Source organism: Zingiber officinale, chromosome 6A (assembly GCF_018446385.1).
Source record: "Zingiber officinale cultivar Zhangliang chromosome 6A, Zo_v1.1, whole genome shotgun sequence".
NCBI classification, from domain to species: Eukaryota; Viridiplantae; Streptophyta; class Magnoliopsida; order Zingiberales; family Zingiberaceae; genus Zingiber; species Zingiber officinale.
Genome location: NC_055997.1, coordinates 105,083,925 through 105,156,013, shown reverse-complemented (window position 1 = coordinate 105,156,013; position 72,089 = coordinate 105,083,925). Strand labels below are relative to the sequence as shown.

Below are 72,089 nucleotides of genomic sequence, written 5' to 3'. Positions count from 1 at the left end.
ATAAGGTACATGTAAGGTGAATTCATAAACATGTATCATGAAAACATATGCAATATGTCCTTTGAAAACTTATAATATACATACTTAAACATAATCTTAACATGATTAGGGCCCTGGCTTGTACCACATACATAAATGCGCACGTCCTATGTAGGTCCAAGGTAGCAAGTCTTGAACCCTACAAGGCATACATACTAGGCCTGTTTCTTAGTCCATCGACCTAGGGGCACTTAGGAGCTCATCCCTAACGAGGCTCGTTTCTTAGTCCATCGACCCCGGGGCGCTTATGGAGCCCACCCTTGGTACAAGCCATACATAAAGTAAAATAGCATGTTTTTACATATCATGGTTCTTATCTTTTCTTGTACATCGTGTCACTTACCATATCATACCATATAGACTTTTGGGCACACAGCTCATCATGATGGTATGTAAAGATTTGGGCACACAGCACATCATATATTTCATGCATAAATTGGGCACACAGCTCATCACATATATCATGGATAAATTTGCACATAGCTTCATCATAAATAATACACACCATAGCATAAGGGTTTCCATCATGTTTAGATCATAAGTGTGCATAATTAAACATAGAAGCATAGAAATCTCAAAATCATGGCATATAAGATACATGGAACACATAATTCGATCTCTAACCCTAATGTCTTTTAGTGGCCGAATCATATAGGCTGGGTTTTTGGTAAAACTTCATCCCAACATGTGAACCCTAAGTAAGCACCATTTCTTATACCATAAGAACTATCATGAGAAAGTTTAGGTAGAGTTCTAGTTTACTTAAACTTACAACTTATCATGGCCGAAACTTATCAAGCATACATTGGGTTAAAAACTATCATTCAAGCTTGTGAACCCTAAACAACTTTCATAGCAAAAATATCAAGGAATAACATGAGCATAGTTGAGTTAGGTTCTAAGTTTCCTAAGCCCTAAATCATGAAGTGGCCGAAACTTGTAGGGCTTAAAATTAGGGTTTAAGTGCCCTAAAAGCATGAGAACCTTAAACAACTTTCATAGCAAAAATATCAAGGAATAACATGAGCATGATTGAGTTAGGTTCTAAGTTCCCTAAGCCCTAAATCATGAAGTGGCCGAAACTTGTAGGGCTTAAAATTAGGGTTTAAGTGCCCTAAAAGCATGAGAACCTTAAACAACTTTCATAGCAAAAATATCAAGGAATAACATGAGCATGATTGAGTTAGGTTCTAAGTTCCCTAAGCCCTAAATCATGAAGTGGCCGAATGATATAGAGCATGAATTTAATTTCCATACATCAATAAACATAAGCACATTGGATTAGCTACATAACATTTCATCAAGGAGATCATGAGCATCTTAGATTTTGCTTTAAATTCTCCTAGGCTTTAAAAAATATCCAAACCTAACCGAAACTTCATGGATATGAAATAGAGTTTAACTTAACATATAATCATGGGCATATCATAATAGTTTCATGTCTTATCTTAAGGAGATCTTGGCATACTTAGTTTTAAATTAAAGCCCTCCTAGGCCCTTAGTTCTACCATGGCCGAATACTCATGAATCTAAGTTCTACCAAACATTTTAACATAGATAAATCCTTACCATAAAGTACATGCTACAAGAGAAATATCAAGCATATTAATTTTAGATCCTTTCATTCTCTAGGTCCTTCCTTTGGTCTTATCTTGTTTAGAATTTCTTCTTGATGTTTTCTTAACTTTTTCATGTGACCGAATCTTCATAGAAAAATAAGAGCTATTGTACCACAGGTGAGGGGAACTTACATCCTTTCGCTTGTGGTTTTCCTTAGAGAGAAAAGTGTTCTAGGTGATAAGGAAAGTGGAAGCTTCTTCTTCTTGTACCTCCTTTTGTTTCCTTTGCTTGTAAGGGCTAGAACTTGAAGTTTTCTTCTCGGAAATTAGCTTTCTTGGAGAAGAACTTAACTTAGAAAATTGGTATGAGGAGAGGAAAGGGGTTCCTTGGTTCGGTGAGAATGAAGAAGGGAGAAGGAGGAAGAAGAAAATGAATTAAATCCTTTGTTTTTCTTCTCTAACCCTTTTTATCCCTTTGCCAAATGAAACATGTCCCCATTCATTCCCTCAACTCCTCTTTTCCCTCACTCCTTTAATTCCCACGAAAATAGAGAGAGGGAGGGGAGTAGACAATCCCTCTTTTGCTTGCTCCCTTTTCTTAACCAAGAGGGAAAAGAAGGTAAGCAACTTGGCTTTCTCTTGTTCTTTTTGCTTAGTTTTCTTTTCTCCTTTAACTAAATTTTTCATTCCTTTCTATCCAATCATTTCTCCTTATCCTAATGGTTATCATTCATCAATTTATCTCTCCATCAATTGTGGGAGGTTCAAGGTTCAATCCTTGACCTCACCTCTTCTTGTTCTAGATTTTCTTTTGTTTTTCATTTTCCTTTTTCTCTTATTCTTTTCATTTCTATGCTCCAAGGAAAATAATATTCATATACCTATCTTATAATTTCGTGGGTGTTACACCACACGCGGGCGACGCTACTACAGTTGAACGGCTCTCTCACTCGGCCCAGACATGTGCAACAATCAGACAGTGGAAGTATCATCCGAGCGGCTAATCCGCTCGGCCAAGTAGTAGATTCATCAACCAAACAATGAAGAATCCAGCCGAGCGTTCATCCCGTTCGGATGAGCAACAGACGCCAAGGGATATCCTTTGACATCCTTTTAGGAGTTAGTGCCGCCGACGGTGGCATGCTCAGGCAGAAGATCGTACAACGGAAGCTTCCACTGTCACTTCAGAGATATGCTCGGCTCGTTAAGGTACTGTGTCAGAAACATTTTACTGACATGTCTCTTCAAGGAAAGCTTGGGATATTATGCCCGTTTTGAGAAGCGTGCACACACGCTACAGGAGCCCTATATAAAGGGGGTCTAAGCTTCAGCGGAGGTATGTGCACATTACTGTTGTTGCTATTATTCATCTGTCTCCTTGCTTCCACTCACTGTCGGAGATTGACTTGAGCGTCGGAGGGTCATCGCCGAGGAACCCTTCCCTAGCTCAGCATTGACGCTTCTTATGTTGCAGGAAAGCGCAAAGTGTCTCGAAAGTCAACAGGAGCAATACATCCCCAGCATCTACTTCCTCGACTTTCGGACAAGATCAGACATTAAAAATCATATGAAAGGATTCATGATTAACCAAACCGCACAGACTTCATCTATCCATTGCACTTATCAACATGAGTTCCTCAAATACCAAGAAATTTCTAGATGCAAATCATTTCATGGTTGACATTTCAAGCATCATTCAGTTTAAATTCAATGTATTTTCAAGATTTCATTATCTGGTAACCCAAAAAAACACAAAATAATTCTCAGATAGTTGAGCAAGTAAAGGAACCACTCAGCATGGCTTCACCCAAATGGGTTGATTGATCACAACTTATCTAGTTACACAACTTAGCAATTTTTTTTTTTTTTGTAGTTCTACATAACAGAACCTTATGCATGTGATCTACCAACCAAAGAAATGGATAGGAGATTGAGGGAAGCTGGAAGGTGAGCAACTATTCCCTTCTTTATGAATATTAAATAACAAGTTATCACATAGACCTCAATTTCATAGTTTTGGTTTGTACAAGCGACAAAGTGCTAATTCAAATGAAAATCAGGATGTCAATTGATCTTGTCCGAAAGTCGAAGAGACGGATGCTGGGGGCGTGGTGCTCTTGCTGACCTCCGGTGAACTTCGCTCCTGCTTGTAACACAAGCAGCGTCTGTGCCGAGCCAGGGAAGGGGTCCCCGGCGATGACCCTCCGACGCTCAAGTCAGTCTCCGGCGAAGCAAGAACTGTAGCATAACAGTAGAAATCGCGTAAAGCATACCTCCGCCGATGCCGGGACCCCTCTTGATATAGGGCTCCTGTAGCGTGTGTGCACGCTTCTTAAAGTGGACACACTTTGCCAAGCTTTCCCTAAAAAAACATGTCATTAAAGTGTAACTAACACAGTACCTTAACGGGTCGAGCATATATCTAAAGTGACAGTAGAAGCTTACATCGTATGATGCTCTGCCTGACCATGCCGCCTGTCAGCGGCACTAGCTCCTAAAAGGATGTTGAAGGATATCCCGCTGTCTGTTGCTTGGCCGAGCGGAATGGTCGCTCGGCCAGAATTCTGACATCGCTGCATTATCTGCTGCTACGCCGAGCAGGACAACCGCTCGGCTGAAAGTCCACTATCTGTGTCATCCACTGTTGGGTCAAGCGGGAGAGTCACTCGGCTCAACTTCTACACGTCCCTTGAGCATCGGTCTAATGACTCCCTATGCCCAAGATGATGGGTCAGTGCTCAACCCCCCGATCGACGTATAACTCGCCCGATCAGCCACCTGGTCGCCCATCCGTTGACTATCTTGACTTTGACCTCCACGTGGCAGCAAGTTGGGGCCCCGCCTAATCACCACATCACAAGCTTTCCCTCCAAGTCTAGTTGAAAGAGGTTGTAGTTCGATTGACTAGACCATTGTGTGAGCAGATTCTCTCCCGATCGGCATTCATCATTGTATGTACTTCAAATGGGATGTGACATTTCTTGCCGATCGGCCTGCTGAAGTTTGCTGAACGGGCATAAGTGCACTCCTTCTATCTGATCAGCCTGACGGAGGTTTGCACTTGTTAAAAAATTTTTGTGGAATGCCTCAGGTGAGTGCGGGCTATGTTGATGTCACCTCGATTTATTGGGAATCATGCAAATCCCCTCTTATTAAGGCAGAACAGTTTCCCACGCCTACATTAACTGTCGACCCGTGGTAGCATGCCATGTGTCACGCCTACCACCGCCGCACGTCTGATGTGACAAGCATTGATTGCGACGCTTGGTAGTTTGAATTCAACGATGAGATCTCATCCTAAGTTTCCGTGACCTAGATCGGACGGCTTCGGTTGGCCAAGCCCGATCCTTATAAGCTTGTTGCGACGATTCCTTCACACTCCGCGTGCGAGTTCCTGGTGCTCAAGTTCCTGCTTCCTTCGCACACTCTGGCAATCTTCGGCGCTTCCTCTCCGATGATCTCGATTTTTTCGGTGACACTTCTCCTGTAAGCTCTCTCCCTATCCCGCCTATCTTTGATCTTTTTCAGCCTTTCTCCCTGTTCCGGCAACATTCTCGTGACCCTTTTGTATCTTTTCGGTCGCCTTTTCTTCCATTTTGCATCTATTTTTGCGATGGCCAGCTCCTCACAACCATCGGCCTCCATTATTGGGCTCTGGTATACCACCATGGAGTCCAGGTTTGATGAGGGCGACGCTGAGGGCCTTAGGAACACTTTTGAAATTCCACCTGACCACGAAATCATTCTGCCTTCCTCGTTCGATCGGCCAAATACCCCGCCGATCAAATGCATCTGTCTGTTCAGGGACCATTTCACCACCGATCTGTGGTTCCCCATTCACCCCTTCATTCTCACCGTTTGTAAATACTTCCACATTTCCCTTCCCCAACTTGTGCCGAACTCTTTTCATTTGTTGTGCGGCGTCATTGTCTTGTTCCGGCTTCACGGCATCCCTCTTATCCCTCAGGTCTTTTATTATTTTTATTACCCGAAGCAATCCAAACTAGGGACTTTCCTGTTCCAATTCCGGGTCGGCTTAGTGTTTTTTGACAAGATGCCAACTTCCAATAAAGATTGGCGAGAGTACTTCTTTTTTATGCGTCTCCCCAAGCGACTAGATTTTTTGACCCACTGGCAACTCGAAGTGGCGCCTCAACCCCCACTGAAGAGTTACAAGAGCCGATCGGACTATTTGAATGCTGCGGTGATGCTAACCGATCAGAAGTACGATATCCACAAGTTGCTACTTGAGGGTGTCCTCTACATCTTCGACCTGAGTCCGATCCACACCCGGCTGCCGACCAGCCTAGGTAAGAAACCTCTTTACCCCTTCCTTTGATGCTAACTGATTTTTCTTCTTCTCCTGCAGCCGAAGTCATGATGCAAGCATGGATGGCCGGCAAGGCGAAGCTTACGGATAGCGCGATCAAGGTGGCGGCTACTAAAGAGCTGGCGAGCAGAGGTTTGCAACCTGTTGGCTCCCTCGAAGATCCGCTCTGCCTGAGCGAAGATGCGCCCGTCGTGGTGGGCGAAGGAGAGGCTAGTCATGCGCCGAGCGGAGGAGCCACCCTGGGCTCACAGCCTCCGGCAGAGCAGCGGCCCATTATTCCCGTCGAGGAACCATCAGGCTTGGCCTCCTCTAACTTGCCATTAACCCGGCGCAAGAGGCGAAGGGCCGAGCCTTCTTCTACGTCAGCGGCACAGTCGGTCAAGCGGGTTGGAACTTCGACTTCGGCTCCGCTTCTAGCAATTGTGGAGGCGTCATCGTCCAATCGAACGCCCTCCCTGGCCGAACTACCACAAGGGACCCCTAGTCGCTCCACCGGTGGCCTTCATGCCGCCGACTTCAAATCCATCGAAACCCCTGAAGGTTAAGTGGTCTGGCATCTTACCAGCTTCCGGTCGGGAGGCCTCAGCTCACTCGGCCCCGAGCGGCCGACGGTCTGTCATGACGATCCTCCATCTGCCAACAGAAGACTATAGCGAGCCGAGCCCTCAGTCCCGGACCCCCGAGCACCAGATCATCATCCGGGGGTCGCTCGCCGAAGTCTAGGAGGATGCCCAAGTTTGTGCGACGATACTACCCCCAGGCGCCCTCGCCAACAGTCACACCCAAATGGCCACTGGCGTAAGTATTTTAATGTAAATTCATGGCTTACCTCTGTTTGGCGCTAACATTTTCCCGTTTATCTTTAGTACTGAGTGGAGAGTCTGGTCATGTGCCACAAGCTCTCATTCTTGGAGGATGAGCTCAAGAAGCTCAAAGTCTCGACCTCCTCCTCCCAAGGGTAGCTGACCTATGAGGCCGCGAAGCTGAAGGCCGACCTAGAGAAGAGTAATAAACTTCTTGAGGCCGAGCAAGGCAAGAGCGCGGAGCAGGAGATGTTGGTGGCTCGGCTGAACAAGCAGGTTGTCACTTTTGACAAGATGATTGAATCGACCAATGCTAGGAAGCAATGGGCCATTGACGGAATTGAAGAATAAGGAGGCTCGGACTCTTGCCTAGAAGCTGAAGGAGTTCGAAGACTTCTTGGCTGTTGAGTGGAACAGCCGCTCAGTCGAAGAAAAGTCCCTTCGCGATCAACTTGCCTCTAAGGATGTCGCGCTAGCCACCGCCCGGGATGAGCTGGAGGGATCTCGTGCGGCATTGAGGATTTATCAGGATGCTGAAGGGAGTAGGTTTGAAGCCATGAAGCAAGCCTATATCCGTTCGGATGCATTCTGCAACAAAATCACCGATCAGGCCCTTCGACTATTCGACTTGGCAATCGAAGGGACGATCGATCAGCTTCGCGAGGGAGGCCACCTACCAGTTGCTCTGACCAACAAGGTCATAAGATGGGACAAGCTTACAACCACGCTGCCCGACAACGTACTAGATTACCTAGAGTGAGGCCGAGAGCTTTATCTTTGTAATCTCCCCCTTGTAAATTTTGAAGTATCAATGCATGCTTTGCTGTTCGGCGGGGTTTTTTCTTATTGTATTTGCTTTTTAGTTTTCCTTTAGTCATATGGTAGCCCCATAACTCCTTCGATTGGCCGTGGTTTGTATGCGTGTCTGCACAATTCGCTTTGCTTTCCAAGTTGTGGAGCTTCAAGTATTTTGGTACATTCTCCCGAACGGGTCGTTCATCTAAAAATTTGGGGGCTTTTAGGAAGCCTTTATTCGCAGTCGACCGTTCGACAGCCCGCGTAGACTCAGGTCTATCGTCGTCACTTGACTATTTGATGAAGCCCCAGGTTTAACATCGCTGCTTGACGATTCAAAGCAGACTCGCGTTTAACGTCGCCGCTCGACGATTTGAGGTAGACCTGTGTTTAATGTCGCCGCTCGACGATTTGCGGTAGACTCGCGTTTAACGTCGTCACTCGACGGTTGACATAGACCCGCGTTTAACATCGCCGCTCAACGGTTTGTTGAAGACTCACGTTTAAGGTCGTCGCTCGACCGTTGATGGAGATGAGGGTTTAAGGTCGCCGCTCGACCTTTGATGGAGACGAAGGTTTAAGGTCACCGCTTGACCGTTGATGGAGACAAGGGTTTAAGGTCGCTGTTCGACCGTTGATGACAACATGCATTTAACGTCGCCACTCGACGGTTGTTGGGGACACACGTTTAACGTCGTCGCTCGACGGTTGTTGGGGGCATGCATTTAATGTCGCGCTCGACGGTTGTTGGAGACACACATTTAATGTCGTCGCTCGAAGATTTGGTGAAGACTCGAGTTTAACGTTGTCGCTCGACGATTGTTGGGGGCACACGTTTAACGTCACCGCTCGATGGTTGTTATACACTCACACCCGGATTTAAGGTCGCCGCTCGACCGTTGATGGAGATGTCCTTGAAGAGGCCTTTGCTTTTTAATTCAAACTTTGCCCTGCACTCGGCAAACACGTGGCAAATACAAAGTACAGGATTCACTTGCGTACCTCTCATCTAGCCCTGTAGGGTTGAAGATGGTTCGCGCTCCATGGCCTCTCGAGCCGCCTCCCCTCTTCATCCTCCAGATAGTATGTGCCCGATCAGAGCTTTTGCACGACCTTGAATGGTCCTACCCATGGTGCTTCGAGCTTGGCGATGTCACTGACCGGCTTCACTTTCTTCCAGATAAGGTCACCAACCTGGAAGGACCTCGGGATCACTCACCAATTGTAATTCTGCTTCATTCGCTGTCGATATGCCGTTAGCCGAACGGCGGCTTTTGCCCTTGCTTCATCTACCAAGTCGAGCTCCGTCAGCCTTCGTTCAGTGCTCCCTTCGTTGTAGTGCTACACCCGATTGGATTCTACCCCGACCTCCATGAGGACAACTATTTCACCGTCGTATACCAACTGGAAAGGGGTTATGTCAGTCGCCTCTTTCGGAGTCGTGCGAAGAGCCCAAAGTACACTGGGGAGCTCATCGACCCAGCTGCCTCCCATGTGGTCGAGCCGAGCGCGCAAGACTCTGAGGATCTCCAGATGGCGACTTCTGCTTGCCCGTTGCCTTGGGGATAGGCCACCGAGGTGAAGGATTGTTGGATGTCATAGCCTTCACACCATTCTTTGAGCTCCCGACTGACGAACTGCCTCCCATTGTTAGGCACGAGTCGACATGGGATTCTGACCCGGCAGATAATGTTCTGCCAAATAAATTTGGTGACCATCCGCTCGGTGATTCTTATAAGCGGTTCGGCCTCTACCCACTTTGAGAAGTAGTCCACCGCCACCAGTAGAAACTTTCACTGACCGGTTGCCATAGGGAAAGACCCCACGATGTCTATGCCCCATTGGTCGAACGAGCATAATACCGTGGACGCTTTCATCTCCTCGATCGGTCGGTGTGGCATGTTATGGTACTTCTGGAAAGACAGGCAAGTAGTCACCATCCGAGCGGCGTCCTCCTAGAGGGTCGGCCAGAAGTATTCAGCTAGAAGTATTTTTCGGGCCAATGTGTAGCCACCCAGATAACCTCCACAAGAGCCCTAGTGCACCTCATTTAGGATGTAATCGACGTCTTCTGATTCGACACGTTTGAGTAGGGGTCGGGAGAAGACTTTCTTATAGAGTTGGTCACCGATCAACGTGAATCGACCAGCTCTCTTCTTTATCAAGCGAGCATCTTCTAGATCGGTAGGTGTTGTTCCCGAATGTAAGAACTCTGTCAAGGTCGTCCTCCAGTTGTTCGGGAAGGTGATTCCCTCCATACGGTCGATGTGGGCCACCAATGAAACTTGCTTGATCGGCTGACCTATGACGATCGACGTTAACGAACTGCCTAGCTTCACCAGCTCATCCGCCTCTTGGTTCTCTGATCGGGGGATCTTCTGTATAACCACTTCTTGGAAATTAGCCTTCAGCTTTTCAAAAGCCTCTACATAGAGCCTTAGCCGTGTGATGCTTATCTCAAAGGCCCCAGATAGTTGCTGGGTGGCGATCTGGGAATCCGAGTGAATGAGGACTTTATCCGCTCCCATGTGTCGAGCTACTTGCAGGCCAGCTATCAAAGCCTCATACTCTGCTTCATTATTCGTAGCTCGGTAGTCCAGCTGGAAGGACAGCTGCATCCGGTCTTCCCGAGGCGAGATGAGGATTAAGCCGATCCCGCTGCCCTGCCGAGTGGACGAGCCGTCCACATATATCTTTCATGTCACCGTCGGCTTGTCACTCTAGACTTCTATGACAAAATCTGCCAGGGGCTTGAGCCTTGATCGCCCTCGGGGTTGATATTGGATGTCGAACTCGCTAAGTTTGGTCGTCCACTTGATTAGCCGTCTGGACACCTCTGGATTGAAGAGGACTCTTCCCAGAGTGATGTTAGTCATTACGATGATCATGTGCACCAAGAAGTACGATCGAAGCCTCCACGCGGCGAGTACTAATGCATAAGCCAACTTTTCGAGACCGGTGTAGCGAGATTCAGCATTCTTCAATATATGGCTCAGAAAATATACAAGTTGCTGATCTTGGCCGTTCTGCCTGACCAGAGCCGATCCAATGGCATGTTCATTGAATGACAAATATATCCAGAGCGGCTCACCCGGGACTGGCTTAGCCAACACAGGTAGTGAGCTCATATACTCTTTCAGCTCCTCCAGCTCCCGGTCACACTCGGTGCTCCATTGGAATTTTGTGGCTCGACACAATATCTTGAAAAATGACAGGCTTCGATCGGATGACTTGGATATGAACCTAGACAACGCCATGATCAGACCGGTTAGCCTCTGAGCTTCCTTCAAATTTCGAGGCAGAGGCATGTTCTGCAAAGTGTGGACCTTGCTGGGATTGGCTTCGATGCCCCACTTGGTGACGATGTAGCCCAGGAAGTGACCACTCTTTGCACCGAACAGACATTTGCTCGGGTTCAACTTTATTCTGTATGCCCTTAGCGTCCAGTAGGTTTCGTTGATATCTGCGCATAGGTCAGTAGCTCGGAAGGATTTGATGAGTATGTCATTGACGTATACCTCCATATTATGGCCAATTTGCCGTCAGAACACTTTATTCATTAGCCTCTGGTAGGTGGGTCCAGCGTTCTTCAGTCTGAACGGCATAATGTTGTAGCAGTATGTTCCGTCGGTCGTGATGAAGCTGACCTTTTCTTGATCCTCGCGGACGAGTGGCACTTGATGGTATCCTTGATATGCATCGAGCATGCAGATCAGCTTGCAGCCCGCTGTCGCGTCCACCAGTTGATTTATCCTGGGCAGTGGATAGAAGTCTTTTGGGTAGGCCTTATTGAGGTAACGGAAGTCGATGCAGACTCACCACTTGTTGCCTAGCTTAGAGACTAGCACAACATTGGCTAGCCAGCTCGGGAATTGGACTTCTCCTGATATGGACGACCTCTAGTAGCTTCTCTATCTCCACCTGGATGATCACGTTTTGCTCCGTGTTGAAATATCTCTTCCTTTACTTGACCAGCCGAGCGTCCGGTCGGACATAAAGCCCATGCTGAGCCATGCTCGGGGAGATGTCGGGCAGTTCATATGTTGACCAAGAGAACACATCAAGATTCTCCTTAAGGCAGGTGATCGGCTCTGCCTTTTTCTTCTCCTCCAGGTCGGCAACCACGAAGGTCGTGGCTTCCCACCGGCTTGGGTGGATCTGCACCTCCTCCTTTTCTTCATATACAAAGGTGGGAGATTTTTTTGGAAATAGCATTTACTTCTAGCCGTGGAGTCTTCTGAGCTGCTTTGACCTCGGCTTTGATCATCTCCACATAGCAACATCGAGCGGCTAGCTCATCGCCCTTGACCTCTCTCACCTGGTCGTCCACTGGGAACTTTATCTTCTAGCAGTAAGTGGATACTGTCGCCCGGAATTCGTTGAGGGTCGATCGGCCCAAAATAATGTTGTAGGCTGATGGTGCGTCCATAGCTATGAAATTGGTGGTTCGGGTCCTCCTCAACGGCTCCTCTCTCAGCGAGATAGCTAACCTTGCCTGGCCGATCGACAATACTTCATTGCTTGTGAACTCGTAGAGCGGGGTTGCCATGGGCAGCAGCTCGCTGCGATCGATCTGCAGCTGCGAATGCCTTCTTAAAAATGATGTTCACCAAGCAGCTGATCGAATGCCTTCTTAAAAATGATGTTCACCAAGCTCCCTGTGTCGATGAAGGTCCGGTAAATGGTGTAATTGGTGATCACCGCCCGGATGATCATCATAAGGGATCTCGACCCCCTCCAGATCACTGGGGCCGAAGGTGATCTGAGGTCCTTCGGCCTTCTCCTAGCTGCACCCTACGACATGGATCTCCAACCGCCGAGCGTATGATTTCCTGGCACAGTTGGAGTCTCCGCCAGTCGGCCCTCCGGCAATCATGCCTATCTCTCCCCGAGAAACGTTGTTCCTATTTTCCTCTTCGCGAGAAGACGGTCAATTTTGCTCGACTGGGATCCTGGAGGGATCGGTTTCCTCCCTCTGCTGATAGTGATGCCGCTCAAGCTCCCTTCTCTCTTCTCGTCGCTCGGTCGAGCGACGATGATCTCGTTGATCAAGAGATGGGGAGAGACGGCGATATCCCCTAGCGGCCGGTCGGCTGATCATTGGTGTCAGTTCTTAGTAATCCTGTGTGTTGTGCATTGTCGACTGGTGGAATGAACAAAACATAAGCGTCTATACCTTGCCCTTTGATGCCTTGGGCCGACTGGATGCCACATGTTGTATGGCGTGCGCCCTGGTCTCTTGGTACGAGCGTGCTCCTTCAGCCCTCGGCCCCTCGGGCGGCAGATGGCTGCTAACCGATCGGTGCTCGGTCGGCACTGAATGCTCGGTCAGCATCGAATGCTCGGTCGGCACCTCCTTTCTTCTGGTCTCCTAGGTCTCTTCCACGTTGATGTATTCATTGGTCTTCTTCAGCATGTGGTCGAAGTCTTGGGGCGGTTTCCTGATGAGTGACTGAAAGAAGTCTCCTTCAGCGAGCCCCTGGGTGAAGGCATTCATCATGGTCTCAGATGAGACCGAGGGGATGTCCATGGCCACTTGATTGAAGTGTTGGATGTATGCTCAGAGCTTTTCCTTGGGCCCTTGTTTCAGGGCGAAGAGGTTGTCACTCGTCTTTTGGTAGCATCGGTTGCTGGCGAAGTGGTGCTGGAAAGTGGCTCGGAAGTCTTTGAAACTTCGTATCGAGCAGTCCGATAGTCTTCTAAACTAGCACTGCGCCGATCTGGAGAGAGTCATGAGAAAGACTCTGCACTTTACTCCGTCTGTGTACTGGTGCAGCGTAGCCTCATTGTTGAATCGATCTAGATGATCATCTGGGTCAGTCGACTCGTTGTACGTCCTGATTGCCAACGGGGTATAGTGTTGAGGCAGAGGGTCTTTTAAGATCTCCTCTAAGAATTGTCTGTTGATCCGTTCAGGGGGCACGACTAGACTTGACCACGGTTCGAAACCGACGGTTCGACAGTTCCAGGCAGGTCGACCCTTAACCTTAACCGCCCAAGACGGTTACGGTTCATGGTTCACGGTTCGGAACCGCCGGTTCACGGTTCGGAACCACCGGTTCACGGTTCGGTTCACGGTTCGTCACGATTTTACACAGTTCAAAATTATTATGTTAAAAAAATTTAAAAATAAACATTAAAAATTAGAAATTAAAATTTATTGGAAAAAGGGCTTGCGTTTATTTAAGTTGCCTACGTATCCCTTTAGGGGAATCAAAGCTCATGTAGTTATTTTACATTTTTATCCTTTTATATTTTTCTCTCACTTCCATTTCCTGTTCCTGTCGTATTTGTTCCTTCAGTATCAAAATCTTCAACTTCGTCATCTGAAAGTTGCATTCCTTGGATTCTTTTCTCCGCTCTGGTCCAATCGTCCAGTAATGCTTGGGCTTCCAATGAGTCGGGAGACAAAGTTGATCATCGTTTATCTAATATGTTGCCACCGACACTGAACGTCTGCTCCACAGCAACAGTTGACACTGGACAAGCTAAAATTTCTTTTGCGATCACGGAGAGAACGAGAAAGCTTTGAGCCTTCTGTGACCACCACTTTAAGATATCGAAGTTTTCGCTATCTGCTTCATTAAAATCAAAAGAAGTCGTAAAATAATTCTCAAGTTCCTGTGTGGAACTTGAGGATCCTCGTGGGTGTTTTGTTCATTCTTTTAATAAGAGTTGTGCTTTTGTAAGTTTTAAATTACTACTAGTAGTTTGTTGTATTTCAGAAATATTAATTTGTGTTCCATATTTTACATAATATTGATTATAAATATCATATAAATAAATTCTAACATTATATATAATATTAACTAGATCAGGGGAAGAAGAATCTTTAATTGAAATTAAAGCGTCATAATATAAAGTTAACATTTCTTGTAAAACTTCTAATTTAAATCTAGGATCTAAAGCAAATGCAATTAAATAAATTTCAGGAATTAAATAAAAATATTTTTCCCATTTAGTTTTCATAGCTAAGATGCAAGGAGATAAAGATTCATTATTAATATGTTCATTTAAAACTAATACTATATTAGAAAAATTTTCTAAAAATAATTGAGCAGTGGGATAATAAACACCGGAAAGTTGTTCGGTTGCATTATTAAATTCTTTTAAAATTTCATAAATACTACTACAAATATTCCATTGTTGTGAAAATAAATATATATTAGTATTAGTGTTTTGTGCAAAAAATGAACATAATAATTCTTTATATTGAAATAAATCTTGTAATAATTGGTATGTTGAATTCCAACTTGTTGGTACATCACGTGGAAATATTTTAGGTCTCATTCCATTAATTTTACAAAACCTACCCCATTGTTTCATTATAGATGAATGAGACCATAAATTAGAAATTGCAATTCTAATTGGTTTAATATAACTTTCTAAAATTTTTAAACCATCTTGAACACATAAATTTAAAACATGGCATACACAACGAATATAAAAAAATAAATCTCCAATAATAAATTGACAAACAAATTTTAGATCATCTATAGAAGCGGTATTGGAACTAGCATTATCTAATGATATTGAAAATATTTTATGAGTTAAACCATATTCTTCTAAAATTAAACATAATAATTGTGCGATATTATGAGCATTATGTGATTTATCAAAAACTCTATAAGCTAATAATCTTTTTTGGAGGTTCCAAGAGTTATCGATCTAATGGCAAGTCACACTCATATACAAATGTGTTTGCCAATGATCACTCCAAATATCGGAACATAAAGAAACTTTATTATCTAATTTACTAAATTCATCAATTAAATTCTTTTTTCCTTGTTTTCTAATTTTTTAATTGTACGAGTAAGTGTAGTCCTAGGAACACGTTTAGCACATGGATTAAGAGATTCTTTACAAAAATCTTCAAATGTGCATTTAGATCCAAAACTAAAAGAAAGATATTCTAGGGAAACAAATTTAGCTAATGATTCTCTTAATTTATTATCCGAATATAAAAATAAACCGGAATCGGTACTATCGCTAGTTGAAGAAAATCTTAATAATTGTGTTTGAGAACGGTCGAGTCCATATTCCGTCGGGTGCTTCATTTCTACATGTCGTTTCAACGACCCATAGCCGCCGACGGCTTGGAATTTGTAGGAAGCATTGCAGTGCTTACATTTTGCACGCATTTCTCCCGACGGAAGAGCGACCTTCTCAAAATGTTTAGTGAAAATAGAAGACTTTAGAGGAAGAAGTTCCCGAACTTTAGAAGTAATTGCATCGGTACTTCCTTATGTTTCGGGTGTTAGATTCGGAAGATGCTCGATCTCATCATCGGTGGATTGAATGTTGGGGTCCTCCTCCCGCGGATTCATTATTTGCTTTCCCTTCCGAACTCGAGATGATGCACCTCCGCGGCCTCCTTCCATTGTAATTGAAAATTGGAAACGAAAGCGTATAGAGATTAGAGAATACGAAAATGAAATTAAAAGTAGAGAAGATGTGTGTGAAAAATGATGAAATGAGCTCTCTATTTATAGAGTTTTGATAGTAACGGACACTAAATCATAGTCATTGATAAAAAAACGATCAAATGATCCTAACCGTTGAAAAAAATATCCAAAACCCTCCCAACGGCTACTAACCGCCGGTTAACCGGTGGTTCCAATGGCTATGAACCGCCGGTTAACCGACGGTTCAAGCCGTTTAAAAAAAAAATTACGATTGAACCGCCGGTTCAACCCGCGGTTCGCCGGTTTTACAGCAAATGAATCGGAACCGGCTCGGTAACTTGCCGGACCGGTTCCGGTTCGCCGTTTGACCCGGCGAACCGGGTCAACGGGCAACCGGCCTGTTGACCCGGTTACGAGCCCGGGCCGAGTCCGGGTCAGACCCGGGCCGGGTCCAGGTCAGACCCCGCCCGGGGTCGGGTCTATGCACAGCACTTCGGGGCGCTTTTCCTTTCGACGTATCCCGAACGAGCACCTCGTCGGAAGATGATCCTCGCTCCTGATGCGCCTGGGCTATCTCCGAGAGGGTTAGGAATAGAGCTCGATGGAAGGGGATCAGCACGGGCGATGCTTCCCCTTGTGTGCCGGTCGGCCTTCGATTCTACCCCTATATGGAGAGTTGCTCCACTCGGTCTTCTTGCCCGGCTCGCCTATCGGCCGCCGATGTTACAAGTTGCGGTGCGTCACAGTGGTTAGTTGCCCAACGTCTTCCATCTTCTCAGCTCAGATTCAGGTGATGTTCCTACAAACGACGCCAAATATGATCCTGTCTGAAAGTCGAAGAGACGGATGCTGGGGACGTGGCACTCTTGCTATCCTCCGGTGGACTTCGCTCCTGCCTGCAACACAAGCAGCATTAGTGTCGATCCAGGGAAAAGGTCCCCGATGATGATCCTCCGACGCTCAAGTCAGTCTTCGACGAAGAAAGAAGAAGCAAGAAGTGAGAACTGTAGCGTAATAGTAGAAATCGTGTAAAGCATACCTCCGCTGATACAGGGACCTCTCTTTATATAGGGCCCCTATAGCATGTGTGCACGCTTCTTAAAGCGAGCACGCTTCTTAAAGCGAGCACGCTTTTCCAAGCTTTCCTTGAAAAGATATGTCAGTAAAGTGTCACTGACACAGTACCTTAATGGGCCAAGCATATCTCTGAAGTGACAGTGGAAGCTTCCTCCGTACGATCCTTTGTCTGACCATGCCGCCTGTCAGTGACACTAGCTCCCAAAAGGATGTCGAAGGATATCCTGCTATGTCTGTTGCTTGGCCGAGCGGAATGGCCGCTTGGCCAGAATTCTGACATCCCTACGTTATCTGCTACTACGCCGAGCGGGACAACCGCTCGGCTGAAAGTCCACTGTCTGTATCGTCCGCCGCTCGGCTCAGCTTCTACACGTCCCGGCGGCCGAGTAGCGTCAACGCCAACCTCAACGAAGAGGAAATGTAAGTCTTGCTCGAGCTTCTGCTAAGAAGGCTGGACCTTCAACTCGGGAGTAGGAAAACTGAAGTAATGCAACTCGGGGTGAAATCGGAATGATCGCCAAAGGGCTGACCGATGGTGATTCCAATAGAGCGAGGAAGTCGCACACCTGGTGACTAGAGTACATGCTATGGGATGCAACAAAGAGAAGGCCGAGGGACCAAAGATCAACTTTGACCTTTGGGACCTAGAAGGAGTGGAGATACCTCACGACGACGCCTTGATCATCCAAGCGGTAATAGCTAATTACACTATTTATCGAGCATTCGTGGATATAGATAGCTCGATGAATATCATCTTCAAGAAGGTGTTCGACCAGCTACAAATCGACCAGAGCGACTTGTATCCCATGACCACCCCATTGTACGAGTTCACAGGCAATGAAGTATTGTAGATCGGTCAGACTCGACTGACCATATCACTCAAAGAGGAACTGCTCAAGAGGACAAGGACCACAAACTTCATTGTGGCGGATGTGTTGTCCACCTATAATGTCATATTGAGATGATCAACCTTGAACAAGTTTCGAGCCACCTTCTACCAGAAGATCAAGTTTTCGGTGGATAATACGATAAGCAAAGTCAAAGGTGACCAATTGGGCGCTCGACGGTACTACGTTGAGATTGTCAAATCAAAGGCAAGGGTTGCTCAGAAGACTCATCATTTAGAGGTGAACAAAATCATGGAGGAATCGCCTGTGCTCGTCTATGATGAAAAATAAGAGGTTCAGATCTATCATAGTCGATCGGAAGCCACTCATTTGTCACTGCCGACCTAACAGACAAGAAGAAGGCAGAGCTAGTCGCTTGCTTTAGGCAAAACCACAATGTGTTTGCCTAGTCAACTCACGAGCTCCTGGGCATCTATAGGGCAGTAAATGAACAAAGTGTTCGTGAACAAGCTTGGTGTTTGGCTTGGTAAGAGCTTGTTTATGTTCGTTCAATATACATAAGATTAATTAAATAAACAAACTTGAACAACTTGTTAAACTAAACAAACAAGCTTGAACACATATGTGTTCAGCTCGTTAATGTTGGTAAACAACGTTCGTGAACAATGTTCACGAACCATATTCATTAATAAAACTCATTTCGATATGCTAAATAAATAATAAAATAAAATAAAACAAACAAATAAATTTAAATTATCAATCTCAATAACCAATCAAACAACTAAAATTTTCAAACAATCAAATAAGTTTGAATTGAGAGCTCGATAACATCTAAACAAACCAAGCTTGAACCAAGCTCAAGCCAAGCTTGAATTGAGAGCTCGATAACATCTAAACAAGCCAAGCTTCAAATAAGCTCAAGATCATAAAAAATAAATCAAGCCAAGCTTGAACAATCATTTCAAAAGCTTGGTTCATTTTAAGCTCGGCTCGGCTCAGTTACCTTATCAAACAAGCTTGAACACCCCAAAGCTCGGCTCGGCTAGGCTCGTTTATAGCCCTAGGCATCTCACCTAGCATAGTGCAGCATGAGCTTCACGTTCGACCGGATGCTCAACTGATGAAACAAAGGAAGAGGGACTTCAGCTTAGAACAGAATCAGATCATCCAAACAGAGATAGAAAAGATGTTGGAGGTCGATCACATCTGCAAGGTTCAATTTCTGAGCTAGCTAGCCAATGTCATGCTGGTCTCCAAGTCGGGCAACAAGTGGCGAGTCTGCATCAACTTCCATGACTTGAACAAGTCTTGTCCCAAGGATTCTATCCCTTACCGCGTATTGATCAAATGGTGGACTCCACGGCGGGCTACGAGCTGATTTGCATACTTGATGCGTACCAGGGCTACTATCAAGTGCTACTTGCCAAGAAAGACCAGGAGAAGGTCCTCTTCATTACGTCGATGGGACCTACTGCTATAACATCTTGTCATTCAGACTAAAGAACATTGGCATCACTTACCAAAGATTAATGAACAAGGTGTTCCGACGGTAGATCGGCCGAAATATCGAGGTATATGTCAATGACATATTAATAAAATCGCTCTGAGGCACTAACTTTTGTGCAGATATCGAAGAAATCTACCAAACTTGAGGATTTATGGGATCAAGCTGAACCTGAGCAAGTACCTATTCGGGGCAAACAATTGACGCTTCCTCGGTTATATCATGACCGAGCAGGGAATCGAGGCAAATCCGAGTAAAGTGAAGGCATTGCAGGACATGCCCCCACCCCGCAACTTAAAGGAGGTCCAACGGCTGACTGGATGGATAACCGCGTTGTCAAGATTCATCTCCAAATCATCTGACCGAAGTCACCCATTCTTCAAGATACTGCACCGCGTGACAAAATTCCAATGGGACATAGAATGCAACAAAGCACTGGAAGAACTTAAGAAATACCTTACTTCCCTACCTGTACTGGCAAAATCCATCGCCGGCAAGCCGCTCTAGATATATTTATCGTCCATAGAGCATGCGGTTAGCTCGGGGTTGGTGGGCCAAAATGGCTCTGAACAATAGTTGGTATATTTCTTAAGTCATATATTGAAAAATGCAGAGTCCCGCTACACCTGTCTCGAAAAGTTGGTGTTCGAACTAGTACTCACTGCATCAGTTACCTTGTCATTCGCCAAACACCATTGAATTTGTTCATTACTCCAATTGCTCTTCTTGATGATTTTGTCTTTTGAATCCTTTGGAGCTTCATTGTCTTCCATTAGAGCAAACCATTGCTCTATCTCTATCATCAAGAACTTTTTGATCCTTGATTTTCAAAGATCAAAGCTTGTCATTGTGAATGGTAGAGGCATTCTTGTGTCGAATCCGAATCCATCTCGAAAATCCATTTTGAAGTTAAGCTTTTGAAATCTTTAACATGTTGACTTGTTGGGTTTAGGGCTTCAACTTCTTCTTCCTCTAGCTCATTGCCCTTTCGACAATGAGTCTGGTGAACAGCGACCTCTCTCTGATACCACTTGTCGGGATACTCCGGAGCTAGAGGGGGGTGGATAGCTTGTCTCGCTTGCTTACTAGCTTCATAGATGTTGTTGCAGCCGATAAACTTGAAGCAAAGCTCCCCAATGCTAACACAAGAATTTACTTGGTATCCACCTCAAATGAGGAGACTAGCTTCGTAGGTCAAGGGCTTCACTAGTATTTTCACCTGACTTCACTCACCAGGATTTTCCAACTGTCTGGCTTCATTCACTAGAATTTTTCACATCAAGAATCCGGTCAACATTGACTCATTTGAGTTTTCTTCTTCTGCCAACCTTTCCGTTGGCCTTGCCCTTGCCTAACTTTCAGTTAGGACTTCTCAGTCAAGTATCCAGTCAACCTTGACCTACTTAACTCTTCTTCACATCAAACTGGTCAACTTTGACCAATCTCCTCAAACAGATAATTACATCTGCAATCTATATATATTGTCAAATATCAAAATTTAAAAATGATGACTCAAGCTTGAACTAACTCAAATTTGAACCAATTCAAATTTAGTCAAACTGATCAATCTTAATCTAGTAAAATTGTACTAACATTATATGTGTCTTTAAAGAACATATTATTGTAGTGAATGGATGGTGTGGTTTGTTGTTGCCTATTGCTTTTATTCTTACATTTCCAAGAACTGTTTGAAATAAGATCACATTGTAAGGCTTTGTTTACCCTATTTTAATAAGATTCTTAATTTCTTGCATTTGTCATTTTGTGAAGTAGCTGTTTGTGACTTTGAAACATGGTTGTTCGTAAAACATGCCTTTGATCTTCCAAAAATGGATCAATGATGCAATTTTGTTGGTATGATTTTAACAATCTCTTAAATTTCTTGACTCATATTAAAGTAACAACTATCTATTATACCATATCTCTTGTCTAATTTGTTTCATGTTTAAAACTCTCCTATACTATTTAGGATATTAATTTTAGATACGGTACATTTGAATTGAATCAAATTAATTTTGGAGTGTGGTGTAGTTTAAAGCACATAGGAATAATAAAAGAACCGGAGTTCAAATCTCGGATGGATATTTTAAAATACCACTTCTAAATATGTATAAGTGGAGAAAAGTTGTCATTCTCATATCACCAAAAAAAAAACAACATACATGTTGACCTAGATATTGACACGGTTAAGTTTGTTGGTCGTACCAACCTAGATGAATAGCTCAATTGTGCACTTAAAGGTTGAATTTTGAAATATCGTTTCAAGTTGGAGGTTGAATCTTGTCGTAGGGATGAGGAGATAGTGCACGGGTGACAATGGCTTGATCGTTGATGAAGAGAAGACCTCCAAAGCGTTAGTGACCAAAGACCAGAGAATGAATCCCTGACAAGGCCCTCCGACGCTCAAGTCAGTACGATCTTCGGCGAGTAAAATGAAGAACAATAGTGGATACGTGCAAGTGTAGGTTTCAGGAGAGTAGTTTTCAGATGCAGATGATGCGTACATTGCCACTGAGATGATCCTCTTTATATACCACCTCTCACAACCTCCAAGATTATAAGGTGGCATCGTGCATCGGAGTTTGTTCGGTGATGGTAAAAGTACAGTCTGAATGATATGTAGTAATAGTCCAAAAAATCTTTTTTCTACCCATAGATGTACCTCTTTTGTCGTTTATGGTTTAGAACCTTGTTGAAATTATCGAGGGAGTATGTCATCATAACTAACCTCCACAAGAAGTGCCCAAGGAGTATTCCCCAACAACCCTGAAAGCTATGAAAATATTGTCTATTGCTTGTTTGTTGAGTATATCTCGATCAGTCCTTAAGCCGGCCTCTTTGTTTGGCTAATATAATCTACATTGAATATTTCTTGGTCGGTCCTTAAGTCAGCCTTTTTGTTTAGATGATGTAATCTGTGTTAAATATATCTTGGTTGGTCCTTAACCCGACCTCTTTTATTGAACCATTTAGTTGCATTCTGTATATTCCTTTGCCCTATGCCAGATTAAGTGGCCCAATTACGTCCTGTGCAACATTAATATAATTACTGGAGAATGGTAGGGTGTATCAGGATTTTGGGAAATCCCTTTGATAATAACAATATTGTGTTGGAATTCCATTCGGGCGATTGATAATAACATAAATATAAGTGGCGTATGCCCGATCAATCCTTTGCTTGACCAGGTGTATGTGCACTTTGGTCGGGCGTACCTGGAAAGATTTATGAAGCTAAGGGCCTTAAGCCCGAACAGTCGGTCGCATATATGGGAATTGATGAAGCTGAGTGTCTTTAACCCGGCCAGTCTTTATCCGGTTGGTTACATATGTGGAAACTAATGAGGTTGAGCACCTTTATCCCGATCGGACTTTATCTGATCGGTTACACATATAGGAATTGATGAGGCTGAGTGTCTTTATCTCGGTCGGGCTTTATCCAATCGGTTACACAGATGGGAGCGGATGAGACTGAGTGCCTTTATCCAGACCGGACTTTATTCAGCCGGTCACACATATGAGAACTGATGAGGCTAAGGGCCTTTAACCTGGTCGAATATTCGTACGATCAGAGCATACATGTTCACCCTGACTTTAAGATCGAACGAATGCACATTCACACTGTTATTTATGATTGATATGTTGTAGACTAAATCAGTCATTCCGGCTGCTATGTAAGATCTCCCCAAGATTCAACTACCCTTGAGACATTATACTTCCTAATTCGATCATCTTCTCCTTGCCATATTAAAATCCAGTCTGATTAATCCAAAGATTTTAATACTAGAGAACTCTAAGCCAAACAAGGAGATATTACTCCTTTTGAAATAGCATTGTTACATTATTTTAATTTTGATCATCACGTTACCTTCTAATCCATTTGTCATAATCCGTATAAAAGGTGTCTTTTAATTCTGAGCAATTTTTACTATAAAATGTATACATAAATAAGCATTTGAGAAAATTGAAGAAAAATTTAGGAAAATAGAGTTTGCTCTCAAGAATCAATTGAGTTGTGATTAATAAGTTCTAATCAATTTTTAAAAATAATAATAAGTAATTGTTAATATTCACTATTTAGAAAAATGTGAATTAAGGACGGATTTAACTATCGAAATAAAATTCTTTCATTAAATATTAACTGTATATAGTTTGTGGTTGAAAATTAGCAAGTGATAATTAATTCCATCAATAATTTGACATCGAAAATTATAATTGATCATAAATTAATAAATAAATTTATTTCAATAGTTAATTAATATAAAATAACAATCACTTACTAATTATGATTATTAAATTACTGACCCATTATAAAATCCATTATTAAATTAGCGATCAACTTTATATTGGTCTGTCAATGAAGGGAGGATCAAGCAAACGTCTATATCCTCACCGATATGTCCAATAATAATCAACCAAACGTATTGTCCGTACTCTCTCTGCGACACTATGGTACGTATTTTTTTGAGATAATCTAGTGACTAGTATATGAAGTGTTATTTTCATAAAGTTTGAAATTCAAATCTCAACATAACCGACGTAATCGACAATCCAAATGATAAAAAATGACTCGCTTATCTCAAACATTTCGCATCGCTAGCCTCATAATGAAATGAAAAAAAGTATCTACTAACAATGTCATTGTTATTGACCTACTTACTAAAATATGGTCCCTTGTTAGTGTCATGTTTGATTGTCTGATATGTGGTGCATAGATGATTGACTATAGTGCAAATAGAAATGGTTAGTGATAGTGATTTAATGCAATCAAACTATAATAAAAAATTATTATATAAATGTAATTACGTTCATAAATTACATTAGATTTTTATTCGTGATCTTTAAATATTGTGTCACTCATAGTTTGCAATAAATTTTTTTCCACAACATTGTTGCTTTAATTATGCATTAAGAGAGAAAGTAAGATAAAAATTTAAATACTTTTTATTAGAAGTTCCCTAGCCTCTCTAATCTTAGTAGTTTTGAGATAGGATATCAACTTCATACTATAACTAATAGCTATAACAATGTCGGTGTGTAATATAATAATATATAAATTATTTGGGTCTTTAAAAATTCGAATTGTTTGGATTTTCTAGTATCATCCTTATAAACCAAGAATTAATTATTTGGGTAAGATTCGTCAGACCCATGCAATAGTGATGCTAGGGAATCCCAGCAATAAACTATTGTAACGGACTTCCCTATGCAAAAAATTATTTTAATTTAATATTATACTTGTCTTAGTAAAAAAAACTAAGAAAAATATATTTTTTAACATTGTCGGCCTAAAATATTTATAAAAGCTTCTTTGATCATAGTGTTGTCAATTCTAAGATATGGGACTAAAAAGAACTATATTTTTTTTATATAAAACAACCAGAGAAAATTAATGATGAGAAAAAATCATAGTAATACATTGTAACTGAGTCTCGAACTCTAGAGCACTGATTGTTTCGCTCGTGGAATTACTAATAAACATTGGAATTATTTTTAGTGTAAATAGAAAAAAGGACATTAACGTAAATACATTTTAGGCTTCACCAAAGTTAGTTAATAAAAAGGAGAGATTTTTAATAAAATAGTAAGATATATATATATATATATATATACACGATTAATTATTTTTTTATAAATAAATATAATTAGTCATTTTTTTTATAAATAAATATAACTAGTCCTTAGACTTGAGTTTCATACACGTCAAAGAAAATAAATAAATAATCATAGTAACAAAAGATGAAATCCACCACCCCAATAACCCCACATGATCTATCCTACGACCATCTATAAGGAGGTAATAGTCCTGCACTAACTCAAGAGAGAACTTTTTTTTTATCATTATGCTTACATATAACATCTTTGAGATCACACTTATATATTTAATTTATCACATGTTTAGTAATATTTAATATATGAAAAAGGAAAAATATTAAACCATTCGAAAATGAAATTATTACCTTAAAGCTAGCCTGATTTAGAGGTGCAAGACTTTACGAATATCTAGGATCAAAGGGGAGCTAAAGTTTAAGAAAAGCTTTGGGTTTAAGATTGCTTCGCAAACTTAGCTTATTGCTATCAAAATTATATTTTAAACAAAAAAAAATATATCTTTAATGGCCAATTCACAAAAAGTGACCACTGCCCCTTAGTTATATTTATATATGACTCCAATCATATCATTTCAGGTTTTCAAAAAAAAAAAAATCAAAATGGTCATCAAGGGACTATAAATGAAACAAGTTATCTCGTTTGATGGATGCATGATTTGATGCACACTCAAGTGCCTGCTTTGAATAATTTGCTGTCCAACTTTGAATACATGATAAAGAAAAGACTTTTACGCTGCTAACAGGCGGAGATTGCACACTCTGGAGGGGCAGTTAAGGTCAATCCAAATATGAAAATTTCCACCATCAACTCGTTTAGACACTCAGTGAATGGACCGGCCCTTCGACGTAAACTTTTGCGGCAAAAGAGCTAATAAACACACCAACTGTCAGGGTACAGCATAGTGGTTCAATAGTTACATCAAGAATGTGTATGTATAGACACAAGGAACCACAAATAGATAATATTAAGTCAATGGCAAACTCGTTTCTTTAACCACTTCAGTTTATCATACAGACTGTATTGTTGCATTTTTCAACTCAAATTTTCCACCGTCCCTTGAAGGACAAGTCATTTTCACTTATTCAGCATCACTTTCTCACAGTAGAATAAAGAAGCCTGCAGAAGAATAAAAACACTCCAAACACTGAAATAATGACACAGAGGAATTAGTTTGATATCAGCATCATTAAGAATATACTTGTGCGCATAATATGATAAGAAGCTTATAGGTAATGTTGGTCGAAGAGGAAACCTATCGTTTTGCAAGTGAAGAAAATGTTTTAATAAAAAAAAGAGTGGAGTAGAATAAATGTCCATATTAAGTTGCCGAGACTTAATTTGTGATCAAGGAGTTACAAACAATACAGGTAGCAGAGAGTTGTAAGTAATTGAAGAAAATGGGAGCAAGTTGCAATTGAACAATTAGAGATAATGACTCGATGGAAGGTTAGTGACCAAAATTAATTCCAATAGGCAAACATTGTAGTTGAAATCTAGTGGACTTTTAGTTTTAAAGACAGCACCAAAATTTGGAACCAATAAATCTGGCCTTCACTGCTTGCCACAACAATAATTAAAAAATAGAACAAAAACAATTTTATAAAAATATGCAATCGCCCAATCTTGTCCAAACATTATGCATGGAATCAAACAGAAAAGAAAATCAGGGCAGCAAGTAGTACTGAACAGCTTAAAATAATTCAAGATGGACGGTTGATGATTGTGTTTTCCAGCAAGATAATTCCAGGAGGTCAGCATTGAAGTTGGAAGCCATTCCGTTAATGGCTAGAAAGAAAAATATTTGATGATGTTGTAGCCTACTGAAGCAAATCAACAAGGAAGCTGCAGTACACACTAGTCACGACTCACTAAAAGGATTGGATAGAATAACTAGAATCATTGAAGGAATGAGGTAGTCATGATAGTTATAATATTTCCTTGGCTGGAAGATCCACAATAAGAAGATATGACAGCCTACGCTTTCAAGTAGAGAGAAATTTTGTTTATTGATTCAAATGAATGTCTGGCAGAACACAAATAGACTAGATAAAGAAAGGATATTCATCAGTTTCCTCAATAAGAAGAATTGTAACAAAATGTTAAAGCTAATTGATGTGCAAGAGATAACACAAAAGCAGACCACTTGACAATGAAGCAGAAAATGAAATAAATAAAATAAAATTATCAACCAACACTTCATAAAAACAGGGTAAGGATATTACTAGCTAGAAATGAAGTTGAAGATGTCTTTGAACTCATTAAGTACAAAATGACATAGCTCTGGAAAATGCTGTTTCTCACAACAAAAGGAACCAGTGGAAAGAAAAAGGACAAGGGAAAAAACTCACAGGAAAAAAATTGTGAAATATTTTCCATCCAGCCATTTCCTTTGCCATAAGAAAACAGAGGGGGGAAATATAAAAATTATTTGCTAAAGATTAAAACAAATATATAAATTAAAAAAGATTTGAAGTGATTTTTTTTGTAAAAAAAAAAGTTTGGATTTAAGATCCATTGCACGTGAAAGTGTGTTTTCTGGTCGAATCAAATAAGTAGAAAACATGTGTGTAAGTTAACATGAAATTTCACTCATCTGAAACTATGAAAAATATATACATTAAAAGAGGAAGACCAAAGAAAATTTAAATTAGCAGCAATAAACAAGATAAAATTTATTTAAATATAGATGATGATATAATAGAGGATATAATCCAATGACGTAGAAAGATCCATATAGCCAACCCCGCCTAATAGGATAAGGCTTGGTTGTTGTTGTCGTCATTACATTGCAACTAAGAATCAGTCAAAGGTTACGCTTCCACTAATCTATGGAGATAAACATATTGGAGTAGAATGGATATTAATGAGGAATTAAACCCCTATTCCCTTCTTACATCACAGCTTCGAGCTATCACCAAGGATTGAGGAATCCAAACATATTTTTATTTCATTACTGTTACACGAAACTATTCAAGTCATTCAGTTAGCATGAATGTTACAGTTTCTTTGTTTTCAAAAATGAACAGCATGTCCACTAAGCAGAACAGCACCAATATCAACTAACTTAAAAGCACCTCACAAACATCAACCACTCCAACGTGAAAAAAGAGACTCTCCAAGCAAGACATGGACATAAAGTAACAAAATTTCCCTTCTCAGACAGCACTTCCAAATTATTTGACATGAAGTTAACAGTAGTTAGAAAAGATTAGAACATGAGAAAACAAGATAAAATTTTCATACAAGTATTTGACATGCATACATTAGAGAATTGCAACTTGTAAGGATCATTGTACCTGACTACATTGCCATCTCAGCTTGCAAAGCAGCAAGCTCATCTTCTTCAGCAGTATTTTTCTGAGTAGGTCGAGCAATTCTACCAGCAGGAGCATGGACTGGAGCAGCAGGAGCAGTTGTAGCAGGTTGAAGAAGCTGTTCCTCCAACTCTGCTCCCTCAAGCTCTTCTAGTTCTGCTTCCAATTCATCCTGAATAGAAAGGTTGAATTGAATGTTAAGACATCAAGAACAAAGTAAACTATAGAACATGAGGAGGTGTACTTCATCAAAATCAGCTGCTGCTCCAATTGGTGTGGACAATGCTTCCTGAATTTGTTTCATGTTCTCTGTCTGCTCATTAATCTCGTCCATAGTCTTATCAACGTCATCAATGTTACTGTAGGATAAAACAAACAACAATACAGCCCATGAGTACCCAAAATTTGAAGCAATAAAAGAGGCTGGAAATGCAATGGCCAAAGTCATCATAAAAACTGAAGTCAGCTAAAATCAGCAAAACATCAAGGAACAATAAACTGATTCAAACTAGTCTAAAATTCAGAGAATGCGACATTAAGACATTCATAGTTCTTACTGCTATAACATTCTAAGCAATCTTAGACTAGTCATTTGGAAAGGCATGCACAATCTAATAGCAAGAAAAGGATATTTCTAAGTCTCATCACAAAAATGTAATGAATTACGTTGCTTTTTGCATGGCCTTCATTGCTGCTGCTCCAGTTCTTAAGGCATCAACTGTCTCTGTAGTAGCTTTTGCACCCTCCAGCATTATCATCTTGCATTCCAAAGCAATAAAACAAATACTCAGCATAGCTGTGATGTTTAGTGACAGAATTTCTCATCTTTTGCAAATTAACTTATCATCTTCAGGCTGAAGTGGTACCTGATCATGAATTCTCAACTGGAAGTTGCCAAGCTGCTCAACTTGTTGCTCATAAAGTCTCTTCCTCTTCAAGCATTGTATAGCAGCTAATACAGGTGAAAACACAGTTTTCATTAGTTAGCACAGCAAATAAACATAAGATGGTGAGTATCAAAGGCAGCAGTGATTGCACAAACATAACTATTCAGTTCTCATATGCTGTTACAGAAATATAAATTTCTAAAAAGGTAAATAAAATTGTCAATAAAAAATTATCCCAAGGGTATTAACATATATATCCTTTGAAAAATCACAGATAGAATAATCAAATATGTCCCTTGGAATCTTGGATTACATCCATATTCCTGAAACATCAAGACTCAGAAATAGAGCCATGACATTAGCTATTATCTTAGAAGCAAGAAAATCCCAGGATTACATTTTATTCAGAAACGACTCGAGTGGGTTTCTATGTACCATAAATAAATGTAAAAATATTGTGTCTTACCTAAGCTAGCTATGAAAATAACTGTATTAAGTTTGTGCAAGAGCTTCATTGCCATAAATCTAATTAAACCCCATCCACATATCAAACATTTCATTTTTCCAATGAACGGGGAGATTAAAATCCTACCCAGTTTCATTACTATTATATGTAAATAAAAAAACATATATAATATAGTGAGAAGACACATCATCAGTGGAAGTTGGGCCAAAGGACAGGAAGCCCAAAGAATCAGAACACAAATCATTCACTTCCTTGAAGATTACACCAACACAACAACAAAAAAAGATCCACATATCAAATAGTTGCAATGATGCCCAAAGGAGAAAGTGGGATTTAAATCCAACAGACTCATCAAATCTAATATGTTAAGTGTTCTCAATCAAAATAAAATACTTATGCATCTTAAGATGTGCAAAATTATTAATTAAGATAGAAGTTTAAGATATGTAACAGATTAAGTAGCTGATGTCTATCAAGGATTTGACAAAGGTCATGCTAGTAACTTAAATTAGCAAAATTATCAAACATGAAAACTAAAAACTTCACCATCAAGCACAAATATTATTCTCTAATGTTTATCTGCAAGATTATACAAAGGATGTGCTACTGACTTAAATTGGCAAAATTATCAAGTATAAATACGAGAAACTCCACAATCAGACACAGATGTTTACCTCTCTTATTCTTTGCTCTGGTATACTCCTTAGCCTTTTCAACCTCCGCATCAACCTTCTTCAATAAAACTTTCTCCTTCTTCTCAAGCATTTCAAGTGTCTAAAGCATGTACAAGGAAAGAACTATTGAGAATTAATGCAACAATAGTAAGCATAAAATATTCATATAAGGAACTAAATATTCTTAGGAATAAGGAACATACATTTATTTACATGATAAGAACTTATGTGTCAAGAGTATTAGGTAGTACGAGTCATGGGGATATTGGTCCCACATTAGATATTTCAGGGTTAGGGCCTAAGTTGAGTCTAATATACCTTGTAGTTGTTAGCTAATAATTTGTAATGCAACATTTTCCTTCCTCCAAACATAGGTTTAGGTTTTTCAAAAGATAACTAGCCCCTCATCTTAGGGTTAGGTCTTTCAAAAGATAATAGTTTGGGGAGGGTTGTCGCGCAAAAACCACCCCTCATCCATCTAAATTCCTTCACTCAATGCATCTTTCCCCATCACAGCAACACGTCTCAACAACAAATGTTTCGATTCCGTGAACATATGCCATTGTGAACCACCAACAAAGGATGCTGTCATTGGCCTTGGGGTTCGTATAGGGTCGGTCTAGACTAGGAAATCCCCCCGAGGGGTAGAAAGGGGGGTCACGATCCATTTCAAAGGAAATCCCCTCGTGAAAGTGAGTTACAGATTAGAGCATTCCTAGCTTTGGATCTCAAATTGGATAGATTTCTCTACCCTAGGGAAAAACCATCCAAAAAACCTCGAAAAAACCATCCAAAAAACCTCGAAAAAACCATCCAAAAAATGATCGAAAAATGAGCCAAATTGAATCAATTTGAGTGCTCAATTTTGTAGAAGGAATTCCTTCGGGAGTGCACCAACTTTATGAGGGATAAGCACTAAGTAATGGCCAGAATCAACAATATCTTGTGCTACGAGTCATTAGTAGCATGCCCATGGGTGGTGAACATAAAAGAGGTGTTGTGGGATTTTTGCTGCAGTAATTAGCATTGGTTAGACTAATTTATTGCAATCAATTAGTAACTGATTGAGTAATTAAACTGAAACTATTGTGTTCTTTGTATAGTTCATACATTTATATAATAAATGAAGTTTGTGTACTGCATCCAGAATAGCTCATTTCATATTCTACGTGATAATATGATATAATATTTATTAGCATATTTTTAGATTCATGATTGTTTAAAACATGCAATTTTTATTCAAGAGTTCTTTATCTAAAACTGTGTATTTTGAGATTTTTGTTTGATTATGCCCTTATTCAAATGATTCGTGGAAAAGCATTTAATTTTGCAATACTAAACAAACAACAACAACCAAGCCTTATTCCACTAGGTGGAGTCGGCTATATGGATCCTCCTAAGTGATTGGGCTCTATCTCATCATCATATTTAAATAAATTCTATATTGTTCAAGTAAAAAAATAAAAAACAATGAAATGTATAGATTTAACATGTTAAGCATTTCAAGGTTCAACAATGACATTTGGTGCAATTTTAGACTGAAATTGTAGGACAGAATTAAAAATAGAGCATTCTTGCCTTTTCTTATTTGGGATCATTTGTTGTATATGCTCTAGGATCTTTTCTTAGGAAAAAAAAGACTTTACTTGAGAGTCTGTTTCTTAGGGAGAAAGGAAAAAACTCAGAAAAAATTTACATTCATCATGGATAATTATTGTGAAGTTACACAGACAAGGATCAAATCTTGAGTTTATGGAAAGGGATTAAAATCTATAGGAGTTATTTTCTTACATTTCTTTGGACTGAAAAGAACCAAATATTCATTGATTTTCCCAAAACGCCTTCATCAATCTGCATAGAGTTGCATGCCCTAAACTCCACTTTTCTCATTCGGCATAGCCAACCCTCGCAGTTAACTCATTGCTGCCCATTCTTGTAATTTTAACCAGTGTCATAGACCTATCTTGTTTGCCAAGGGTCACCAGTCACCTCCCACATCAGCTAGAGATGTTCATACATTCAAAGTAGTCAAGAAGAAAAACATGGATCGAGAAAAGGGTGAAAGCTAGATTGGAGAAAACACACAAGACAAGACACACCAGCTAGAGATGTTCATACATTCAAAGTAGTCAAGAAGAAAAACTTGGATCGAGAAAAGGGTGAAAGCTAGATTGGAGAAAACACGTAAGACAAGACACACCATCAAGGAGAGTCGTCTGATTGGGAAGAGCAAAGTCTGCATTTCGTGGATTGAAAAATCCAACCACAGCCATCATCATATGGATTGGGAACACATACACCATCTTCATGTGGATTGAGAATAAAAATATCATCATCGCCTATGTCGTGTGAATTGGGAACACAACCGTGTGAAGAAGGCATGTGCCATCACCTGTATCAATTGGAATGCAATAGGAGAAAATAGGTTTTGCTTGGAAAGGCTAGGGATCATGATTCACAAGTGTCCAGGTGGGAATGTATTAATTGGAATGCAATAGGAGAAAATAGGTTTTGCTTGGAAAGGCTAGGGATCATGATTCACAAGTGTCCAGGTGGGAATGTATTATTCGGAATGCAATAGGAGAAAATAGGTTTTGCTTGGAAAGGCTAGGGATCATGATTCACAAGTGTCCAGGTGGGAATAAATACATTTTCTGCCCATTTGTGTGCTTCTGGCAGTTTTCGATGGAAAAAGGAAGAAATATATTTTCTGCTTCTTTGACTTAAACAATTTTCTATGGAAAAGGGGTGATTTGATTCCCTTGGGATTTTTATCCCCCATGATAATTTTCCTCTGAAGGAAACAAGAGAAAATGGCTATTCACCCTCATTGCACAGCCCACTTTTTCTTTCCCTAACTTTTTCAGTCTTAGAAAACATACCCTAAGTCACAATTCATATGAGGAAGGACAAAGAACTTTGTACTGATAAGTGCTAACCATCACAATTAGGCGTAATATATCAACTAAACATCATGTGATTAAATGGCCCAAATTGTACACATGTTCAATTTGTTGTTTTCTGCACAATACACAGATTCAACAACTAGTAATTGCTTTACTTTATATGGGCATGCAAATGCACGATCCTCTTTTTTAAACAATGTGGTTAACAATTAACAGAAACTTCTTCGAGAAAGGATTGAACTTTAAGTAATTGATCAAAAGTGTTGCACGAGTTTATTAGTGTGTCACTGTGTATCCCAACCATTACAGCCCATTATAAGACTATCAAATGTCACTTCCAAGCCTACATGAAACCATCACATGTTGGTTAGTATGCCACAGTGTGTCCCAACCATTATAACTCATTATAACACTATCCATGTTGGTTCCAAGCCTATATGAACAACATATAGGCAATCTACAACTCTATGAGTGTGGATGATGATGATGAATCAATCACCAAGAATCTATCCATTAGGCACCTCACCAGTACCTTCAACACCCCTTAATGCCTCTCTTGTCCTTCTTGACGCCAACAGAATTTGATAACTACATGGTATCGAAATCCTTGATTGCACTCTCTTATCACATTTGAACACCTAAATTCTTTTCTGTATGGAGAACCCCATCATTCTTCTTGGAGTCCATGTGTCCTTAGGTATCTTCTCCCTTTCCATTACACCATTTAGTTTCCTTTCTTCAAATCTGGAAAACCTTAGCTTCTTTCTTTTTTACCATTAGCTTGAGGAACAAAATACCAGAATCTTGAAAAAGTTTAAATGGTCTAACGCTCTAACTCTTGAAGAGCAAGTCACCTCCTACATAATTCTTTCATTACATGTCAAAAAACTTGTTCATTCAGCTTAAGATTGAAAACACAGACAAGATGCTTTACCCAGATTGAAGAGCCTCTTCTATAATTATACAGATTTATGGTGACTCAAATTCCTATTTTAATCAGGAAGAGTTCAAGAAAATGCACGAAATACTTGCATTTGCCGCAATAGTACATCCCAGGAAACACTCTCAAGGGATATAAAACTTAGCGTGGTTTAGCAGAAAAGGTACTTCTTAAAAGAAATCAGTAAAAATAACACTGAGAGTAAGGTTCTGTTTTCATGTATCTAAACATACCAAGATCAGGGCATTTGGAGGATGCAAAAAAGAAAATCGACATAAATAAAGGGATCAAACAATTTCTCTGTGTCTGCTACAACCAATTGTTTTCCCAGTTTGCTGAAATGGTAAGAAACAAGTAATTATTTTGACTTATAATCGAATAAACGCTTTCAGGATCAGGCCTCATGAAAACTTAACAATCAATCAAGTATAATACATGAATCAAAACTAGAGGAAGAAGAAATCAATAACCTCATTTAGTTTATCGAGAGTGGCCAAGGTATTGGTTTGTTCCTTGGGCTTTCCGAAAAGCCGAGTAAACATCTTAGCCGGCTCCTAAACAACCACCCTCAACAAAAACAAAGTTTTAGCCGCGAATCCCTCGTCCAGGTCCAAAGTCCTAGATAAAGATCCGTAAGATCTATCTGCACAAAAATTTTAAAAATTTAAAAAAAAATCAAACTATTACTTTTTATAAAAGATTACAGATCGGCGGAAAGGAGATCAAGCAAGGCAGGAAAAAGATAAATTGTCAGCAAATAATTCGTTCGAAATTCTTCAAAATAAAAAACTACGCGAATCGAGAAGGGGAAAAACGATTGATCAACCTTCGCAAGGAGCCGATTCCAAGCCTCGATTGATCGATCGGATTTGGGGGATAACTTCCTTCCCCTCTTCGCTCCTGCAAACTTCCAGGAGAGATCGACGCCGATGCAATCAAAGAGACGCGTCGCGTAGTTGAGATCATCCAAATGGAATTATTATAAATGGCGATATCCGTCCTCGGACTTTTTCCCAATACAAACGGTAACAAACGGCCGCGATTCAATACGGCCTAATCGTACGGCGGAGGTGCAGACCTTTCCCGCAGTGGGGTCCCAAGCCCGCCATAAGCCCGAGACCAGGAGAGTTAATTCGCGCCGGCCACAGTCCATCATCTTCTAACGCCCCATTAGTCGAATACGATACAGTGGGCCGATTTGGGCCTGGTAACAAGCCAATCTGTCTTGGTATCACACCATTTCACGTTACCCACGCCCCGAGTGGAACCCTAGTTTTACCCTTATATATCATTCGCCCACTTCAACCGAGCGCCCACTTCCGCAGTCTCCTTCTTCGCTGCACTCCTCCATTGTTTCAGAGGAATCGGCGTTGCTATGTCGGTCTCGGAGCTCGCTTGCAGCTACGCCGCTCTCATTCTCTACGACGATGGCATCCCCATCACGGTTCGCCTCTATTTGTACTTTCCTTTTTTTGTCATCTTCATCTTTGTGATTTATCCCATTCACACATTACCTCCGTGAATGGAGCAGTCAGAGAAAATCTCAACTTTGGTGAAGTCCGCCAACGTGGGCATCGAATCGTACTGGGCTGCCCTCTTTGCCAGGCTCCTCGAGAAGAGGAGCGTGGATGACCTCATCCTCAGCGTTGGATCTGGTTCGACTTTTTGTTATGTTTATTGATTTATTGTTGTTTTATTACTTAATGTTTTTTTTAACAAATTCCAATTATATGTTCTTGCAGGCGGCGGTGGTGGTGCTCCGGTTGCTGTCTCTGCTGCTACCGCTGCTGGTGGTGCCGCTCCTGCCGCCGCTGCACAAGCTGCTGAGGATAAAAAGGTGAGAGCTTTCTGTTTAACTGGATTCATATCTTTCGCATTATGCTGTAGAGACTCTTTAATCACTTTTTGGTGTTTGTAATGCAGGAGGAACCGAAGGAAGAAAGTGATGATGACATGGGATTCAGCTTATTTGATTAGAGAGTGCTACTAGAGGGCTTCGTTCTGTTATTACCTGTTAGAATGAGATAACACTTATTGTTTCTTTTACCAAATGTTTCTTGAGGATTTATCATTTATCATGTCACTGGCTTCTGACAAAATGCTAGGATTTTCCCACTGAATTGTTATATTCAATGTTAATCTAGTTTCATGATCTTCCTGTTGGTTGGTTTATGAATTGATTAGTTCTATTTGCTTGATTCATTGCCACTTATGCGGAATACCTTATCTATCAATTTTATCTCTTAGGCATTTTAGAAGATATCATTGTAATATGGCTAAATAACTTTAAGCTCACATGGGTTTTCTATCAAGTAGCACCTGTGTTTTCTATCAAGTAGCAGTTTGCCCCTTGTATTTAAACAACAACACTTAATTCCCTTTGACCTAAAGTCATATGACCTAAAGTCAAAAAGAAAAAAATAGTAAATGACCCAAATAACTTATTATTTTGCTGACTTAATTCCTAATTCTAAATGTTCAAATTATTCTAACTATTCTAATTGAAACACTCTTGAAAAGTAATCTCAGACTTTTAGACAAAAAATGAAAAGCAAAATTAAAAAAACTTACATGCCTGTTGAAAATTTAACTTCAACTTGGAAAGTGAAGTTGTTGAAGTCTTGTGCTTCTTCTATTTCATCCATCCACTAGAAGTATCCACATTCATCATTTTTTGCATACAAATAGTAGTTGACATCCATTAGATGTTAGTGATTTTGGGTTTAGATGGTATATTAAAATGTTTGAGTACTAACTTTATAATCACAATAGCTTATAAACTTACTTCTTGGATTTTGTAATGTCTTTGATGTATGTATTGGTACAATTTTGCTATACCGTCACTTTACTCCAACTTTATTGTATGTCATTTGATAATGAAGATATTTTTAATGATAAATTTTATTCCATCTTCATTTAATTTTGATTTATTAATTTAAAATTTTAGATTTTTTTTTGGTTTGATGAGGGTGATGGAATGAGTTTTTGGATGGTTATCTCTTTTAGAATTGCTATCTTTTTTTTTTTGTTTATGTGGGTGCATATATGAATTTTGTAATGTACTAAAAATCAACCTAGGTGTTATACACCAACCGCACCGAAAACATGCTAGTTGGCTAGCCTAGGTAGCCTTGTCGACTAGCTTAGGCAGCTTTGGCGTTTAGATGGGATTTTGCGGCCCTAAGCGTCAATTAATCAGTCGAATCGTCTAGACATCATGGAAATGGTACAGGGTTTTTATAATTTTTATTAATTTGAGCTTTTAAATTTAAAGTCCAATCTAAAAAATTTAAATGTATTCTTTTTTGTATGTTAAGCTTAAGTTTTATAAGCCCTAAATTTTGATCCAATAAGAAAATCGATTTGTTGGCTTGTCCTAGCGACTAATACCAAACTTCATCTTCATCGTATTGAGTAATCATAGTTGGAGATATCAAAGTGAATGAAGAAGCCTATATTTTTGAGAAATCTGAAAGTTAAAAGGTTGAAAAAATCGATTTGAATACAAATTTGTTGTCTAATCTTTTCTCAATTAAGCAATTTGGACGCATTTGAATTGAAGGTTGGCCAAAGGTTCATCCTTTTAAGTATCATTTCATCAAACAATCCCAAAGAATCTCTAAAGTGAGAGAACTTCAAGAGAATGATTTTGTATCCGAAGAAAAAGAGGAGGATCATAATGTTAATATTGAGTTTGTGTCCGATGAAAAATAAGTTATTAAATTATGAAGAAAAGTAGAATAAATTTGTGATATTTTATTAATTATATCATTTTGTACTCATTTTAAATTTGATGTTATTACGTTGGAATTATAAAATGTGATTTATTATGTAATTTATATTAATTTCATAGAATCGGCCTAACAGCACCCAGACCCCGCCTAAGTGGTATAGGCGCTAGTCTGGCGCCCGACTAGCGCTTAGTGAATTTTGGAACCTTGAAATTTTGTGAGGGCTTTTCTTTCAAGAAGAAGTAGGATTTTTGACCTATATATAGATCATATTTGGTTAAGGTTAAGCTTTCAACGACCATGTGAAATTTTTTCGTCTTTGCTTTTCATTTTTTATCTAGATGTCTGAGGTTATTTTTTAGTAAAGATGTTTTACTTAAAATAATTTCAACATTCAAAATTAAAATTTAGATAAGCAAAATAATGATTTATTTTGATCATTTATTATTTTTTCCCCTTATTGACTTCATGTCAAGGGAGTTGTCAATTGCTTTGCCCTCAAGTAGTTACAATCTATAATCTTTCAATCAGTACCTACGGTCTTAACACTCCTCTATGATCCAAGTGCCTACAAAAACAAAATTCAGGTGCTTCCATAACCTATCTACATGAACTCCTTGTTAAGCCTGGTTGTTTTCTCAAGTTGTTCGCGATAGAGAAAAATCTTGAACCAGGTAATGTCTCTAGTTTAGATGTTTGTATTTCTCTAATATATATGTGATTTATCAAGGAATGGAAATATTATAATATTCATTTATAATAAAGGGTTCTTTATTGATTCAAATATTCTAATTATAAAAATAAAAAAATGTTTTTTTAACCCTCTTGTAGTTTTTATCCGGTAGTATTTTGTCCCCCATATATAAAAAAATAACACTTAACTTTAAATATGAAAAAATTTATAAAAAATTAATGATGTCCTTATATAAAAGATAACCTTAAGAGGAAAAAATTAATTATGTGAAAAATAATTATATATATGTCTTAAGGATTTATTCTTTAATTATTAATTAGTTGGATCGATGGTATACTTATAGAAAATATATATATATATAAGGATAATATATATATATATATATATATATATATATATAGAAGCATTTAATGATGATGCCCTTCGTCACTTACTCGAATTTGTGGTTGATGTCGATTTTTCGATGTCCTACAAAGTTGAGCTTGTCAACAACAGGTTGACATAGTCGGTGTTACTTGTTATTCCTAATAGCATGAAACAAACAGGAAATGAACCATGTAACATCTCACAGTGATCTCCCGAGAAGAAATCGAAGAAGCCGCATGCGATGATGCTACTGCTGTCGGAAGTGTGATCACGAATTAAAACCGAAAAGCCCTTCAAGTTTCACGAGTCAAATCCCTCTCGATAGATGTTCCTTTTGCCCACCATCGCCCCACTGCGCACACACTGATCACAGTCGCACACCTCTATTTTGATTGTTCTTAAACACCAATTTATATAGGAAGCAAGCATCCGTTATAAACCGATGCTTTGATGGCACTCAATGGGGGAAGATGGAGGTGAAAAGACACCCCATTCATCTTCCTAATGTTGCAACTGATGCAACGTCCTTCTTAACGTTGCAACTGATGCAACGTCCAACATCTCCCACTCGTTTAAGTCAATCCAAAAAGATTATTCGGTCACATAGAACATGTTAGTCACATAGACTACAAGATGATCATTTCACAATGCCAAAGCTCAATATTAATTAGTCATTGATCCTGCCCGAAATCTGAGTCAGACGGACCACCGGGTGAGGTAGATGGAATGTTGACCGAATCGCGATGTCCCGAAGGAGGGTATGCTGAGATGACTTCTATGTTGACCAAGTCGTCAGAAGTCCTCCGATCAATGCTACCTGCAGCCAGCGACTGGGTTGTCTAGTCTCTGGTGCCCCGATGCACGAGGTAGATCCAAAAAGTATATAAGAAACAGACTAAGACGTATAATAATGAAATGAATGTAGAGTGAGTACGGAGAACGTTCCCTAGCCCAGGGGGGCGCCCTCAAGGGGATTGGTGAGCTGGTCGGCACATTACTCGAGTTGTTGTGACTCGGAAGAGCAGATGACTCCAAGTAGAATGAAGAGCTAGATCTAATGACACCTAATCGAGCACGACCTGGATCAGATTGGAAGACAACACGCAGGCCGGGACCTAATAGCGACACGCGGACCAGGATATGACATCGGCACGTAGACCGGGATATAAAATCGACACATAGGCCGGGATATGAGATTGGCATGCAAACCGAGATAAGACATCAACACGTAGACTGAGATAAGATATTAGTGTGCAGACTGGGATAAGACATCGGCGCGCAGGCCGAGAAAAGACATCGGCGTGCAAGTCAGGATAAGACATCGACACGTAGGTCGGGATAAGACATCGTCACGCAGACCGAGATAAGACATCAGCGCGTAGGCCGGGAGACAATGGCGGCACGAAGGCCGGAACATAAGAATATCGCACAAGTTAGGTCAGAACATAATGACAGCGAAGGCTCGGGGGCCCGATCGACATCGGAGGCGTACGACAATACAGATCGAGAGCCGGAGAACCGGACCAACGAATCTAAGGTGTCGGCAGCGTGGCCGACGACTTAGGAGTGCTTGCCGGGGGTTATGGAACAACGCTAGCAAACGGAGCTATGTTATCACGTGAGGGATAGGAGGATATCGCTGAGGAGGGAGAGACACCAAATTGCGTGGCTGATTAGCAAAGGGCTAACCGACCGAGAGGGCTACGAGATGGATGAGTCTGTTGCGGCAACGTTGTGCCGATGATGGCCAATTGCAGGCGAAGGAGAGAAGGCTACCGACAAGTAGCTGTGGATGTCGGAAGGGAGAGAAGGGGAGGCAGTATGTGTGCTATCAGCGTGGAGAGGGAGGTGGTTGTTGGCGTCGGCAGAAATGGCGAAGGCAACCTTGAATAGGGAAACAAGGAGGGAGGATGGTGCCGGAGTAGACGCCGGTGGCGATGGTTGTGCATCCTCCCTGTGATCGTGTTGGCGACGAGATCCTGGGACGAAGAGAAGAAGCTCCCTCCTGCTTGTTGTGGCGGCGGAGCAAAAAATAAACCCCCCCCCCCCCAGCCCCCTTTTCCCCCGTGAGACATGCTAACTTCATACCCCCCTCCCCCTTATGCCCTAAACAGTGTTTTTACCAAAATACTCTCCCCTTTCTCCTTAATTCCACTGGGGGCCTCAAGATATATCTGTATCGCAAGCCTCCCCTTCAAGTCTAGTCGAAGAAGACGCAAGTCCGACTAACTAGACCAAGCCCAACGGAAAGTAGAATCGCCCCTGAATGCAGAGTCAGATCTTTAGGTCAGTCGTATAACATCAAACGAATAGCTGCGGCGATACCGAACAAGTGACAAAAATGATACTGAGCGAGCGAGGAAAGATAATACCGAGCAGGCAATTGGTCGAATGCCAAGCGAGAGACCGAGCAATACCGAGTAGACAGTTGAGAAACATTGAGCCAAAAACTAGATCGATGTCGAGCGAGCTACCAAACGAGACAAAACGAACGACCGAGTGTTGTTGAGCGAAAGCCAAGCGAGCGACTAAGAGAAACATTAAGCGATAGGTCGAATGGAACAAAGTGAATAGTCGAGTGATATCGATCGAGTGGCTACGAAGATGCCGAGCAATCGACCGAAGGAGTGTCGACTGAGCAACAGAGATACATACTGATCATGTGGAAAGAGGATAGACGAGCGAAGCCGAGCGCACAACCAAGAAAATGCCGACCAGGCAATAGAGATAATGTCGATCGGGTAGAATGAGAACGAGCTAGCGAAGCCGAGCCCGCGACCGAGAAAATGTCGACCAGAAAATCTGGAGAATGCCGATTAGGTACAGAGATCCTAGGCGAGTGATGCCGAGTGCGCGACCGAGCGACAATAAACTGTTGGTTAGTCCTAAGAAAATCGTACCGGTTCCACTGTACAAAAATTTTTTGTACAAGTGTCGAACCTTTCCTTAAATAACCTATTGTGTTCTTTAGAAGTTAAATTAGGAATCGCAGACGGAACTTAACATCATTGATTCTAAATTTAACTTATCTGTTCTTAATGGTTTAGATTTGAATCGCAAGCGGAACTTAACACTATTGATTCAAATCTACCTAAGTTATTAATTCCATAAATATTAATTTCTAAAATTGGCTTCCAGGACTGCATGGCGAGGCACATGACCTTCTTGGATATAGGAGCAACCACCACCGCCTAGGCAAAGCCTTTTAAGGAAAGCTAATATTTATTTCCTTAAATAACTCTAGGTTAACCAAAAAGAACAATCGAATCACAAATTCGAAAAAGAATAAAACACAAACTCGAAAAACTATTTCGAAAACTCTAGAATCATATGCCTCTTGTGTTTGGTATTTCCAAAAATAACAATACAAAGAAAACTAGTATGATGCGGAAAACAATTACTAGTTATACCTTTCTTTGTAAGCAAAAATAACCTCTTGATCTTCTACCGTATTCCTCTTCTAACCTCGGACGTTGTGTGGGCAACGATCTTCCGAGACGAGAACCACCAAGAACCTTCTTCTTCCTTCTATGTTTCGGCCACCACAATTCTCCAAGAGAAGTAGAGGTCCGGCCACCACCATCAAGCTCCAAGAGATGCAAGAAACAAAACCTCCTTTCTCTTCTTCTTCTCCTGGCTAGAACCGGCCACCATCAAGAGCACCAAGAGGGGTTCCCGCCGACCACAAGAAGAAGAGAAGAGGGAGAAGTTAGGGCCGGCCACCAAGGAGGAAAAGAGAGGAGAAGAATAATAGAGTCGTTCACCATGAAGGCACCTCTACCCCTTCTTTTATAATCCTTGGTCTTAGCAAATAAGGAAATTTAAATAAAAAACTTCCTTAATTCTTTTACCATGAAAAGGAAAATTTATTTAATTAAAAATAATTTTCTCTTTTCAATTTACAATGGTCGGCCACTTTAAAAACAAAACAAGGAGAGTTTTAATTAATTAAAACTTCCTAATTTGTCTCCGGAAATTTATAAAAATTTCTCCAATAATTTTTTCCTTCATGGTGGTTTGTAAAAAGGAAATTTTATAAATTAAAATCTTTCTTTTAAACATGTGGATAAAAAGAAAGTTATCTCTAAAAATTAAAATCTCTTTTAATCTACAAATAAGGAAAGATATCAAATCTTTTCTTAATCTTTTGTAGAAACTTATAAAAGAGAATATTTAATTCTAAACTCTCTTTTAAATCATGAACATGGTTAAAAAGGAAATGTTTTCTCAAAATTAAAATCTACCTTTCAATCTACAAATAAGGAAAGATTTCAAATCTTTTCTTAATCAAAAGCTATAAAGGAAAGATTTAAACTTTTTAAAAACCATGATATCACAAAGAAATAATTTTAACAAAAATTCTTTTATTTGAGCTCCCCACCTAAGCTTGGGCTCCAAGCTATTGGCCGGCCACCTTAAGGCTCAACCTTTAGGCTTGACCGGCCCTAAGCTTGAGCTTCAAGCTTGGCTTGGCCGGCCCCTATTGGTTGGGTAAGAAGGTGGGTATGTGGTGGGTATAAATCTCTATATACAAGAGGCTACGCTATGGACCGAGAGGAGGAATTGGTTTTGGTCTCCCGATGATATTAAGCATCCCGTGTTCGCCCCGAACACATAACTTAATTTCATCAATAATAATTCATTCCACTAAAGAACTATTATTGAACTACCGCATCAATCCCAAATTACATTTTGGGCTCCTTCTTATTATGAGTGTGTTAGTCTCCCTATGTTTAAGATAATGAATGTCCACTAATTAAATGAGTTACTGACAACTCACTTAATTAATATCTTAGTCCAAGAGTAGTACCACTCAACCTTATTGTCATGTCGGACTAAGTCCACCTGCAAGGTTTAACATGACAATCCTTATGAACTCCTCTTGGGGGCATTCTCAACCTAGATTACTAGGACACAGATTCCTTCTATAATCAACAACACACACTATAAGTGATATCATTTCTCAACTTATCGGGCTTATTGATTTATCAAACTAAATCTCACCCATTGATAAATTAAAGAAATAAATATCAAATATATGTGCTTGTTATTATATTAGGAATAAGAGCACACACTTGCATAATAACTAAGGTCTAGTTCTTTTATCAAGTCAGTATAAAAAGAACTTACCTAAAATGGTCCTACTCAATACACTTAGAGTGTACTAGTGTAATTTATTAGTCAAGATAAACTAATACCTAATTACACTACGACTATTCCAAAGGTTTGTTCCTTTCCATCTTAGTCGTGAGCAACTGTTTATAATTTATAAAGAACTGATAACATGATCTTCTGTGTGTGACACCACACACCATGTTATTTACAATATAAATTAATTGAACAACTACATTTATCATAAATGTAGATATTTGACCAATGTGATTCTTATTTCTAGATAAATGTTTATACCAAAAGCTAGGCTTTTAGTATACACTCTAACATAAACCACGACTGGATGACTGAAAAGTGTCGACCGGGTAATCGAGAGAATGCTGAGCGAGTGGCCAACGAACAACCAAGCGAATCTGAACAAGATGCAGAGCAAATGACTGACCTGATGTCAACTAGGAAATCGAGAGAATGTCGCACGATGTCGAGCGGGCGTGGAACCCAAAAACTGAGTGAGAGCATAGTCCGTGAAATTAAAAATAAATAGGAGTAAAACCATGAGCCAAGCGGGCATGAAACCCGAAAACTGAGCGGGAGCATAGTTCGTGAAATCAAAGGCGCACGGGATAGAAAGTCATGAGCTGAGTGGGTGTGAAACCAGTGAGCCGAGCAACGAGTAGGACAAGTGCTGATTGAGCGACGAACAACAATGCCGAGCGGATGCTAAGCAGGTGATCGATCGAATGCCGAACTGACGATAGGACAAATGCCGAGTGAGCGATCGAAAGAGTGTCAACCCAACAACAGAGGCAATGTTGATCGGGTGGAAAGAGAACAGGCCAGCGGATCTGAGCATACGACTGTGACAATGCCGACCGAGTAATCGGGAGAACGCTGAGCGGATGGCCGTGAGAATGTCTAGCTACACAAATGAGTGGCCGGACGGCCAAGCAATACTGATCGGTCGACAAGAGAAAGCTGACTTGGTGACCGAAAGAATGCTAAGTGGGTGCAAAGCCTGTGTGCTGGATAGACACAGAGCCTATGAGACCACATGAGAATAAGAGTAGAGCCCGTGGATCGAGCGCGATCAGGCAGTTATGCGAATGCCAAGCAAGAAGGAAAACGAGTATCGACCGAGCAACGAATGCGGGGTGAAGCGATGAATGAGACGCGAGTTGCGAATGAGATGCAAAGCGATGAGTGAGACATGAGCTGCGAATGCGAGGCAAAGCGATGAGTGAGACGTGAGTGGCGAGTGCTGGGCTAAGCGACGGGCAAGACACAATCAGTGAGTGCCAAGCAGAGTGACGAGTGAGACGCGAGCGATGAGTGTCGGGCAGAGCGGCGAGTGAGACATGAGAGCAGTGAGTGTCTACTCATTTATAACTCGCATTGCGGCGAGAATCTGGGAGTCGTGAGAACATGCTCATTTATAACTCGCACTGGGGCGAGAGTCTGGGACGTCGACCGGGAGGTCGTTGGTCGTGAGAGCATGCTCACTTATAACTCGCACTAAGGCGAGAGTCTGGGACACCAACCGAGAGGTCGTTGGTCACGAGAGTATGCTCGCTTATAACTCGCACTGGGGCAAGAGTCTGGTGCCCGACCGGGAGGTCGTTGGTCGCGAGAGCATGCTCGCTTATAACTCTCGCTGGGGCGAGAGTCTGGAACTCGACCAAGAGGTCATTGGTCGCAAGAGCATGCTCGCTTATAACTCGCGCTGGGGCAAGAGTCGGGAGCTCGACCGGGAGGTCGTTCGTCGCGAGAGCTTGCTCGGTTATAACTCGCGCTGGGACGAGAGTCTAGAACACGACCGAGAGGTCGTTGGTCGCGAGAGCATGCTCGCTTATAACTCGCGCTTGAGCAAGAGTCTGGAGCCCAACAAGGAGGTCGTTGGTCGCGAGAGCATGTTCGCTTATAACTCGCGCTGGGGTGAGAGTCTAGAGAGCCGACCGGGAGGTCATTGGCGATACTCCGATCCGAGGCCGGTGGTAAAACTCTGGTCTGAGACCAGTGGTGATAGCTTGACCCTGAACGGTGGAGGATAAAAGCGGAGCCCGTATCAATATGAGAGGGCAGAGTCTTTATCATACCTGTAAGCCAGCTGAAGCTCCAAGTCAATCCCTCGACTCATGAATACCTGTGGAGCAAGGGAAGAAGATAATAATCTGAGTTATAACCATCAAAGGGATGGGCAATATAAGGGAGAAGAGCTCGTAGCAATGGAAGGAAGAAGAGTATCGTGGGTGGAGGGTGTTGGTTAGAACAAAGAAAATCGTACCGGTTCCACTGTACAAAAATTTTGTACAAGTGTCGAACCTTTCCTTAAATAACCTATTGTGTTCTTTAGAAGTTAAATTAGGAATCACAGACGGAACTTAACATCATTGATTCCAATTTTTAACTTATCTGTTATTAATGGTTTAGATTTGAATCGCAAGCAGAACTTAACACTATTGATTTAAATCCACCTATGTTATTAATTCCATTAAATATTAATTTCCAAAATTGGCTTCCAGGACTGCATGGCGAGGCACATGGCCTTCTTGGATATGGGAGCAACCACCACCGCCTAGACAAAGCCTTTTAAGGAAAGCTAATATTTAATTTCCTTAAATAACTCTAGGTTAACCAAAAAGAACAATCGAATCACAAATTCGAAAAAAAAAACACAACTTCGAAACAAATCCGAAAACTCTAGAATCATATGCCTCTTGTGTTTGGTATTTCCAAAAATAACTATACAAAGAAAACTAGTATGATGCGGAAAACAATTACTAGTTATACCTTTCTTTGTAAGCAAATAACCTCTTGATCTTCTACCGTATTCCTCTTCTTATCCCGGACGTTATGTGGGCAACGATCTACCGAGATGAGAATCCACCTAAGCCACTTTCTTCTCCAAGCAAGATTCGGCCACCATAATTCTCCAAGAGAAGTAGAGGTCCGGCCACCACCTCCTAGCTCCAAGGGATGCTAGAAACAAAGCCTCCTTTCTCTCCTTCTTCTCCTAGCTAGAACTGGCCATCAACAAGAGCTCCAAAAGAAGATGAAACTGGCCACTAAAGAAGAAGAGAAGAGGAGAGGGAGAACCTCTAGGGCCGGCCACACCAAGGAGAAAAAGATAGGAAGAAAAAGAACAGAGTTATTAGCCATGAAGGCACCTCTACCCCCTCTTTTATAATCCTTGGTCTTAGCAAATAAGGAAATTTAAATAAAAAACTTCCTTAATTCTTTTGCCATGAAAAGGAAATTTTATTTAATTAAAAATAATTTTCTCTTCTCAATTGTAATGGCCGACCACTTTTAAAAACAAAACAAGGAGTGTTTTAATTAATACAAGAATTAAAACTTTCTAATTTGTTTCCGGAAATTTATGAAAAAATTCTCCAATAATTTTCCCTTCATGGTGGTTTATAAAAAGGAAATTTTATAAATTAAAATTTTTCTTATAAACATGTGGATGATTTCCAAAAAGGAAAGTTATCTCTAAAAATTAAAATCTCCTTTCAATCTACAAATAAGGAAAGATATCAAATCTTTTCTTAATCTTTTGTAGAAACTTATAAAAGAAATATTTAATTTTTAAACTCTTTTTTAAATCATGAACATGGTTAAAAAAGGAAAATTTTCTCAAAATTAAAATCTACCTTTCAATCTACAAATAAGGAAAGATTTCAAATCTTTTCTTAATCTTTTGTAGAAAGCTATAAAAGGAAATATTTAAATTTCAAACTCTCTTTTAAAACCATAATATCCACATAAGAAATAATTTTAATAAAAATCCCTTTTTAATATGATGTGGCCCGCCACACCAAGCTTGGATTCAAGCTAGGGTCGGCCACACCAACTCAACTCATCCTATTTACTTGGCCGGCCCAAGCTTAGGTTCCAAGCTTGCTTGGTCGGCCCCAATAGGATGGGTATAAAGGTGGGTAAGAAGTGGGTATGTGGTGGGTATAAATCTCTATATACAAGAGGCTACGATAGGGACCGAGAGGAGAAATTGGTTTTGGTCTCCCGATGAAATTAAGCTTCCTGTGTTCGCCCCGAATACACAACTTAACTTCATCAATAATAATTCATACCACTAAAGAATTATTATTGAACTACCGCACCAATCCCAAATTACATTTTGGGCTCCTTCTTATTATGAGTGTGTTAGTCTCCCTGTGTTTAAGATATCAGATGTCCATTAATTAAATGAGTTATTGACAACTCACTTAATTAATATCTAGTTCCAAGAGTAGTACCACTCAACCTTATTGTCATGTCGGACTAAGTCCACCTGCAGGATTTAACATGACAATCCTTATGAGCTCCTCTTGGGGACATTATCAACCTAGATCACTAGGACACAGTTTCCTTCTATAATCAACAACACACACTATAAGTGATATCATTTCCCAACTTATCGGGCTTATTGATTTATTGAACTAAATCTCACCCATTGATAAATTAAAGAAATAAATATCAAATATATGTGTTTGTTATTATATTAGGATTAAGAGCACACAGTTCCATAATAACTGAGATTTTTATTCCTTTATAAAGTTAGTATAAAAAGAAACGACCTCTAATGACCCTACTCAATACACTCTAAGTGTACTAGTGTAATTATATAGTTAAGATAAACTAATACCTAATTACACTACGACCTTCCAATGGTTTGTTCCTTTCCATCTTGGTTGTGAGCTACTGTTTATAATTTATAAAGAACCAATAACACAATCTTCTATGTGTGACACCACACACTATGTTATCTACAATATAAATTAATTGAACATCTACATTTGGTATATATAAATGTAGACACTTGACCAATGTGATTCTTATAAATGTTTATACAAAAGCTAGGCTTTTAGTATACACTCCAACAATCTCCCACCTATATTAAAAGACTATGCTGCCATACATCTGATTCTCAACCCTTCAACATGTCCATTAAAAGCTCTTGCCTTAAGGACCTTAGTGAAAAGATCTACAGGTTATCACCTAATGCAATCTAGGCGGCAACAACTTCTCTTCGTTTATACGATGTCTCATATTGGGTGGTACTTGCGCTCTATTGTATTTACTTGCCTTATGGACTTATGGTTTCTTCGAGTTTGCTACTGCACCAAATTATTTTGGGCAAACCAAAAATCATATCTAAGTATATCTTGAAGTATCTGAGCCATACAGCTTTTATGGCTACCTCAGAGGCTGCCATATACTCAGCTTCTATGGTGGAGTCCGAAAAAGCACCTATGCTTATCACTCTTCCATAGTTATGACTTCACCTCCTAAAGTAAACACAAAACCCAGAGGTCGACTTACTATTGTCCATATCCGATTGGATGTCAAAATCCATGCAACCCACAAGGAACAAATTATCTGCCTTATAAGCTAGCATATAATCTCTAGTGTCTCTAAGGTATTTCAATATATGTTTTACCGCAGACCAATGTCCTTGTCCAGGGTTACTTTGATATATGCTAACCATGCCCACGGCAAAACAAATATCCAGTCTCGTACACAGCATTGCATACATTAGACTTCCCACAGCCGAAGCATAAGGAACTGCCTTGATGTCCTTTATCTCCTTTGATATCTTCGGAGACATCTCTTTAGATAAAGCTACTTCATGCCTAAAATGTAAGAAACTTTTCTTAGAGTGCTGCATGTTAAAATGAGCAAGGATTGTATGAAGCTTGGGATAAGCACAACATTCTTTTCTTGCGATCCCTTATGTCTTTGATCCCAAGAATGTGTGCACATTCTCCTAAGTTCTTCATATCGAATTGTTTGGACAACCATACCCCTACTTCCGACAACACTTTGATATTATTTCCAACTACCAAAAATGTTATCTATGTATAGTACAAGAAACACCACCACGCTTCCATCACACTACTTGTATACACAAAACTCATCTGGACACTGAATAAATCCACAGATCTAGATTACTTCATTAAACCAGATGAACCAAGACCTTGAAGCTTTTCTTCAGTCCATAGACCGATTGAGCTTACATACTAGATGCTCTTTGCTCTTTGCAATGAACCCTTCTGGTTGCTATGTATGGATGTTTTCTTCAAGACTTCCATTAAGGAAAGCTGTCTTGACATCCACATACCAAATCTCATAGTCCATATAGATAAAAGAATCTGGATAGACTTAAGCACGGCTATCGACGAAAAAGTTTCCTTTTTCAACAAGCCTTGCTTTGAAAGTTTCCACCTTCCCGTCTATCCTCTTTTCCTATTGTAGACCTGTTTTCACTTAATGGTTTTTACACCATTTGATGATTCTACAAGCTCCCAGACTTTATTAGAATACATATATTCTAATTCTGTATTCATTGCTCTCTTCAAAGATGCTGCATCTTTATCTTGGAGTGCTTCGTCATATGTCCGGGAATTAGGTTCATGTTCACCAAGGATCAAGTCCAAAGACTCTCCCAAAACATAAATCTTTTAGGTTGCCTAATAACCCTCCCACTATGACGAGCACTTTCTGTAATTGTGCATCATTTGTGATACGTGTTGTAGTTTCTTGTGATATTTTATCTTGTACAGTTGGTACTAGATTAGACGTGTCCTTAAGAACAGTTTTTACTCATGGGCTTGTGGTTTATAGTATAGTCCTTTCCTAAAATCGAGCATTAGTGTCAACAATGACCTTCTGATTTTAAGGACTATAAACCTCTTTTCGTTTTTCTAGGATAACTCACAAACAAGTGAACTCATGTCCAACTTATCAGTGTCTCTCATGTGCTAGACCTCCTAAATCCGAATATGCTTTAGACTAGGATTACGCCCATTCTGCAATTCTATGGGAGTAGAGAATTCTGACTTAGAATGTACTATGTTCACTTCCGTTTCCAGTGTATATCCTTAAAACAAATTTGATAATTTTGAATAACTCATCATCGATCTAATCTTTTCCATAAGAGTCCTATACCTTCTTACTACTACACCATTCTGTTGGGGGTACCAGGTGTAGTTAGTTGGGATTGAATCCCTACTTCTGATAAGTGACTCCTAAATTCTACCAAGAGGTACTCGCCACTACGATCTTACCATAGTGACTTGATACTTTTACTTTGACGTTTCTCCGCATCAGCCTTGTACTCTTTGAACTAATCAAAGCACTTAGTCTTGCAGCGCATCAAGTAAATATATATATATCTCGAATAGTTGTCTATAAAATAGACGAAATATTCGAACCTACCTCTTGTCTGGATAGTCATAGGACTACACAAATCAGAATGAACTAATTCTAACACATCCTTGGCTCTATACCCCTTAGACTTTAAAGCTTCTTGGTTATTTTTCTTTCCAAGTAAGACCCGCAGGATTGGAAAGATTTCCACTACCAATGAACCCAAGAGTTCATTGGTTTTTATCCTTTGAATCCTACTCAAGTTAATATAACCTAGCCTTAGACTGCCAAGGATGTGATTAGTTTATTTTCGAAGGTTGCTTTCTCTTATTAAAGTTAGAAGATGTGTTACTAATTTCCATTTATTGCATTGTAGGGGTTATTGGATTTATAAATTGTCAACCAACATACCAGAACAGATATCTTTCCTATTTTCTTGATAACAACTTTATTATCAAAATAGACACAATATCTATTCTTTAATAGTTTAGAAACTGCAATCAGGTCCTTTCTAAACTTAGTACGTAAAGACAATTTCTAAAAATTCATATTTTATTCCTATAATAGGATAAGCATCTCCCACTGCAACAGTTACCACTTTTGCAGCAGTGCCCATGTAGACGGTGACTTCCCCTTTATAGAGTTATCAGGTTTCTTGGAACCTCTGCAATGAATTGCAGACATGATCAGTGGCTCCCGTATCTACACACCAAGTATCGGTAGATAACACCACTAATCATGTATTAACTAATGAATGAAATACACCTATTTTATTCTTAGTTCTAAAAGGACAGTCTACCTAAATGTCCAAGTCCTATTTCCAATCATTACAATTGGGACTACTAAGTCTATTCTATAATATAACAACTAGGGGATTGACAAACATCTTAAATCCTAAAAATCACAAAAATATTTGGTCAAGACCAACATCTCAAAATCCCCGTAAATTTTGTATGCCACGATAGTGTGGACGTATACAAATTCTAAAAGGAGATTTTATCCATTAATTTTATTATCTTATCAACTTATGACAAATAAAATTAATAGTTGGTCTGTCTTTAATCAAATATTTGGTCAAGACTCTAAATTTAAAATAATATTGATTCCTCTAACAATACTATTTAAATTTACCAACACCTCAAAACACCGTGAATTTTGCATACCACATTAGTGTGAACGTATACAAAATCAACATTTGTAAGAGGAGGGTTTTATCCATTAACTACCTTGTCCAGCTAACTTTATGACAAATAAAATTATCTCAAACACCGTTAATTTTCTATGCAACGTTAGTGTGGACGTATACAAAATCAATCATTTGTAAGAGGGGTTTTAACCCATCAATTTTATTATCTTGTCAACCTAGTTTTATGACAAATTAATAGTTGGTTTTCTTTTGGTCACACAAGTAATAGCAATGACTCCATTGGGGAGGATACTATTAGATGCATCTAAGTGTATACCATTACTTTGATACTAAGTCCATTAAATAGAATTGTGCCCCTTCAGTTGGAGAAGATCACACACATCCTAAATAATTTCCTATAATCATCCATTAAGGAAGTTTGATCTCGTGATCCGCAAACAAACTCATCCGTTGTGGAGGGAGGCACTCAGAGCCAACACGCAAGCTTGTTGCATCACTTACAAACCAGTAATGGAGACCGTGGGATTTATATACTAATCCCTCTCCCACTTAGTTATTTAAAATGAGAAATTTTAACATATGCTAGCATATAACACATGCACACACACAGTAAATAAAAGCAATAAATTTGAAAATTAATTTTCCAACTATTATGGCATTTTCATCACTATCCTCCGTGTGCTCCAACCCTAGCTGCTGCCATCTATAGTCACCGCCATCGGGTTGAGTTGTCACATCTATCTTGCTTCTTATTCCGCTGCGCCTCTGGTCCACCGATAGCACCACGCCTCACAAGGATATGATCCGCGACAAAAATAGAATTTTATATATATCGATCCTATATTCCATAAAGGAATGTACATGTATTTTAGATTGAACAAAAAAAGTAAAATTCTAAAACTAATACAGCTCCTGCTGTATTTAATACATACAATCATACACACACAAAATAATGCCCTTGGCATGTCCAAGGGTCCAATCACACACAATATCTATATGTCATAATAGTTGGAGCCTGCAACCACAAAGTTAGCACATCCTACTATTATCCTGTCTAAATTATGTATGACATGTGTATAACCTAATTTGAAAATCAAACACACAGAGGCAAACCCTAGCTTTGATACTAATTGTTGGTTAGTACTAAGAAAATCATACCGGTTCCACTGTATAAAAATTTTGTACAAGTGTCGAACCTTTCCTTAAATAACCTATTGTGTTCTTTAGAAGTTAAATTAGGAATCGCGGACGGAACTTAACATCATTGATTCCAAATTTTGACTTATATGTTCTTAATGGTTTAGATTTGAATCGCAAGCAGAACTTAACACTATTGATTCAAATCCACCTATGTTATTAATTCCATTAAATATTAATTTCCAAAATTGGCTTCCAGGATTGCATGGCGAGGCACATGGCCTTCTTGGATATGGGAGCAACCACCACCGCCTAGACAAAGCCTTTTAAGGAAAGCTAATATTTAATTTCCTTAAATAACTCTAGGTTAACCAAAAAGAACAATCGAATCACAAATTCGAAAAACAAAAGAAAAGAAACACAACTTCGAAACAAATTCGAAAAATCTAGAATCATATGCCTCTCGTGTTTGGTATTTCCAAAAATAACTATACAAAGAAAACTAGTATGATGCGGAAAACAATTACTAGTTATACCTTTCTTTGTAAGCAAATAACCTCTTGATCTTCTGTCATTTCTTCTTCTTATCTCGGACGTTATGTGTGTTAGGATGTATACTAAAAGCCTAGCTTTTGGTATAAACATTTATCTAGAAATAAAAATCACATTGGTCAAATGTCTACATTTATGATAAATGTAGTTGTTCAATTAATTTATATTGTAGATAACATGGTGTGTGGTGTCACACACAGAGGATCATGTTATCAGTACCTTATAAATTATAAACAGTAGCTCACGACCAAGATGGAAAGAAACAAACCATTGGAAGGTCGTAGTGTAATTAGGTATTAGTTTATCTTAACTATATAATTACACTAGTACACTTAGAGTGTATTGAGTAGGACCATTAGAGGTCGTTCCTTTTATACTGACTTTATGAAGGAACAAAGATCTCAGTTATTATGGAAGTGTGTGCTCTTAATCCTAATATAATAACAAGCACATATATTTGATATTTATTTCTTTAATTTATCAATGGGTAAGATTTAGTTCGATAAATCAATAAGCCCGATAAGTTGGGAAATGATATCACTTATAGTGTGTGTTGTTGATTATAGAAGGAAACTGTGTCCTAGTGATCTAGGTTGATAATGCCCCCAAGAGGAGCTCATAAGGATTGTCATGTTAAACCCTGCAGGTGGACTTAGTCCGACATGACGATAAGGTTGAGTGGTACTACTCTTGGACTAAGATATTAATTAAATGAGTTGTCAGTAACTCACTTAATTAGTGGACATTCGACATCTTAAACACAGGGAGACTAACACACTCATAATAAGAAGGAGCCCAAAATGTAATTTGGGATTGGTGTGGTAGTTCAATAATAGTTCTTTAGTAGAATGAATTATTATTGATGAAATTAAGTTGTGTGTTCGGGGCGAACATGGGATGCTTAATTTCATCGGGAGACCAAAACCAATTTCTCCTCTCGGTCCCTATCGTAGCCTCTTGTGTATAGAGATTTATACCCACCACATACCCACCTTCTTACCCATCCAATGGGGTCGGCCAAGCTACCTTGGAACCCAAGCTAGGGCCGGCCAAGACCAAGTGGATGAACCAAGTTAGTGGCCGGCCAAAGCTTGGGTCCCAAGCTTAGGTGGCCGACCACTAGAGTATTAAAAGGATTTTTATTAAAATTATTTCTTATGTGGATATCAAGGTTTTTAAAAGAGAGTTTAAAAATTAAAAATTTCCTTTTATAGCTTTCTACAAAAGATTAAGAGAAGAGATTAATCTCTTTCCTTATTTGTAAATTATCTACATGTTTAAAAGAGAGTTTAAAATTTGAAATCTTTCCTTATTTGTTGATTAAAAGGTGGATTTTAAATTTTAAGAAAAATTTCCTTTTTAACCATGTTCATGATTTAAAAGGGAGTTTAAAAATTAAATATTCTCTTTTATAAGTTTCTACAAAAGATTAAGAAAAGATTTAATATCTTTCCTTATTTGTAGATTAAAAGAGATTTTAATTTTTAGAGATAACTTTCTTTTTATCCACATGTTTAAAAGAAAGATTTTAATTTATTAAATTTCCTTTTTATAAACCAATCATGAAGGGATAGAAATTATTAGAGAAATTTTATTTTAAAATTTCTGGAAACAAATTAGGAAGGTTTTAATTCTTGATTGAATTAAATTTCCTTTGCTTAGATTATTGTGACCGGCCATGTTGATTAATAAAAGAGAAATTGATTTTATATCAATTAAATTTATTTTTCATGGCAAAGGAATTAAGGAAGTTTTTATTAAAATTTCCTTATTTGCCAAGACCAAGGATTATAAAAGAAGGCGTAGAGGTGCCTTCATGACAAGAACTCTATTCTATTTTTCTCCCTCTTTTTCTTCCTTGGTGTGGCCGACCATCCTCTCCTCCTCTCTTCTCTTTGATGGCCGAACCTCATCCTTCTTGTGGAGATTCATATGGTGGCCGGATCAAGTTTAGAGAAGAAGAAGAAGAAGGAGAGAAAGAAAACTTTGTTTCTAGCATCCCTTGGAGTATGGTGTGGTGGTCGAACCTCTTCATCCTAGGAGAAGTTTTGATGGTCGAAACTTGCAAGGAAGAAGAAGGTGCTTGGTGGTTCTCATCTCGGAAGGCGTTGCCCACACAACGTCTGAGGTTAGAAGAGGAATACGGTAGAAGACCTAGAGGTTTTTGTTTGCAAAAGAAAAAGGTATACTAGTATTTAATCTCCGCATCATACTAGTTTTATTTCTTTGTAAAAATGTCAAATACAAGAGGCATGCGATTCTAGTATTTCGAATTTATTTTCGATGTTGTGTTCTTTTGTTTTTCTTTTCCTTGTGATTTGATTGTTCCTTTTGGTTGACCTAAAGTTATTTAAGGAAATTAAATATTAGCTTTCCTTAAAAGGCTTTGTCTAGGCGGTGGTGGTTGTTCCCATATCCAAGAAGGTCATGTGCCTCGCCATGCAGTCCTGGAAGCCAATTTTAAAAATTAATATTTAATGGAATTAATAACCTAGGTGATTTGGATCGAACGTGTTAAGTTCCACAGGAGATCCAAGTCTAAACCTAAAAGAACAAATAAATTAAACTTAGGATCAAACGTGTTAAGTTCCGCAGGCGATCCAAGTTTAATTTAAAAAAAACACATGGTAGCTAGGAAAAGGTTCAGACCTTTGTGCAAAATTTTTGTACAGTGGAACCATTAGGTTTTTCGAGTAGCAACCAACAATGTGGGCAACGATCTACCGAGATGAGAATCCACCTAAGCTACCTTCTTCTCCAAGCAAGATTCAGCCACCATAATTCTCTAAGAGAAGTAGAGGTCCGACCACCACCTCCAAGCTCCAAGGGATGCTAGAAACAAAGCCTCCTTTCTCTCCTTCTTCTCCTAGCTAGAACTGGCCATCAACAAGAGCTCCAAGAGAAGATGAAACCGGCCACTAAAGAAGAAGAGAAGAGGAGAGGGAGAATCTCTAGGGCCGGCCACACCAAGGAGAAAAAGAGAGGAAGAAAAAAAATAGAGTTATTAGCCATGAAGGCACCTCTACCCCCTCTTTTATGATCCTTGGTCTTGGCAAATAAGGAAATTTAAATAAAAAACTTCCTTAATTCTTTTGCCATGAAAAGGAAAATTTATTTAATTAAAAATAATTTTCTCTTCTCAATTGTAATGCCGGCCACTTTTTAAAAACAAAACAAGGAGAGTTTTAATTAACACAAGAATTAAAACTTCCTAATTTGTTTCCGGAAATTTATAAAAAAAAAATCCAATAATTTTCCCTTCATGGTGGTTTATAAAAAGGAAATTTTATAAATTAAAATTTTTCTTATAAACATGTGGATGATTTCCAAAAAGGAAAGTTATCTCTAAAAATTAAAATCTCCTTTCAATCTACAAATAAGGAAAGATATCAAATCTTTTCTTAATCTTTTGTAGAAACTTATAAAAGAAATATTTAATTTTTAAACTCTTTTTTAAATCATGAACATGGTTAAAAAAGGAAAATTTTCTCAAAATTAAAATCTACCTTTCAATCTACAAATAAGGAAAGATTTCAAATCTTTTCTTAATCTTTTGTAGAAAGCTATAAAAGGAAATATTTAAATTTCAAACTCTCTTTTAAAACCATAATATCCACATAAGAAATAATTTTAATAAAAATCCCTTTTTAATATGATGTGGCCCGCCACACCAAGCTTGGATTCAAGCTAGGGTCGGCCACACCAACTCAACTCATCCTATTTACTTAGCCGGCCCAAGCTTAGGTTCCAAGCTTGCTTGGCCGGCCCCAATAGGATGGGTATAAAGGTGGGTAAGAAGTGGGTATGTGGTGGGTATAAATCTCTATATACAAGAGGCTACGATAGGGACCGAGAGGAGGAATTGGTTTTGGTCTCCCGATGAAATTAAGCTTCCCGTGTTCGCCCCGAATACACAACTTAACTTCATCAATAATAATTCATACCACTAAAGAATTATTATTGAACTACCGCACCAATCCCAAATTACATTTTGGGCTCCTTCTTATTATGAGTGTGTTAGTCTCCCTGTGTTTAAGATATCAGATGTCCATTAATTAAATGAGTTATTGACAACTCACTTAATTAATATCTAGTTCCAAGAGTAGTACCACTCAACCTTATCGTCATGTCGGACTAAGTCCACCTACAGGGTTTAACATGACAATCCTTATGAGCTCCTCTTGGGGACATTATCAACCTAGATCACTAGGACACAGTTTCCTTCTATAATCAACAACACACACTATCAGTGATATCATTTCCCAACTTATCGGGCTTATTGATTTATCGAACTAAATCTCACCCATTGATAAATTAAAGAAATAAATATCAAATATATGTGCTTGTTATTATATTAGGATTAAGAGCACACACTTCCATAATAACTTAGGTCTTTGTTCCTTTATAAAGTCAGTATAAAAAGAAACGACCTCTAATGGTCCTACTCAATACACTCTAAGTGTACTAGTGTAATTATATAGTTAAGATAAACTAATACCTAATTACACTACGACCTTCCAATGGTTTGTTCCTTTCCAACTTGGTCGTGAGCTACTGTTTATAATTTATAAAGAACCGATAACATGATCTTCTGTGTGTGACACCACACACTATGTTATCTACAATATAAATTAATTGAACATCTACATTTGGTATATATAAATGTAGACACTTGACCAATGTGATTCTTATAAATGTTTATACAAAAGCTAGGCTTTTAATATACACTCCAACAGAGGCTGCAGAGCCTGTAGACGTCAAAGGATGCAAAACTCCATAGGTGGAGAGTGTAGAGCATATAGTAGTGATAGAGTGCAGAGTCACATGGGTGGAGGGTGCAAAGCCTGTAACACACCTGATCGGTGAGTTGGGCCCCTAGTCCCTGATCGGAGAGTAAAGCCACTAGCCTGTAATCAAAGAGCGAGACCCCTAGATCCTAATCGAGAAGTTGTACTGCGAGTCACTGATCAGGAAGCTGTGTCCCTAGTGTTTGATCAGGGAGTTGTGCCCCTAATGTCTGATCAAGGAGCTGGGCTCCTAGTGCCCGATCAAAGATTGAAGGCCCTAGTCTTTAATCAAGGAACTCGGATCTTACTCTCTTATCAAGGAGCTATAGCAGATCCTATAACAGTAAAAAAGGGAGCAGAGCCCGTAACGTACCTAATCAAGGAGTTGTGTCAATCGGCTGACGATCTGTCTCAGTCCCTCAACTCCCTGAATACCCGTGGAGTCGAGGAAAAATATAATAGAAAAACTAACCTATCGGCCAGTTGAAGCTCCAAGTCAGTCCCTCGACTCCTGAATACCCATGGAGCGACGAGTGAAAGTATATTTTTCGAAATCCTCCGGGGTTGTGATAATGGCAGAGAACCTCCCGACGTCGTCCATCTTCACGTTCCAGAATAGGTGGAGAAGATTCCCACAGACAGTATCAAATTGATCCTATCCAAAATCTGAGTCAAACGGCCCGACGGGTGAGGTGGATGGAATGTTGACCGAATTGCGATGTCCCGAAGGGGTTATGCTGAGATGGCTTCTATGTTGACCAAGTCGTCAGAAGTCCTCTGTCAACGCTACCTGTTGCCGGTGACCGGGTTGACCCGGTCCCTAGTACACCGATGCTCGAGGCAGATCCAACGAATATATAAATAATAAACTAAGACATAAAATAATGAAATGCGTATAGAATATGAATGGAGAACGTACCCTGACCTAGGGAGTGCCCTCGGGTGGATTGGTGAGCTGGTCGGGACTCTAGTCGAGTTGTTGTGACCCGGAACAGTAGATGACTCTGAACAAGTTGGAGAGCTGGATCTGACGACGCGGAGCCGGACGCGATGGCACGAAACCAGATGTGGCCTCGGCGTGCAAGCCAAGATATGACATTGGTACCCAGACCGAGATAAGATATCAGCGCGCAGGACGGGATACAACGGCGGTAAGAAGGTCAGAACATAAAAACATCACACAAGTCAGGTCAGAACATAATGACAGCGAGGGCTCGGGGGCCCGATCGACATCAGAGGTGTACGACAATGCGTATCGAGTCGGAAAACTGGACAGACAGATCTGAGGTGCCAGCAGCGGGGCCAACGGCTGAGGAGTGCTCGCCAAGGGTTGTGGAACGGGTGCTCTCGTGGGCGTTGTGGTCGGCAAAGGTTGAGAGGGAGAAAAGGAGACGACAGTTGGCTGTGGCGTGAAGACGAAGGTCATGGAATGCAATGACAACGCCCTCAGTGCTACAGCGAGTTTGTGGGGTGGCCAGCGACTGGTCGGCGATGCCAACGACGCTGCGAGGCAGTGATGTCTCACGGGTAGAGAAGAGGAGGAAAGCAAGAGGCGACCATCGATGACGACAGAGAGGTTAGGGATGACGATCGTGGGGGGGGAGCTGCTGCCTGCATGAGAGAAGACGATGACGAGGTGTGTCCTGGTGGTCAGACGCGATGGTAGCCACTGGATGCGGTAGTGGCCGCCGGGGAGGAAGAGAGGAGAGGGGCGGTCCTGTCCCGACGACGGGAGGCCTCAACGGCAAGCGACATCGAAGGCGGCGTGCGCGAGAGCGAGGCGGCATGGGCGGCGACGAGCAGTGGTCCGTGTGAGGAGGGTGGCGGCGTGCATGAGGGGGAGAGGCGTCGAGGGAGACAGCGTAATGGTGTCAGCGTGGAGAAGGGAGGAGGTGGCCCAGAGGTGGTCGTCACCGGTGAATCTCCCTGGTGGTGGAGGCGAGAGACAAAGAAGAAGCTTTTTCTTCGATTTGTGGTGGCGGCCGAGGAGAAAACCCCAGCAAAAAGCCTCCCCTTCCTTCGATGGTTTCCTAGTTGTCTTTCCAGCAAGACAATGCTCACATATAGACAAATTAATCTTAACATGAGTGTCTAAAAGACCCTCCTTAGCTAATTTATTCATTCGTTCTTGTCCTATATGTCATAGTCTAGCATGTCAAATTTCATCATTAACATCAGCATTACTAGTAAAAGCAATATTTGAAAAACAACCATCATTATTATTTGGTTCTATATTAAGAACCATATAACCATGCCCAATTAACATAGAGTTAATTCGAAGTTCCACACAATGACTATAAAAATTTACATAATAACCTAAATCAAGAAAAAAGGAAAGAGATACGGAAAAAAAACTAAAAGTAAGCTGACTTGCTTCAACTGTGGCAAGAAGGATCATTTTGCTCGGGATTGTACTGAGCCTAAAAAGGTATATCCATCTTTAGCTTCTTTTCTATGAGCATTATGTTGTAAGTACAGTGTTGTTAGCTGATTCTTATCCTTTGTGGATTGTAGATTCAAGAGCAACGAACCATATAGCTCGTGATCAAGCTACATATGTGGAGTGTTGTCGGGTATCAGCTAGCAACAAATTGATATATATAGGAAACAATGCAAGAATTAAAGTCAAAGGAATTGACACTTGCAAGCTCAACCTACATGGTGTGTGTACGCTTTTGGGTTTGTCTCAAGAAGTTTATATCACTAAGATGCTACAACACTTCAATATGTCATATTACAGCATTGAACAGACGCCTATAGCGAGAGGTACTATTTTGAGTAAAAGTATGTATCACAAGACTCCTGAGAAAATAGCCGAAATGAAAAAAAATCATATGCCAGTTTTATGGGTAGTTTAATGTACAATATGTTGTGTACTCGTCCTGATATAAGTTATGTTGTTGGCTTAGTTAATTATTTCCAGTCAAACCCAGGATTGAGACACTGGAAAGCGGTGAAGAGGATATTGAGATATCTCAAAGGAACAGTAGATTATTGTCTCTGTTTCCAAGGATCAAATATGAGCCTGAGTGGCTACACAGACACAAATTGGGCAAGGAACCTTAATGATAGAAAATCCACATCTGGCTATACCTTTTTGCTGAATGGTGGTTCCATCTCATGGAACAGCAAGAAGCAGGCTTGTGTAGCCTTGTCGACAATGGAAGCTGAGTATGTGGCTTGTGCGGTGACTGTGCAAGAGGTTATCTAGATAAAAAAAGTTCCTAAAGCATCTGAAAATTGCTAAGGATAGTAGGAGTCATGTTATAGTGTACTATGACAGTCAAGCTGCAATAAAATTTCAATCGATTCATTTAATTGAATCGATTGATCAATTGATTAAAATATGACAAAAAAAATTTTGGCATGCATTCAATCGATTGATGAATCGATTAAGCACATGAATCACTGTGCCATGAATTAATTGATTCAAATTTTCTTTTCAATCAATTCAAATGAATGAATCGATTGAGTAATCGATTAAAACATAGAAAATTTTACTGTGCTGTCAAAAAGTACTATTTATCTTCCTCGTTTTTCCCGCGCTCCTTTTTCCGTAACAAATACGATGGCTAGTCGATCGTTGACCTTTTAAACACGGTCATCTGTGTTCGACGGCCAAAAAAGCCGGTAGCCTGCCAACGTTAATTACATATCACGATTTCGTTTAGAAACGGCAGATCACGATTTTGTCAACAAAATCATGGGCAGAACAGAGAAAACTTCCAAGGGGGTTTCATGCACTTAGAATTAATGCTATGATATCATTGTTATTCCAAATAGCACGAAACAAAGAGGAAATGAAACATGTAACATCTCACAGTGATCTCCCGAGAAGAAATCGAAGAAGTCGCAGGCGATGATGCTACAGCTGTCGGAAGTGTGATCACAAATTAAAACCGAAAAGCCCTTCAAATTTCACGAGCCAAATCCCTCTCGATAGAAGTTCCCTTTGCCCACCGTCGCTCCACTACGCACACACTGATCACCGTCACACACCTCTATTTTGATTGTTCTTGGACGCCAATTTATATAGGAAGCAAGCATCGATTATAAACCGATGCTTTGATGGCACTCAATGGGGGAAGATGAAAGTGAAAAGACAGCCCATCATCTTCCTAACGTTGCAACTGATGCAACATCCTCCCTAACATTGCAATTGATGCAACGTCCAACATTACTCTCTTTGACGGTCAAGTCTATGATGAGCTGAGATGTGTGGCTCACATGCATGTATGAGAAAGCAAAAGAGCTCGAAGAAAACAATGAAAATTTATCTTCGCATAAGAAAAGAAAATTATACCTTTATCTATTTTTACGGCATCTTATATAATCGTGGACAGAGGTAAATTTAAAATTTTTAATTTAGGAAGAACTGAAGAAAATAATTATTAGACATTGTATTCGAAGGCTACGCAACCGGGGCTTGGTTACCTTATCAAACAATCTTGAACACCCCTAACTCGGCTCGGCTTGTTTACAGCCCTAGATACATTGATCGAACGACGGAATCGGTCAACCGAACAAGGACTCATCCGAAGCAGCAGCATTTGGACTGGAAGCCGGGCTGATTCAGGCATGATTAGTCAACCGATCAAGGGGATTGGTCGACTGATCATCATCGAGTCAAACACTGATCCCGAGATCAGTGGATCTAGATTAAGTCCAACTCGGCTATAAAAGGAGGCCTCGACTAGCACTTCGAGACAATGAATTTATTCAGAACAACTTTAGCTCCTGCATGTGCTCCGGAAACAATTCGACAACACCCAAACGTTGTTTTGACGATGATCACGCAAGAAGATCAAATTCTCCAAGTCGTCGGTAACAAGTTTCTTTTTATGCAATACTTGTATACTTCAACTTTGAAATCTAAACTTGGAAAGATTTTCCGATACTATAGTGGTTGTCCAACGAAAGCGATTAACGGTCGCGGGCCTTGGAATACGAGTCATCACAGGCTCCGAACCAACTAAATCCTTAGTGTCTTTATTCTTTGTTTTGCGAAAAATGAACATGAAATCCACGAGCGCTATTCACCCCCCCCCCCCCCGCGCGCGCGCGCGCGCGCGCCCACTCTAGTGTAACGCGCGATCATACACTTTTTACCTTGTCTTTTCATAGGACACTTAGAAAAATGTGTGCATACTTTGATATGCATGCACAGATACTACAATGGTGTTATAAAAGGGGGTCTCATCTATAGGTGGGGATATGCACAATTTCATCATTCTATATGCTCTTTCATTACAGCACTCTTGCTATGTCGCCAGAAACTAACTTGCGCGTCGGAGAGCCAACGCCTGGAACCCTTTCCCGGCCTGACACTTATGCTTTTGTGTTGCAGGAGCATGTGAAGTATTTGTCGCATCAAACTTTCAGCTGAAGGACCCTTGTGTTGGTTAATCCTAGGAAAACGTACCGGTTCCACTGTACAAAAATTTTTTTTACAAGTGTCGTACCTTTCCTTAAATAACCTATTGTGTTCTTTAGAAGTTAAATTAGGAATCGCAGGCGGAACTTAATATCATTGATTCCAAATTTAACTTATCTGTTCTTAATGATTTAGATTTGAATCGCAAGCGGAACTTAACACTATTGATTCAAATCTATCTAAGTTATTAATTCCATAAATATTAATTTCTAAAATTGGCTTCCAGGACTGCATGCCGAGGCACATGTCCTTCTTGGATATGGGAGCAACCACCACCGCCTAGGCAAAACCTTTTAAGGAAAGCTAATATTTATTTCCTTAAATAACTCTAAGTTAACCAAAAAAAATAATCGAATCACAAATTCGAAAAAGAAGAAAACACAAAATCAAAAAATAAATTCGATAAACTAGATCTAATTTCCTCTTGTATTTAGAATTCATACAAAGAAAAATAACTAGTATGATGCGGAAGAAAAATACTAGTTATACCTTCTCTTTGTAAGCTAATGACCTCAAGATCTTCTGTCGTATTCCTCGCCTCGCCTTATACGTCGTGTGGGCGATGATCTTCCAAGATGAACACCACCCAAAAGCTTCCTCCTTCTTCTTCTAAAATCCGGCCACCACCACCACCAAGGAGAAGAGAGCAAAGGGAAAGGAAGAAGGGAGAGGGTCGGCCACCAAGAGATCCTCCAAGCAAAAGAATAAGAGTTGTGTCACATGAAGCCCCCTCACCCCTTCTTTTATATTACTTGCCCAAGGCAAATAAGGAAAAACCTTTTACAAAAAATAAAATCATCCAAGAGTTTTTCCTTTTCCCTTTTTATTTTTCCTTTTCTTTCCTCTTGATTGAATCAATCACCAATCAATGGTTGTGATCAATCCTATTTGATTTAGGATTAAGCTTGGCCGGCCCCTTGCTTGGGCACCAAGCAAGGTGGCCGGCCACCATATTTAGGAAAGGAATAATAATTTTTTTTATAAAATTTTACAAGAGAAAAAACTCTTATAAAATTTTACAAGCTCTCTTTTTTAGAGTTAATAAAGGAAAGTTTTTTTTAAAATTAAAACCATGTTTTAAAATTTAAAACTTCTCTTATAAAATTTCCTTTTTTAACATGATGATAGAAAATTTTAATTTTAAAACTTATCTCCCTTTTTTCTTAAACCATGAGGATGGTTAAAAAAAAGAAAGTTTTAAAACTTTTAAAACTCTCTATTAAAACATGTGGCCAAATTCAAATAAGGAAAGTTTTTAAAATTAAAATCTCTCTATTAAAACTTATAGTTTTCTACAAAGAGAAGATTTTAAAAATTCAAAAACAACCCTCCTTGTTTGGATATTGTGGCCGTCCCCTTCATACTTGGTCACCAAGCAAAGGGTCGACCCCTATAGAAGAGGATGTGGCCGACCCTTGCTTGGTCACCAAGCATTGGACCGGCCCACTTCTTGGACACTAAGAAGAGCCTTACATTTGGATGGACTTAAGGCTATAATGAGGCTATGACAGGGACCTAGAGGAGAAATTAGTTTTGGCCTTCCGATGAGCTTGAGTATCCCGTGCTCGCCCCGAACACACAACTCAAGTTCATCGATAATAACTCATTCCACTAGAGAGTTATTACCGTACTACCGCACCAATCCCAAATTACATTATGGGCTCCTTCTTATCATGAGTGTGTTAGTCTCCCTGTGTTTAAGATTACGAATGTCCACTAATTAAGTAAGTTACTGACAACTCACTTAATTAATATCTAACTCCAAGAGTAGTACCACTCAACTTTATTGTCATGTCAGACTAGGTCCACCTGCAGGGTCTAACATGTCAATCCTTATGAGCTCCTCTTGGGGACATTCTCAACCTAGATAACTAGGACAGATTCCTTCTATAATCAACAACACACACTATAAGTAATATCATTTCCCAACTTATCGGGCATATTGATTTATCGAGATAAACCTCACCCTTTGATAAGTCAAAGAAATAAATATTAAATATATGTGCTTGTTATTATATTAGGATTAAGAGCACACACTTCCATAATAACTAAGGTCTAGTTCTTTTACTAAGTCAGTACAAAAAGAATTTACCTAAATGATCCTACTCAATACACTTAAAGTGTATTAGTGTAATTTATTAGTTAAGATAAACTAATATTTAATTACACTACGACTATTCTGATGGTTTGTTTCTTTTCATTTTAGTCGTGAGCAACTTGTTTATAATTTATAGAGAACTGACAACATGATCTTCTGAGTGTGACACCACACTCCATGTTGTCTACTATATAAATTAATTGAACAATTACATTTAACAAATAAATACAGATATTGACCAATGTGATTCTTTTATTTCAACAAATAAATGTTTACAAAAGCTAGACTTTTAGTATACACTCTAAAAATGGGTGGCTGACTAGAGGAGGATGAATAGCCTCACAAAATTAAAACACACCTTCCTCGAACTTTATAGTTTAATTAAACACCTGCATAAACAAAATAGAAGACTAAAAAGAAGAGGCACGAAGGGTTTACGTGATTACAAACGAAAAGGTTGTTAATTCAAGGAAGATGAAAATGCACTAAACTCTCCTTCAGGTGGAGAAATCTCTTTACAGCAATTAAAGCACTCAGTTACAGAACAAGAATGAAAATAAATGAATAACAAGTGTTTTTTTAATGTCGTTCTGAACCTTTGGGAACAAGGTTGTATTTATAGTCCTGGTCAGGGCGCCTGGAAGAGTTCCAAGCGCCTGGGAGGGGGATAAACTTTTATCTTCGTCGTAACGGAACGCATCATGTCACATTCCGAATAAATTTCTACTCTAGGCGCCCGGAAGGGTTCCGGGCGCCCCAGACCAGCTCGAGACGCCCTGGACCGAAAAATCAGCCTTTGTTGATTTTTTTGTCCCGGTCTTCCACTTCATTTCTGTTCGCCTAGGTCCGGGTCTTACACTCGCCTTGGTCCGGATCTTTCGCACTGGCTCCGCTTGCTTGGATTATCTCGGTCATCCAAAATAGGACTCACCCAAACCCAACTTTCAACCTTCGAGCAATCTTTCGCTTTGGGTTTCTCGTCCCTCGAAATTGTCATGTGCTTCCTTCTCTTCCGTAGCCCCTTGTCCCTCGGACGCATCGAGCTCGTCGACTCTCTCCCGTGCCGTTTTTCTCGCTAGCTGCATCTTTTGCTCGTCTCCTCGAGCAATCTTCAGCTCCGACCTCTCATCCCTTGGAAATACTGCACGCCTCCTTCTGGTCCGCCCACATACTCTTTCGCAGCACCTCATCCCTCAGACGCACCAAGCTCGTCAGCTCTCTCCTGTGCCGTCCTTCTCGCTAGCTGCGTCTTTTGCTCATCTCTTGTGCTCCTAAGTTCTGCACACTTAAACTCAAAGGTTAAATACCAACATGACCCAACCTGACTTGGTTGATCACATAACAACTATCTTAGGGTACTAACAATCTCCCCCTTTTTGATGTGAGCAACCCAAGTTAAGTTAGGATAAATAAACATAAACAAACAACATTAATAACAACGTAATAATTTTACGGATAATGTGTTAAAAAAATTGATGTTACCCTCTCCCTAGACTTAATCTCTCCTTCTCCTCTTTAATCACATTAAAATGGAGTAATCTATCCAAAGTCTAAGGAAATTAAAAGTATAACGTAGATAAGAATTTTCAAAAATTGAATTTCCAAATATTAAAAATTTACATTTGGATAAATAATTCATAAAAAATTCAATAATGGGCAAAAAATTTCAAAAAACATATTTGTGTAGATAGAGAAAATGATAAAGTTCAACATAAAAATATAATTTTGAAAAGTGATGCAACGGTTAAAAAAAAAATTAAAAAAAAATCTTTAATAGAGAATATGATATTCTTTCAGAGAAAAAAATAACTCTGAGAAATAATTTTAAAATAAAAAATATACAATTTTTGTTAGATAATCCAAAAAAATAATTTAACTATTAGAAAATTTTAAAATTTTTCCTACATATAAGTAACGAATTTATCTTTCTCGGAAAAATTAACCTCTAATTAATTTCTAACAGAAATCATGCAAAATAATTTAAAAAATGATATTCATTAATTAAGGCATTACTTTGGAACCCAATATAGGTTCCTTCCAACTTGGTTAATTAGAAATTTTTTAGGAATATATTTCCTTGATAATTTTCTAATTTTATCCCTGTGATATTTAAATTACTAATTTAGTCCATTATAATTTCTAAAGTTCAAAGCAGAGCAATTTGAACATATACAGAAATTTTTAGATTGTGTATTTGTTTCTTTTGATTTTCTATTTTTATCTTGTAAAATCTTCTATTCGACAAGATATTGCTAAGGTCAATTTTAATTCTTTATTTTCTTTTAATAATTTTTTATTCTCTATATCTAATTTGCAGAAACTCTTTGACAATATTTTTATAAATTTAAATAATTGGTCAGGAGGTAGGGACCATACCTGACTTACCCTGTCGATTTCTAATGCTCCCCCTGTAGTGATGCCTTCCTCTGATGATGCTCCCTCTTCATCGATGTTCATTAAGGATGAGCTTGCTTCGTCTTTCGGTAGGTACTCGGCTATTAGAGTCGTTCCGGCAATTTTCTCAGTTTCAGATTCTTCTGATGATGACACTACAACGTTTTTTATTTTTGGCAACGCCTCTCATTGCAACGGTTTAAAAACTGTTCTCTTAAAGTACATTAGGCAACGGTTTTTAATAGTGTTGGTTTAATAATTTTTTTTAATATGCAACGATTAAAAACCGTTCTCTAAAATACATTTATTAAAAAAAATTATACTAAATAGATTAGGCGACGGTTTTTAATATTTTATTTTAAATATTGTTGCGCTACATTAGGCAACGGTTTAAACTACAATATTCTTTATTTTTTGCAAATAAAGTAAGGATATGAAATTTGAATAAGGTAAAATAAAATTGATAAATTAAGATCTCATGAGCAACAATAAAAGAAATCATCCACTAAATTTTCTACAAAATGTAGGAAAGTTAAACGAACTGGTACAACATCATGAAATTATTTACTAGAGGGATTAAAATGGGGATTGATGAATTATAGTTACCTTAGGTTAGGGATTAAATTGCCCTAGGTATTAAGACCTAGGTATAAAAGCTTCTCAACCATTTTTCCAACACCCAGCCACTGTGCCCAAATCGCCGCTTCATCCCCTCCTCAACCCCTCGCTGGACCGATCAAGCTTGTCACCGAGCTTAGATCCCTGCTCCGGTATTTCACCACCTCGGCGACTTCGTGGGAGCATCGCAAGCAGGCATGGAGTCCAGTGACGACCACCGGCGGCTATGGCTAGGGGAAGGGGCTTCAACAGAGAATCGCGGAAGGGAATGCAAGTATATCTCACGGTGATAGCATAAGATCTGTGAGGTATAGAGGGGTCGAAACCTAGAACGGAGAATATGTTTGTTGTGTGTTCGTTCCTGTTAGAGCTTCTTCTTTGTTGAGTTTTCATTCGGTCATTTGGTTTGCATATGTTTCGGATTATTGATCGGTGAGGTCTGCATTGAAAGTGTTCGATTTCCTTGGAGTGCCTTTCTTGTGTTCCTACTGGCGTCCGTCGAACAGTGTGTGTGAGTTGAGGTTCGGTTTCTTCCGTGATGTCAAGGTTTCAATTCCTGTGTTCTGTTCGCTTAAATGTCTGATCGAGGTGCCGGTTTTTTATTGTGTGTCGAATGGAGCTTTGGTTACTGGTTGGTTGAATGGAACTCTATGTAGGTTCCGGCGACATTTTTCTTTGGATTTAACCGAGGATTTCGAGTTCTTTCATTCCGATTTGAGGTTTCATTTATCTCTCACTTGGCTCGTATGGTTTCTGGTTTCCTCATGTCGGAGCAATCTATTATAGATGGTGCGAATTTGCTAGGGGATTGTTCTGTTTGGGATTTATGGGTTTTGTTGGCATAAGATGGGTTTGAACTTCGATTTTTCCTTCAGATTTGTTGATGCCGTGAGTTCTATGTAGGTTAACTGTTTGATTAAATGTCGACTTGAGATGTTAGAGGTGGAATAAGCTGCGTCTTGGTTTTTCTTTTGGGAAGCTCTGGATTTGAAGGTAGTTTTCCTCGTTGCGGACAAATTTACATCTCGTTGGATGAGTTGGTTTTGAACTTGGTTTTGTGGCTTGTGGGTTCCATGAATTTCGCTTTGAAATCTTTGTGTAGTTCCTCTCAAAACGCCTACTCCGCTGTATGATTTCTTTTACGGGTTTTGAATTGAAGATTTTGTGTAGATCTTGCTATATTGTTGGTTCAATTTCTATAATGAAGTAGAAAAATTTTAGTTGACTCATTTGGTGAAGGTACTCTTCGTGTTGGGTAGGAGATTTAATAATCTTGTTAGTAAATTTGTTTTCCTTGGAGATTTATTGCTGTTGGAACTTTTGTGAGGCTACGGTTTGTAGTGATTCAATAGAATGATTTGTTGCTGTGGCAAATTTTCATTTGGGAGTAGGAATTTAGTTGAATTGATTACTGGTAACACTGGTAAAGTAATAGTTGCCATGAGAATTGAATACGTTCCCTTAAGCCTTAGTCTTGTATGGTAAGATTAATTGTTATTTATCAGTCTCTTGTTGCAAATTTATATCCATATCTGCTTACATACCTTCATATCTTGTCCTTGGTATACCTGACTAACTTGGGGTCTCGACTTTCACTGTGTTTGAAAATTGGAACAAATAGCTAGATCTATTTTGCAAAATGTTGCATCTTTTACCACCCCTACATTTGTGATAATTACTTTGTACTGATTTTAGGCTGTTTTTATACATAATCACGTGATAAATTTCAAATGTAAATAGTCAAATTCAGTTGTGGGTATTAACCTATACTGACACATCTTTTCCTCTAGGAGTCACCTATTCTTGCCTGGTAATTAATGTGTGTAATCAAACAAAGACACCTGCTCAGGGTTTAGCAAATAGAAATTTAGGTTTGGGCTAAGAACTCATTCACGTACTAGGATTTGAGTCTGAATCTTCATGATGCAAGGCATCATCAGCGGACCATATTATGGATGCCCTAGTATGTGTGTGATATTCTACCTCTGACCTTAGATATCATTTTAGGCTCTGAATTGGTTTAAAGACTCACTTACAGTAGCACAGGCCTAGAAGAAGCAATGCAAGGAGACATGCAAATTATAACCAGTAATATATAAACAGATTTGGTTGGTCATGCTATGAGTGTCACATTACAAGTATTGAATATGCACCAAACTAACATCTGTAGTGGGTTAGATAATATCAGTTCTCATTATGCACCTTATGTTTTCTTTGTAATTCTACAATATTCCTACAATATCAGTCATGACTCGGTGTCCATCGAGAAGTTGGATTCGACTTCTTCGGTTCTTCGTGGAACTTCAAGAATTTTTTCCAAAGTTTTTTTGCACTTTGGTAATCGCCAATTCTGTCGAGATCTTCAACCGGTAGTACGCTTAAAAGATGAAATTCAGTCTTACTATTTGACATAAAATCATCGCATTGCTTTTTGGTCCAGAGGTGTTTTTTGAGTTCTTCTCTGTTCGTGTTCTTTGGTGCTTCATGACCATCTTTCATTATTAATAAAATATTAAAATATGTTTTAAGAAATACCTCCATGCGTCGCTTCTAAAACGTGAACTCCCTCTCAAACGTTGGTGGGTAGATGCTAGCTTCGGCCATTTCTTATTTGCTTTAGTAGGCGGTTAGTCCTTCTGAGACGACCTTGCTCTGATACCAATTGTAGGACCCTTGGGCGGCCAGCTAGAGGGGGTAAATAGCCTTCCTCGAACTT

The 72,089-nt window shown here is 39.7% G+C and overlaps 2 protein-coding genes across 5 annotated transcripts; one reads left to right on the top strand and one right to left on the bottom strand.

Moving 5' to 3' along the window:
• Positions 1–25,809: 25,809 nt before the first annotated feature.
• LOC121997242 (vacuolar protein sorting-associated protein 32 homolog 2-like) lies at positions 25,810–35,163 on the bottom strand. Of its 4 annotated transcripts, none has more exons than XM_042551561.1 (8): positions 34,984–35,163; positions 34,628–34,800; positions 30,312–30,411; positions 29,151–29,236; positions 28,951–29,042; positions 28,529–28,643; positions 28,267–28,456; positions 25,810–26,114 (listed from the first exon to the last, which is right to left on the bottom strand). In XM_042551561.1, exons 2-7 carry the CDS (start codon positions 34,697–34,699, stop codon positions 28,271–28,273), a joined length of 651 nt encoding a protein of 216 aa, XP_042407495.1. In that variant the 5' UTR covers positions 34,700–34,800; positions 34,984–35,163; the 3' UTR covers positions 25,810–26,114; positions 28,267–28,270. The 4 variants fall into 4 exon arrangements, with proteins under 4 accessions (XP_042407495.1, XP_042407496.1, XP_042407493.1 ...); XM_042551562.1 differs by having other exon boundaries at positions 25,810–26,086; positions 34,628–34,796; XM_042551559.1 differs by having other exon boundaries at positions 25,810–26,086; positions 34,984–35,162.
• A 279-nt stretch (positions 35,164–35,442) lies between these two features.
• On the top strand, positions 35,443–36,309 carry LOC121994276 (60S acidic ribosomal protein P1-like). Its single transcript, XM_042548368.1, has 4 exons — positions 35,443–35,601; positions 35,689–35,812; positions 35,900–35,994; positions 36,081–36,309. Exons 1-4 carry the CDS (start codon positions 35,533–35,535, stop codon positions 36,132–36,134), a joined length of 342 nt encoding a protein of 113 aa, XP_042404302.1. The 5' UTR covers positions 35,443–35,532; the 3' UTR covers positions 36,135–36,309.
• Positions 36,310–72,089: the final 35,780 nt, after the last annotated feature.

What these genes read in the sequence shown, in the direction of transcription:
- LOC121994276 (XM_042548368.1), top strand. Translation starts at nt 35,533, where the DNA reads ATGTCGGTCTCGGAGCTCGCTTGCAGCTACGCCGCTCTCATTCTCTAC. An exon ending in CATCCTCAGCGTTGGATCTG is followed by an intron (nt 35,813 to 35,899) that starts GTTCGACTTTTT and finishes ATGTTCTTGCAG; the next exon opens with GCGGCGGTGGTGGTGCTCCG. An exon ending in AAGCTGCTGAGGATAAAAAG is followed by an intron (nt 35,995 to 36,080) that starts GTGAGAGCTTTC and finishes TTTGTAATGCAG; the next exon opens with GAGGAACCGAAGGAAGAAAG.
- LOC121997242 (XM_042551561.1), bottom strand. Translation starts at nt 34,699, where the DNA reads ATGTTTACTCGGCTTTTCGGAAAGCCCAAGGAACAAACCAATACCTTG. An exon ending in CAGAGCAAAGAATAAGAGAG is followed by an intron (nt 29,237 to 30,311) that starts GTAAACATCTGT and finishes CACCTGTATTAG; the next exon opens with CTGCTATACAATGCTTGAAG. An exon ending in CAGCAGCTGATTTTGATGAA is followed by an intron (nt 28,457 to 28,528) that starts GTACACCTCCTC and finishes CTTTCTATTCAG; the next exon opens with GATGAATTGGAAGCAGAACT.